Raw genomic sequence first — 72,089 nt, forward strand, 5'->3', positions numbered from 1 at the left:
TTGAAAATTATATTTACAACCATATTCCCAACAATGACAGACATTACCTGAAAAAACGATATTCTTGTATTACAATACTTTATTTTTGATATGTCTATCCCCGATATTTTCAACTCAATAATTTATTAAAATATCATACATAAACAATTAATTTTAAAAAAGTATGAGCGATAATCCAATAAGTGCTCAAAAAAGACACTGACTGCAGCATTATCTTTCAATGATGCTTTGTATGATGTATTCAATTCTACTATCACTATTGATAAGATGAGCAGCTTAATCCAACTGGCAGATTTCCCAGATATGAACAATATAAAATAAAAGAAAGGTGGATAAAGGCTGGCTCTAGTGGAAACAAGCTACCTCTCCACTATGATTTGTGAATTGATATTCCATTGCAAGCCTCTCACTATATCTAGGATACAACAGGCCTTTAGATTTTAATTTCATTCTATGTCCCTTTTTCTATTTATAATCTCATTTACTATGTTTGAGAGGCAACAAAAGTGATCACAGGGATAGCCCTTAACATTGGCTAGAAAGGAACACTCTTAGAGATGGTGGTATCAATGCATGGTTTGACCTCATTCAAGAGATTAAAATGATCTGTGAAACAGGACATTTAATTCATACATCAGAGCAGAGCAATATTTGCCAAAAGCCTTGGATGATGATGAAACTGAAATTGCATCATTGTATAAGACACTAGAACATCTATTGGAATTTATTTTAACAACTCAGCTCAGAATTTATGGTACATTGGGAACATTACTAAGAGCAAAATTGGCTCTTTCAACAAGAGGCAGTCTTGGTTTAGACTAGCATAAACTGAACAAACTTTAATTTTTGATATAGAACATATACAGTGATGATAGCCACACAATCTGGCATTAGCAAGTGAGCATAAAGAAATGAAAAACGTATAAAGCAGAAATTATGGCAGCCCAGCAAACACTTTATGCTCAGGATTGGGTATATAGACAGGTATGAGCACATTCTCATGCTATAAAATCTATTCTGGAACCTAATAAACCAACTGGAAGGGAAACAAAACAAATATATTATGAATACAGTGGCATCATATGCATGAGTGCTTTAGATGTTAACATTATATTGTGCATAAGGAGCAGTTGATTGTGGGCAATGGAGGCATCAATTTCCACATTTATAGCACAAAATATTGGATAACATAAAAGCAATACACTCCTCAAGTTCCCCTGGTCCAAATGCCATTCTCATTGCACATTTTTAAGTGGATTTGTCATTTTGAAAATGTCTGTTAACTATATTATTTTCAGCAAACCTGTAACTTAGGTCAATTCCTCATGGGTGGGTCTATTCTCCACCCTATTTTTAAGACTGATTATTCTGGTAATCCCAACGATTACAGACTCATAGTTTATTCAGATAGTGAAGCCAATGTTTATGCTACAATCTTGGTGAAACAATTTGAGTAATGGGAGGCAGAAGAACCTCCGCAACCATTTAATCAGCCATTAGTTTTGAAAAAGGGTCCAAAACATTGGTCAACATACTACCACTAAACATGATGGATAATCAAGAAACAGTCTGAGGTGGAAGCTAGCTGGCTGTGTGTCTCCACGAGTATATTGTTTCATTTGACTAAGTAAAAAGGACCTACTTATTGAGCAAATGTGAAGAAGGAGCGAATATCAGCCACACTACTTAGAGTACTGCAATGGAATCCCCATATTATGTTGGAAAATGGGGGAAACAGCTCTAGGGCGCCAACACCCACTTCCACTAATGTTGGACTGAAGCAGTGCTGTGTACTTGCTCCTCTTCTTCTTAATCTGATTTATATACTGTGGATATGGAAGAGTTTATGCAAAGTATAAACCCCCCCCCAAACAAAATAAGAGACATGCACATAGCTCTGCTCCAGTATTCAGATGACAACATATTTTTTGTTTGATCACCCATAGCTCTACAAAGGTCCCTGAAGATTTGTTTTCAATATAATATGAACAATGACCTTGCACAAATATCAGAAACCTAAAAACATGATTTGTGGCAGGCATAAAAAAAAACATCTAGATGGAGAGTAGAAATAGTTGACAACACTTATTGGGAGTCTTGCGGGATATGTAAGCAGGTCTAAAATCACAGAAAAATGCAATAAAAATAAAGGCATTGTGCCTTCAATACCATGTAAGGAAACTATAACTGAAATTAACCACTTCAGCAGAGGATTCTATTCTGATGATCATAAAACCAAAGGTTGTTCAAGTAGTTAGTTACGGTGCTCTGACATATAGGAAAATGTTGAGCTCATTACACAAAATATTGAGAAAAATCCTTAAATTGCATCTTTTTCTTGTGATGTCTTGTTCATTTACACAGCTAAGATTGGACTTGAGTTTGATTAAAATGTGGCTGATTTTAGATTCATAATTGCTATATACTGTGGCAGGCACCACACGATTGCTCGAAGTCCATTTTGTGCCAGGAACTAAACAAGCTAAATATACATACCACACAGTGGGCGGAATATTACAGCAGATTTTTAGAGAAGATGCATATAAAGTGTGTCTGGGAGGATGGTGTGTCAAAAGAACAGTTAAAATGACTAGTAGAGAGGAAATGAGAGAACATTATTTTTTGGGAATATCTGAATAACTTCAAGAAACTAAAGGGTGCTCATATGAAAAAAAGCAACATGTAGGACCTGGCCCTCTCTGTGGGGTCACCTCAAACCCCTTGCCTTCACCCCTCTGGTTTTCTGAATTTGTTTCTTGTTGGCACTGGGACTCTGTGCACTTTACCACTGCTAACCAGTGCTAAAGTACTTGCGCTGTCCCTTAAAACATGGTAAAACTGGCCTACACCTGATAAGCACATTTAGTGTACATATAAGTCCCAAGTGCATAGTACCCATGACCTGTAAATTAAATACCACTAGTAGGCCTGTAGTACACATTGGGCCATCCACTAAACTAGCCCTTTAAAACATGTAATGATGTTTTTTAAAATTTTCATTTCGACCTGGCAAAACATACATTTTGACAGGCCTAAACCTTTTTTTTTGTATTACTTATGATCCCCCTAATGTAGGCTCTAGAGGCAAATAGGGCAAGGTGTATTTTACTTAAAAAGTAAAACATCGGGGTTATATGTGCTAATAGTGAAATACAACTAAATTTGTTTGTGAGTACCCCCAATCTGCCTCCACCAGGAGGGCAGATAGTAAACTAGACACAAAGAAAAAACATAGGTGTTGGGGCTAACCACCATAGGCCTGTCGATTCCCTGAACCCCCAAAAAGAGCTCAGGTCTTTCTGTCCCCCTTAGAAGTTGGATGTGGGCAATTACACCCAATTGGCTTCCCCCAGGGTCAAAAAGCTCACTAGGTGCAAGGAACTGAATTTCTGCATTTGTGCAGTAATGCTTTTGGAGAGGAGGGGTCCCCTTGAGCATGGGCCTGTGCTCACCCAACCCCTCTCCTCACCCAAGGGCCCAATAGACTCCCCCCTTGGTGGTGGGTAGGGGTATTCATCCCTAATCTGCCCTTCCCCAGTGGAGGTTGAAAGAACAGTTAACACCAGGTATTTGAAAATGGCACCAAAACAAACAAAAAGAGGTGGTGGCTTACCCAGGCATTGAGCCATACCCTCGCCTCAGAAGGCATGATAGCATCTATTTGGCCCTCGGGGCAGCTAGGAAGTTTGTCCCAAAAGGGGAGGTTGGGGGTGGAAAGCCCACTAGACACCATGGGCCTCATTTACGTGGCCATAGCCGCACACTGTGCCACCGGAGAATCATTTTCTTTTATGCTTCGGTGGTGCAGTGTGCCAGCCCTCATTACCCAGTGTGGCTTTCATGGCCTTATGAATATGGACCCCTTTCATGCCTAACACTGTGTGAAAGGGACATTTTATAGGTTTTGATTGGGGTATTCCCACACAATACCCATGGAACCCAAAGGAATCTGACGCATTTCCAGATTTACAAGTCTGGGAATGTGTCAGATTCCTACACCAGGGATGATATAAGTGATGGCATTTTTTATGATGCTAATGTGGCCCAACAAGGCCAAATTTGGCATCCAATATTTACGAAGTGGTGCAATGCATGCATTGCGCCACTTTGTAACCTCTTGTGCCACATTAATCCTACGCCGGTAAGGCCCGTTAGGGACACTGCAGAAATGGCTAAAGTTCTAAGAGATTCCACTGTGCTATTTTTTGCGGATTTTTTTAACGCCTGCACAGAGCAGATATTAAAAAGGGACATACCATTGTTTTCAATGGGCCCCTATGTACTCAGCAGAAATTAGTGCCAAACTTTGGCACTAATCCTGCACAGCACATCAATAGCATCTAAAATGTTGGTGCTATTGCCCCTTCCCTGCGCCATAGTGTGGTGTATATTAAATATGCAGCAGTAGAGGGGCGCTAAGTGGTGCAAGAAAAGTGGCGGTGCACTGGATGCAGTGCCATTTTTCTTAAATTCGGGCCTCGTTTTCTTTTGGAAAACCTGTAGGGACCCCTTTCTGACCTCAGAGTTTGTCACTTTTCAGAAATATATAGCTTTGTTGGATCACCCATGGGTTTTGCACTGGTTTCCACCACAAACTGGAAATATGTTCAGAGCACACATAATATAAAAAATGGGTTGCCACTTTTAAAATGCCAAAACTGTGGTAAAAAAAAATAGGTTTTTTTACTCAGTTCTGAATATTCCTAAAAGCTGTGAACATGGTGACCTGAGCTCAGCAAACTGATAGTTGATGTCATTTTTAGAAAAAAACAAACAGGCACTTTTATCCAGAGCACTTTTACAATTTTTTCCAAAATACTCAAAATGTAGCTATATTCCGCCTATTTTCTTAGTCTTCTCCAATGGTAATCCACAAACCCTGGATACCTTAAGAATCCCCAGGATGATGGAAAAAGGACAAAAATTTGGCATGGGCACCTTATATGGAAACATTTATGCAGCCCTAAGCACAAACTACCCACATTCTAATTAGCAATTCAGAAAGTGCAGCCTAAAGAAATCTAAGTCCTAAGGCTGGTTTTGCCCTAGTTAGGGCTCATCAGTCAGGTATAGCTTGGTTTCAGTGACACAGTATGGGCATACCCATCCCACCTAGGCTGACACATAAAGTATAGTGTAATTGCCAGTGGCTGACATTAATTCAAGCATTCTGTTTATCACTTTTTGTACATCACTTTTTTGTGTTTTCTTGTCCTATCAATTTGCTACCAGTTTCCATTGTCCTGGGTAACATGACTGTGAATGGATCTGCTATCGAGCTTTGTCTGTTCTTTCCAGACAATGAGACAAAGAGGACTGGCTGTGGGCAGGATGGCTGGGGTAGAGCTGTTTCCTGGCTCACTCACACCTGAAAGGGCTTGCCTGCAGCACACACAAAGGAAACTGACACCAGCTTTTAGTCACCTCAAACTTCTTGGAGCCTTGTCAAAGGAAGGAAAGATCTCTTCAAAAGCAGATGTGGGGCAGCCCAGAATGCCCCCCCCACTTCAAAGGCTGCCACTAAGTATACATTTTGGACCCTCAGCACACTACTTCAGTACAGTCCTTGACTTAGGGTCATCATAGAAAACGGTCTGCCTTCTTCCCCAGAAGACTGCCCTGCTGCTTGAGGCCTGCCCTGCGCTCTGAGAAGGTAGATTGGACCTGCTTCCTTCATCCCAGCCTAACCTGTACGACTCCAAGAGTCAGTCAGTTAGTCAGTCAAAGATATTTATTCGGAATTTGCCATAAAAGTACAAATTAAAATCACATATCCAAGTAGACAAAACAAACAAAAAGGATTAAAACACAACTCATCAATTCATATCTTACATATATACGAAAGAGAGGGCAAAGTAATCTAATCAAAGTTCCTCTTTAGCAAATATTCCAGTATTCTTATCAGAACATTAACTAATGTCATACAATATAAAACCAGAAGCTTTGTAGACACACTAAAATATGGTAAAAGCCTTTTTCGCAGTGGGAGGATTTATCCTATACCAGATTTAAAATTAAAATAAAAATAAAACAGAAATAAGTTTTAAGAATCAGCATAAATAAATTAATAAATGACAACAGTTATTAGTATCGATTCCTAATGGCAATAGATGATCTAATAAAATTTAGCATCTGTAAACAAATTTGACATTTGATAGTTTCTAAAGGTATATCAAAGCTTCCTTATAATGGATCGGTCTTAATGTACGTAAAATAGGTAAGATAAAAGCATTCCTCGGGGTGGCATAAAGAGAACAAAAAAGAAAAAAGTGGGAAGTACTTTGCTTTGAGCTAGCATCACAGGGACAAGGTGATAAGTCTTTTTGCCAAATACACTAATTCGGAAAGGCCAGCTTAAAATGAATCAAGTTCAGTCTAAAAAAGGTTAACAGAGAGTATATTTTTGGACATGAAAACCAGGTCAAATAGGGTTCTATATGTAAGGCCGTGACAATCTGGGTATAGGAATCTAAAGATTTCAATTTCAAACAGCTATGAAGTCTTATGTCTGAGGTATGCTCAGAATAACTTGATTTCAGCAGGGACCTAGCGGTTGAGGTTAGCAATTGTGGTTCATCAAACATATACATAAGCCCCAACTTATCAAAAGATGACCGCAGATATGAGAGCCAGAGGATCCTGTTCGAGTTATCCAGCTGAATGCATTCGGTAATACATTCCTGAACAAGACTTGCCGCTGGATTCGTCCAACATTTAATCCACAACAAAAGAGGAGCGATAGAGACTGTGTCCTCTAAAAAACATTGACCCACCTCCTCGTGGATAATAATGTTTGCTATACACTTGGGTACCATCAACAGTCTGCACATAAATTTATTCTCAGTACATTGGAGAGTAGGTACTATAATGTGGCCCCAGATGCCAGCCCCGTATAGGGCTGCTGAGGCACACTTAGAGTTATATAGCGTGATAATCTGAGAAGACGGTCTATGACCCAGTTTACGGGCAAAACGAAAGATCGCTTCCATGTTCCTTGCCATTTGTTGGGTCTTAAATTTAAGGTGGGTATTCCAAAGCATGGAGGAACTTAAATGCACACCTAGGTAGCAGAAATCTCTCACCTTATTAATATTGTTGCCCCCCATAGTAAATTGTTTAGATTTTGTATTTCGGGGGCCACATATAATAACAAATGTCTTAGAATAGTTGACTTTCAAATCGAGGTCCAACATAAAATTCAGAAAGAGGTCCAACTGGCCTTGTAAACCGTTTGCAGTACGTGCAATAAGTGCAGCATCATCTGCATAAAACAAAACTGGAAGCAGTCTCTGACCCATCTTTGGCACGTCCTTCCCATTTTTTATCAAAAAGTCATAGAGCCCGTTTATATATATTAAAAAAAGAAAGAGAGCCAAAATACATCCCTGTCTTACTCCCCTAGAAGAGGGAATGGGGGCAGTTCTCTGTCCCGAAGGGCCAAACTGAACTGAAACCTTTAAATCCATATGAAGGCGCTTTATAAGTTCCAATAGAGTTGCGTCACACCCCAAAGTTTCCATGATTTGCCACAACTTCTCCCTGTTTACCAGGTCAAATGCACTGGATGAGTCAATAAAAGCCATATGAATTGAGTCCCTTTTGGCAGTTACGTATTTACTGAGAATAAGATTCAAATTTAATACTTGCTCAACTGTGCCCAAACCAGGTCTAAAACCAAATTGTATTGGAGATAAAATCTGTGTCTGTAACACCCAGCCCTCCAGGCGAGATAAAATCACACTGCCCAGAATCTTGGCCATAGAATCAATCAAAGATATTGGTCTATAACAGGAAGGATCTTGCCTGTTGCCCTTTTTAAAAATGGGAATGATAATTGCCAGTTTCCAGGAAGAGGGTATGTTTCCTTTAACAACACTTCTTAGGACATTTGTAACTAAGGGGCCCCAAAGATTAGGCATAGATTTAAAAATATCGATGGGAACACCATCAGGGCCAGGATCCTTCCCTTCTTTTGAACGATTAATGGCCCCAAGGATCTCATGTAGATCAAAAGAAATATCAAGGACATTTATGTTGGGGTCTGTGCTGATCCAATTAATATTTTCCTCCCTAGTCAGAAAGTCGTTATCTGGATCAAAAACGTTCCTAAAGTGGTTCAGTCAAACTTCTTCTGCAATAAGACAATTGTCAACCTGAGTGTTACTGTCCGAGAAATAAGAATGATTAACCACCTTCCAAAATTTTGAGGTGTCCTTCAAATCGGACGCAACCTGCAGCTCTTCCCACGCCTTAGACCTTATCTCGGATTTCCTTTTTTCCAAGGTGGGCTTATACTCAGCCCTAGCTGATTTAATTAAATAACTGGAAGTAGGAACTGATTTAAGGGCATCTTTTAATTTTTTGTGAGCACTTGAACACGCAGAATCAAACCATCTGTGTGCAGGCAGACCCATTATTGACCTGTCCACCACAAGGGCATGCGAAATAGCATTACTTAATAGTTCAAACTCATGAACTATGTGATCATGGTTGGACTGCTGAGATAAGCAAATGTTGATGGAGTTAGACCTAGATCTTATAATTTCTTGATTGAAAGTCGTTGGATTTATTTGGCCCACTTCAAACGTAGACCGGAGTTTATATGAAAGGTGGTATTTCTTCTCAATCCCTTATCCCTAGATGCCTGATCTATAATTAAGTCTAGGTTAATGCACAAGGGATTGTGGTCACTGGCACAGTGGGGAATTATCTTAAAATCACAGATTAAATGATAATCTAGGGAGCCAATAAGAATTAAATCAATTGTACTCCCCTTCTCATTCCCTGTGAAAGTTGGAACATTTAAGGAGTCTGATGCCTCTTTCTCCCTAACATGGACCAAATCAAAATTACATAGAAAGGAGTTCAGAGCCTCTCCTTCAGGTGAGTGAGTAAAGTGGATTAATGACTCTCTGCCTTCATTGGGAATAGCACACAATTCTAAATTTTCCTGACAGCATAGGGGAGTATTGAAATCACCGACCCACAAGATTACTAAATCTTCATCCTGTAATTTGGTGGAAGAATCAATAAAATCCACAGTGTCTAACATTCCTTTAAGGAGACCACATGGGGCATTATTATAGAAGTTTAAAATCAAAATACCTTTTCACCCCCTAATGGATAGAAGAACAATCATAAAATAAGGTGAAGACCAAATTAAGGAAGACTTCAATGATGGTAGTTTTAAGGATACAAGCACTAAAAGCCCTCCTTGTGTAGCCATCCAAAAGGAACATATCTTTTGACCAAGTTTCCTGTAGGCAGATTATGTCAAAGGATGATATAAAACTCGTCCAATCTGGGTCATATATTTTAGATCGGAGCCCCGCAATATTCCAACTGATCAAAGATAGGGGCTTTGACCTTGAGGATAATGCCAATTTATCAGTATAGTTTAAATGGAAGGTATCAAAAATGATCTCTCTTTCTTCCTGTATAAGTTCATCTTGGTCGTCATCAAACATTAAGCTCAACAATTTTTTGGGACCCGGACTGGTGATAGCCGTGACTCAGTCATTCTCGTCAAGAGAATTAAAGGCCAAGGGACAACTACTAGAAGGAACATTCACCTGCACAGACGGCCTAGCTGGAAATGAGGAGTGATTGCTAGGAACAACACTAAAATGTTGTGGAAAAAGGGAGTAGTCATAAAAATAGCACAGGGGATGTATTTGGATCCCATTAACTGAAAAGTTAGAATAGTCTAACTTTGCCAAAAGGTGATCGACTGAAAATGGGGTGGCAAAATTGATTACAACACAGTGTCCATCATCCATATTTCTTCGGTGGCCAACTTGCTTCACTCTGCATGCCATAAGGATCTTATTATTTGGATGATATTTAACCTTGAATTTAGATTTCAACCAGTGTGCAGACTTCCTTATCAAAGCTTGGGTGTCTTCTTTTTTGTTTCTATCCAGAGGAGGCACGTTTGTTAACACAAGAACATAGGGAATACAATCAGGAGGTAAGTGCAATACATCTGCTTGATAAATAGATTTATTTGATAATGGAGAATTTGGGCTGAGGGAAGCAACTTCTTTAGGGATTACTAGCGGCTGCTTGATCACCTCATTACCTTGGCCAGTTATAGTCAAAGGATTGGCCATCAGTGTACCGGAGCCTTGAGATAAGTGATCATTTGATGCCACATCCCGGGTAGGTACCTTACCCTCACTTAATACTCCCAAATTAGCTAACTGGGCAAGAGTACTAAGCACTTTATTACAGAAACAGTCAAGTTTTTTAGTAATCAGGGAAATAAGTTTCTCCTCTAGGGTAGCACAAAAGGATTTGAGTATAGAATCTATTTCACCAGAGGGATCACTATAAGCATCGTTGCTTTCAAGATGTTCATTTGGTGTAACCAAAACAGGTGATTCATTGGGGCCATTTATCGGTGAAATATGAATTCGCTTTTTAGGGTCCAACGTCTTTTTTAGGTTCTTAGACCTTTTACCCGCTCTCCTCTTCTTCAATGGGGGGGAAAGCACCGGAGAACGTTCCAAGGATGATTTGGTACTTTGAACAGGGGGTTTAGGTGGAATTTGTGAGGATGTATCACAATGAGTAGTATTAATAAACGGGCCAGTGGAGGTGACCCCTCCTTTGAATTAGTAATTATATGAACAATAGGTTCCAATGGGGGCTTCTGAACAGTTTTTTGAACAGCCCCAATCCTTTCTTCAACTTGCTCCAATTCGAATTCAATAGCCCCCATTGCAGAGGATAGATAACTGGTAATAGAAGACTGGACTAAAAGACTAGTCCCACCTTCCCCTTTTTGGAGACTGATCTTTCTTTTATCCCTTTTTAAATAATAATCACATGTGCCTCCTTTAGTGACTCACAAAATTATTTACCTCCAGATAAAAATAAAAATTATAGAGGGGGGGCCCAGCCCAGCCTCTTCCTGTCAATGACGGGCGAAGGACGGTCCCGGGCTTTGCCAGGGTGCCCCCCGCGCGTGTCCCGCGAGATGGGAGCGCGAAAAAAGATTTAAAGGGGTTAGAGCCCGCCCCTTCCTCCAGGCACCAGGGGTCAGCAGCAAACAGCGGTCCCAACGCGTCCCGTGAGGCGAGCTCAGTGGATTAGTAAAACCAGCCTTCACCAGTGCTTTAAAACAAATTAAATCTATGAGGGAGGGGGGCTCTGGAGAGATGAGGGGCACTTTTGCTGGGTGGATGTGAGGGAGTCCAAAGAGAAGGTCATGGGGTGGGGGGTGCCAAAAAGGATTGTCCTACAGGGTGCCACCAGCTCTAAAGCCGACCTTGATGATAAATGATCCTCACTCAAAACAAAAGCAGCCAGTTTATGCATACCCCTGACCATATCCAATAGAAATCTGTTTCACTTTGGAGCATAGTCACTTTAAGGCTAATTATAATTTGTACAAAGTATTCTCATGGTTAGTAGAACAACATTCAAAAACAGCAATATGATGTCAAAAACATACAAAAATACCAAATCTGCACTAAGAACAAGTAAAAGACCCACACAGGCACCATCATTCCTGTTGCAAGGTGAGAATTTTTGGAGGTGAAATTGTTTTTAAAGATGTATTGGGCATTCCAGCAGAGGACATACCATTACTTGTGACAATACAGAATAAACGTTAGCCAATGTGTCATTTTTAGAAAACAATCAAATATACTGTCTAAATCCAGTTACAAAAAAACACATTGGAATGAAATATTTACATGGCTATAGCCTAACAATGTTGTATTGTTGCTCATAAGGAAGCAGGATGACTGACACACCACGAGCAAACAAGTGCAAAATGTTTCTTTCATTATTTACTTTCCAGCGCAAAACTTGTTTTGTTCTGTAAATTAACTAAAAGTAACGCAAAGCAACGCAAAGTGCTGCTTTGCATTATTTAACGTAAGGGAGCATTACCTAGGTGTTCCCATGCAACTAGCCACCCTTTTTGACACAAAACCCTATCTACCCAAAATGTGAGACTGGGTTTTGTATAAAAAAATAAAACGCCATCTAAAACCAGGCGTTGAAAGGAGAAATATAATTTCTCCTTACTTTTCCTACTTTGCGTGCATGCTACACTGTTCAGCACACATACAGAGTAGAAAAAGTTTTAAATATCTAGGCATAGTATTTTGTACTGGAAGGGAACCTTTCTAGTACAAAACCTATGCAAGACTCTTGCACAGACCCTTGCATTATGAGGCAAACGTGTGTGCATGGTGCACGGCAGCAAAAATCTGCACTGGCACTAAGAAGAGGGGAGGAGAGGGCCATATCTCTGTAGCTATGGTACTCTCCTTCTCTGAAAAGAGAGAGAAAGAGAACCCCCCCCCCAAGCCCAAGGGAAGAGAGCACCTTACTACAGTAGAGTAAAAAAAAAAAAATCCTCTTTGGAAAGAAACTCACACTCTCAAAATCCCCTCACTTCAGCAATCAATCAACCCTACATTCATCCATCCAACATGATCAGTGATAATAAAGGAATACCCAAAATATCTAATTTAATAAATAGATATCCCAATCAAAGTAATGACCACAATTATATGAAAAAAATTGAATAGTAAAATAATAAAATACTCCACTGAGTCAACAAGTGGCCCACACATGGACACCACACAAATAAATAACACAGGGGTTGCAGAAATCATAGGGAGACAAAACAAAAGACACCTTTTCTAGTCTATCATCCGTCACTGTCGCATGAAGGGTATCAACATGCCAGATGACTGATACAATGAATTCCCAGGCTATTATTGGCAAGTCCCATTGGATCCAATCTTCCTATTCCATTGACGCTTTTCGATGTTATTCCCAATTTTCCCACCACCTTCCTCAGGACAATCAAATAGTCTCCCAATACCATTAAAACATCTCTGTGGAAAAACAAACTACAACCCAATGTAATACACAAGTCCATCCAATGATAAAAAATCCCACAATATAAATCATAAAACACAACCTCAGAGAAACCAACCTAACCCCAATGTTGACCCCAACCTGATAAACCCCCTTCACCACAAACTCTCCTCTCATTGTGGGCCGTATTTCTCATTTAGATCCGCACAACATAAGCCACAAATCCAACGGCAGTACACTTTCGTGTGTCAACAATGGGGTCAGTCGTACCCCAAATCTCTTCCGCAATTTTGGAATCTGCGAATAAATAGTCTGATAAATCAATAAAAAGGTGTGGATCAGGAGGATCAGTAACCAGTTTCATACATCCATAAATATAATAGAGAGTAATAAATCCTTCACAGGGCCTTCTATTTACCTTCCGGGATCAAAACCAAACATTTCAGAATACCTTAAACCTGAATTAGCTAGTTATACAATCATTCCTAATTCGGTGTGATCCCCCAACCACCCATGCAGTTGGATCACTTATTAACAATAAAAAAACACTCAAATCAATCAGCAGAATGAAGTGCCCGGGAAAATGCAACTCATCCCTCTGAAATGTTTATCAATCTCCAAAGCTGTCTACTCTACTTCACATAATGATAAACATAATATAGTATTGAAAGTGATACACAGAACAATGCAGCAGTTTTGACTGCTGCAATGTGTTGCCTGACAGACAAATCTGCCCCATAGTCCTTTATTTGATCCTGCCCTTTAATGGCAAACAAAAGAATAGAAGAGCTCGTCCTACAGATTCAGTAGGCCCACTTTTATAGCTGTAGATTAGGAGTGCTCATATATCTGCATTTTGGCTATGTTTGCACTATAGCGATACCACTTACATATATATAAACATGCATGTCACATATCTGTATTGGCCCTGCTGGAGTCACTGCCCACTTTACTAATTACACCATTACAGTTTGATTTACCAATTCTGTGTTCTTTCTTGCTACCACTTACTGTTTGTTTGGACTCTCAATGTGGATCTCTGTCTTGGTCAATCAATCAATCAATCAATATGTGGAAAGCGTTAGTAATCACTTGTGAGGGTCTCAAGGTGCTGGGGGGGATTGGAGAGGCCTCATCCAAAGAGCCACATCTTGAGGTTCTTCCTGAAGATGGTGAACGATGGGCTTTGTCTGAGGTGCAGGGGAGGTTGTTCCAGCTCTTTACTGCAGTGTAGGTGAAAGATCATCCTCCAGGGGTGGTTTTATGGATGTGAGGGACGGTGGCCAGGCCTTCTGGGTGGAGCGGAGGGATCTGGCAGGGGTGTGGAAGGAGATGCGTGGTTCAGTTAGATTGGCCCTGCGCTGTGGATGGCCTTGTACGTGTGGGTGAGAAGTTTTAAGGTGATTCGCTTCTCGACCAGTAGCCAGTGGAGGGTCCTCAGGTGTTAGGAGATATGTTCTCGGTGATAAGTTGAAGTTTTTTTATGTTCTTAGTTGAGGTGCCGGCATAGAGGGTGTTGCTGTAGTCTAGCTTGCTAGTGACTAAGGTGTGGGTGGCTGTCCTATGATAGTTTGCAGGGATCCATCTGAAGATCTTCCGAGGTTTGTGGAGTGTGTGCCAGCAGGAGGAGGTGATGGAGCTTACCTGGTGGCTCATGAATAGGGAGGAGTTAAGGATGATTTCTAAGTCGCAGGCCTCCTCAGTCAGTGCAGGGGGGGTGCTGAGGAATGTGGGCCACTTGGAGTCATCCCAAGCTGAGGTGGCTTTTCCAAAGATGATGAGCTCAGTCTTGTTGGATTTGAGCTTGAGGCAGCTTTCTCTCATCCAAGTGGCAAGGACTTTCATTCCATTCATTAAGGGAAATGATGAGTTGTGTGTCATCGGCGTATGACACAATGTTCATACCGTGGCTTCTGACGAAGGCAGCAAGAGGGGCCATGTATACATTGAACAGTGTGGGACACAGTTAGGATCCTTAGGGGACTCAGTTGACTCCTGTGGGTCTGGAAGTGGAGGGCGGGAGTCTGATCCTCTGCGTCCTCCTGGAGAGGAAGGAGTGGATCAATTCCAGGGCTCTTCCACTGATTCCTATGTTGTGGAGTCTGGTGTGCAGAGTGCTGTGGGAGACCGTGTTGAATGCTGCTGAGAGGTCGAGGAGTATGAGTGCTGCGGTGTGTACGCAGTCTAGGAGTAATCAAATGTCATTGGTGGCTGCCAGGAGGGCTGTCTCCTTGCTGTGGTTACTGCGGAAGCCGGACTGGGAGCTGTCCAGGGAGTTGTCGGCATCGATGAAATTCCATAGTTGTGCGTTGATTGCTTTCTCCAGTACTTTGGCAGGGTAGGGGAGCAGCAAGATGGGCTGGAAATTCTTTTGTTCTGATGGGTCGGCTGATGGTTTCTTCAGGAGAGGATTTATTTTGGTGTGTTTCCAGTCCTCGGGGAAGGTGCCCATGTTGATGGAGCAGTTGATTGTGTTACAGAGCTCAGGTGATGGATGCGCTGGCTCTGATGTAGATGTGTTGTGGGCAGGGGTTTGAGGGGGCTCCGGAGTGGGTGCTGTTCATGATGTTGACTGTTTCATCTGTAGTGAGCGTGGACCAGCTGTGAATGGTCTGGGTGGGCTCTTGGGGGGGTCGGTCAGTCACAGGGTCTGGTGCCAGATTTTTCCAGGAGGAAGCTGTTGTAGATGTCCTGGATCTTGTGGTGGAAAAAGGAGTCGAGATTGTCACAGAGGTCCTGTGACAGGGGGATGCTGGTGGCTTTGGAGGGGGGATCTGTGAACTCGTTGATTACTGAGAAGAGTTACTTAGAGTTGTGTGCGGAGGAGTTGATGCGCTCCCGGAGTGCGTCCTTCCTTGTGTTCTTGATTTTTCGACAGTGGGCGGCGGTTGCAGCTCTGAATGAGGAGAGATCTTAGCTGGTTTGGCTAGTCCTCCATTTTTTCTCCAAACGTCTGTGGGTAAGCTTTGATTCTTGGAGTTCAGTGGTGAACCAGCTGGCTTTCTTAGGTACGCATTTGGTCGATGCCAGCCGGAGAGGGGCTAGAGTGTCAGCTCATTTGGTGATCAATGCGTTGAGATTGCACACTGCTGTGTTGGTGTCGTCGGAGGGAGGATGGAGGGATTTGGTGAGTGATGAGATGAGTTGCTCATTGGTGATTTTGTTCCATTTCTTGTTGGGGTGCCTGGAGGTGCAGCTGCTGCTGCTGGGTGCAGTGATTGTGAAGTGTATGCAGAGGTGGTCGGTCCAGTCTGGGGTCGAGATGGTCTTGATGGTAATCTGGTTGCTTGAGGTGAAGATGGGGTCCAGTGTGTGTCCTGCGATGTATGTGGGTGCGGAGACCAGCTGTCTGAGGCCAAGGGTGGCAAGGTTGTCGAGTAGAGCAGAGGTGTTTGGGTTGGTGCGGTCCTTGAGGTGGAAATTCAGGTTGCTGAGGAGGAGGTAGTCGACTGACGCCAGGGCTTGGGGGGTAGCAATGTCTAGGATGTCGTCTGTGAAAGCTGGGCAGGGCTGGGTGCCCTGTACACCAGGTTGCCGTGGATGGAGGAGTTGTGGTTGGAGTGGACCAGGAAGTGAAGGTGTTCCATGGTGGTGCAGTGTTCTCCTGGGATGGCCTTGACACGCAGTGAGGACTTGTGTGCAATGGCGAGTCCTGCACGTGGGTGGGAAGGCTGGTCCCTCCTTAGGATGCTGTAACTGTCTGGAATAACGATGGCAATCAAGTCCCAGATTTCGGTGGGTTGTTTGTGGAGGGAGTGGATGTTCAGGAGCAGGCAGTTGATGGGGTTATGGAGGTTGTTGGTATCTTTGTGTGTGGGTTGTGCCTTTGGCTTGTTGAGGCTTGCACTGAAGTTGCAGTTCTTGCAGGTGAAAGGTTTGTTGGTGTCCTTGGGAGAGATGGTGCAGCAGTTTCTGAGATGTCCTGTGTTGAGGGGGAGGAGGGTCTCAAAGTTGTAATGGAGACAGTCCAGGGGGTGGTTTAACAGAGATCTAGGGTTCCTGGCTGTGGGCACGGTCCAGACACAGACAGGCGCAGTCGGGTGCAAACAGGTGCAGACGGGCTTGCCTTTGGAGCCCCTTTGGTGTGCCAGTGGCTTGCCCGCTGCAGCCACCATTAAAAAGGGGAGAGTGTGGGGGGGCGGTCAGCTGGGAGGTGGGAGGGTGGGAAAGGTGCTTCGCTGAAGGAAAGGGGCCAGAGGAAAGAGGGGAGAAAGAAAGAAGGAATAGAGGAAAAATGAGAGAATATAGAGAAAAAGGCAGAAGAAGCTAGAGTGAAAGAGCAACAGAGGTAAATAAATATTTACTTGTGATGGACATTAGACCACCAGGGATGAGGCGCAGGGATGAGCCTGCGGGTGGAGGAAGGCCTTGAACTGAGAGTCAGGAGACTCTCAGTTTATCATAGCAAAAGCAGAGGCAGCAGCAGCCAGAGGGGCTGGGGAGGGCAGCAGACTCTGACCAGGAGGTCAGTGCAGTTGCCCACTCACATCGCTGCGGCCGCCATTAAGAAGGGAAGGGGGATGGAGGGAGTGGTCAGCTAGGAGGCAGGACAGCTGGAAAGGTGCTTCATGGGGAGCCGAGGAAAGAGGGGAGAAAAGAAAAGGGAATACAGGAGAAATGGGAGAATATAGAGAAAAAGGCAGAAAAAGCAAGATTGAAAGAGCGACAGAGAGAAAGAAATACTTACTTTTGATGGCCACTTGACCACCAGGGATGAGGGGCAGAGACGAGCCTGTGGGTGGAGGAGGGCCTGAATGTCTGTAAGAAATTTAATAGGCTACACGCAATAATTTCAAAATATAAACTTGTTAAGGAAGTTTGTTTTCAGGAGTCAATAAAGAGAGTTTTAAGAGTTTTGAATTATTTATATAAAGGAATTGATATAATTGTATTAATCATGCATAAAATTACAGAAACACACATGAAGGGTGTTGTGTATCTGTCCCTACTCTGTTTGTCTCTGTCTTACAGAATGTGCTAAGTTAGAATAAGAATATCTCATAGCCTGGGAAAGTTAGAAAAGAAGATTCAATCTGTTACATTAACTACAGTTCTCACATATATCCATCTCATGCTTACAGCTATCACTCTCTGAAATAATTTATCGACTCTCTCTCAGACACAATACAATATCTGAAGCTGAATAAATAACTCTGTTGTATCTAATATCTCTGAAGCCGGGTAGCTGTCATTACGTTTTTTACACTCAAACATGTTCTCTTTAGCTAATGTAGTCAGCTTAGTGCTGTTACTGTAAAATATCATATTTGTCTTTCTATAACTAATGTTCTTTAATCACGAGTGGCTCTCAGCTCAGACAGCAGCAGTGGCAGCAGAAGTAGTGGCACAAAGCAAAGGTCACTATTGTCAACATTTGCTCTGTCTTCTCGCCCTCTCCTCCCTTCTCTCTAACGTCTCCTGCTCTTTCTTTAGTACCTTTCATAATTATATTGATTGATACATTGATCAATAAAGTTATACCTTTTTTGAGATGTTGCAGAATTAAACAATGCTTCTCTTTACAAGGTAATGGATACTTGTACTTTCTTTCTCCTGCATTCCTTAACTTCTGCAAGAACAATTTTACATTCATTAATGTAACGCCTGCTTTGTTCCCATTATTCATATAATGTTAATGTTTCAATCTCACAAACAGTTATTATTATTTTCTTAATACATGTCAGCACATACTAAAGCAGTGTAGTAGGTCAGTAAGGGTGTAAGTAATACTGGTTCTATTGTTTTAAGTCAAGTTTGTATCATCTTTGAAGTCAAGAAGAAGTTATAGAAGCATTTATTAGAAATATGTGCCAATTTAACGAGATCGGCATATCATGAAGCACAGATTATATAAAGTTCAGGGCAAGCTTTTAAACATTAAAGCAAGGACTGTTTTCTGGGCCTAGCAATCCATTCCCAATTTAGTAATTAGATTTGAATTTTCTGTTGGGACCTTATAAGCGCAGATGTAAGATGAGATGCTCAGGTCAAGAAAATATATTTATAGGTTACAAAAACAAAGCAGGCAAAATATTTTTGACTGGTGCTATTTCATTTATATGTAACAACAGTGGTTCTTGGGTAGAAAAGGTAAAACAAAATGCTAAACAACATATGCAAATCAGAATTTCAGCGTGCTGTGAACAAAGTGAAGTGAATATATTGTTGAAGGAGTTTTGGTCTGGTCTGGACTAGACACAGCTATCCTTGGAAGAGTGTGCCCTGCCTTTTGCGAGAGACAAAGCTGTGGTGTAATTGTCGTAATACTCAGCAGTTCCACGTCACAGCAGGAGGCCTTGCTTATCTCCGGAATGGCCCTCTTGCTTTTAATGCTTGCCATGGACCAGAGATTTTCCAGTAGGGATAACAAATCCTCAGCACCCCCAGCACCTCATTAAGATCTTGATGATCCCTTGCCTCCCCTGAAACCATTTAGGGGGTAATTCCGACCCCGGCGGGCGGCGGTCGCCGCCCGCCTGGCGGGAACCGCCATTTGGCCACCCCGCGTTCAAAAGACCGCTGGGGCCATTCCAACTTTCCTGCTGGGCCGGCGGGCGCTACCTAAGGTAGCGCCCACCGGCCCAGCGGGAAAGGGGCCTGCAACACTGAAGCCGGCTCCGAATGGAGCCGGCGGTGTTGCAGGTGTGCGACAGGTGCAGTTGCACCCGTCACGCTTTTCACTGTCTGCTAGCCAGACAGTGAAAAGCAGGCTGGGGCCCTGTTAGGGGGCCCCTGCACTGCTCATGCCAGTGGCATGGGCAGTGCAGGGGCCCCCAGGGGCCCCAGGACACCCGTTCCCGCCATCCTGTTCCTGGCGGTAAAAACCACCAGAAACAGGCTGGCGGGAAGGGGGTCAGAATCCCCATTGCGGCGCTGCTTGCAGCGCCGCCATGGCGGATTCGCCCAGCCGGGGGAAATCCGGCGGGAAACCGCCATACCCGGTTTTCTGACCGCGGCTTTACCGCCGCGGTCAGAATGGGCAGTGAAGCACCGCCAGCCTGTTGGCGGTGCTTCCGTCACCCGCGGCCCTGGCGGTCTATGACCGCCAGGGTCGGAATGAGGGCCTTAGTGTCACAATTACTCAGGCCTACATTGTGCTTGTCCTGATAATGATCCAATTATTCGGATAAGTATCTAAACTCAGTCGACAATATATACAGAACCAGATTGCCTTGATTTATTGTATATCTTGTGGGCCGCAGCTCTGCAAATAAATTTGTGACACAATGAGTGTATTTTCTTGCCGCAGGTATTACACTTTGCCTGAGCACCTCCTTCACTCTAATATCATGACTTTGTTCACAGCACACTGCAGCACTTGGTTTTGGAATTGCATTTATGGATGGATTATTATATACTAAAACATTGTTTAGGATTTGCATATTTTGTTTAGTATTTTGTGTGCCTTTTCTACCGAGGGACCATTGTTTCATAATTATAATTATCCCAGATCCCTTGGACACCAAGGGTCTCCCTTGTTCATTGAAATAGAATATGGTGCTATTTTATGTCCTTTGCGCTATGTAAAACAGTGTTGGGTGCAAACACATTTTACACCCGCAGTATGGAAGCAGATTTGTGGTGGTGATAATCTAAGGCACACATGTTTGTTCATGGTTGTTTTGTGACATTATTGCATGAATGCACATTTTTGAACTGACTGGTTTCTTTAGTAGCTGAGAGCTGGAACCCTGCAGTGATGCTGCTTTTGGCTGAAAATGTATCAGCATTTGTTGAACTTCAAGTAAGCAACAGAACATAACACAACAACGTACACAAAGCAACAAAACAACACAATTTGACCAGTACCGGGTATAACACAACAAAACAGTCAAAACAGCGCAACATAAAAACCACAACAACGTAATTTTGCAATACTGCAGAAAAATACAGAGACGCACAAAAACACCAACAAAAAACATCAATGGGACAGCAAAATCCTGTGCAACAAATGTGCACAAATATTCTGGTCACAAAATACCACCTCCAAAAACTCGCTATTATAGTATGTTGATAGAAGGCATTTGCATAAAACACCGCCTTAACTTACCACCAAGGACATGAAATAGCTCCAGACCATAATGTGTTGTTGTTTAGTCCTGTGTCTTAAATTAGGACTTCCTGTGCTCAGTTTATGTGAGACGGTCCTGGAAGTCTGTGGAATAGCACCGGTCCACTTCCTTTTACAGTTTATAATTACCATTTGCCATAAGCAGCGCCAGAAAACGGATTTCTTTCATAGTAGTGTGTAGTAAGTACCGTTTTACTAATGAGTTTAAATGCAGTTCTCCTTTTAAGTATTTTGTGACTGCCTTCAGTATTGTTGAAGTGATAATTATGAGTGTTTTATTTGCAGCCTGCCACTACATTTGTGATGTTGCATTGGGGATGAGAAGAGGTGGTGCTTCTGTTCTGTTATTTTTAGAGAATCTGTACATGTGGTGTCCATGAGAGCATTTTACTGTTCTTTCACAAAATGTGAGTTATTTAAATGCTTCAAGTAAATCTTTCAAATAGGCAGCTGTTATCAGTGTAACATGAATCATTTCTTCTCTGAAACGTGTATTGTTTGGTGAGAAAAATGGACACACACTCTACTGTCTGAAGTAAATCAGCAGAAAGGGATTTCATTGCCTCATTGGGAACCGTGTGGTAGTTTCGAGTGCAGATGGATGGAATTTGTTTATAGTTTTACCCACACACACTTGTGCGCAGCATGTCAATACTCTAACAACCAGGGGGCAGATTTACTAACATTTAACGCAGCTCAATGCAGCAGGACAACCTGCTGTGCTGCGTCAACTGCAGAGGGTAGACATGTGCCTTATCTATCAAGATATGGCACATTCCTGCTCTCTCTGTGCAGGTGCACTAGTGGCTGCCAGGCACAAACGCAGGCACCCAAGAACCAGGCTTTTTCCTCTTTTTTAAGTGTGGTGAAGATTGCAGCACACACAGAAAGTGGAGAAAATTAGGAGAAACAAATCATCTTAAGCCTTTTCTGGAAAGGTGTTGCATTTTGACGCATTCCCAGGTTTACTATTGTTAGTAAATCTGGGAATACGCCAAAAACCATGAATGAAGGCATGGGGACGCCCATGCTCCACCCATGGAATGCCTTCTTAGGACAGTGTAATGCAAGGCAGCAACTTGCTTTGCCCTGTATTACTCCAGATTTACTATTCTACGCAGAGCTGTGTGGCTCTGCATGGCATACTAAATCTCACTTAAACGCTTGCATTGCCCTTCCATCTGCTCGCATGGCATAAGACCAATGCAAACCATTAGTAAATCTGGGTCCAGGTGTTTACTGTGATTCTTCTGCACGTACTGACTTCTACCTCTGTGGCTTCCTAAGATTTTTGTTTTGTGACGCTTTCTGTATGTCCCTGGTTTTGTGTTAACATGCTTGTGGTTGTTTTTTTTCTTGCCGTGGGAAAGAAGCTCAATAATTCTGTGTTAAAACCTCCATTTGGGAAGAGCTGCACTGATCCGCACAAGGCTCTTTCCCTCCTGTAAGACTGACATGATGAAAAGTACAGAGTACTAACAGTTCTATTTCCAACAGTTTGGAAGCCTTACCTAAGGCATTTCATTCACATTTTGTGTTGAATGTCAAACTTCTGTAGAATGAGGATTGATATTTTAGATCGGTTATTTACTTGCTAAGTCTACAGACTTGAGCAGCATCTCACTGATTAAACCCAGAGAGGCACACATTTTCTGGTATTGTTTGTTGCCTCCTACCAGGGAATGATTGTGCAACCACCATGACTAGACTTATCGCCATACAGATCGTTTGTGGGATCGCATCTCGTTGATTGCCTTTCCTTTTGTATTGTCACAAGCACACTATAGTATGATTACATCATTGCCTCACAGTGGCATGAAGAACCATATTCTAGCTATTACATAAGACATTTGTAGACCATGCTTAAGGATGCTTATGGTCATGTTGTGAATCCATTGCAGGCTGTCCAATAGACTGAGGCTTTGCCTCTATAATGTGCACCAGTGATGTTGAAATGCATCAGGGCTTGCTTACTTGAATCACAGGTATGTTCCAGCGATTTGGTCCAAATTGCTCCTTTAGTGCTGGGGTCTCAAAAGCAGGACAAAGTAGTTTCCTCTTCTTGAGAGATGGACAGCTCCTTCAGTGGCCACCTTGCAATAACAACTTGAAAAGGTGGAAAGTTTTTTCAAAAGAAAGTACCAAACTTAGGAGGAAACCACAGACATATAAATTCCCCTGAATATAAAAGGTTGAGGGAGGTAGCAGAAAAAAGTCCAAATGCCCAATTTGAGTTAACTGCCAAAGAAAAGAGGAAATAATCAAAAGAAGAATGGTATGTGATTTAGAAAATTACAGCCAGGACAAAACAGGACATATATTATAGGGACAAAAGTACTGACATGTGGGTGATAATCCTGCCATCACAAAGAAGATGAAGTGTTGCAACACACCACTCTACATATCAAACTGCTCTTAATACTGAACAAAAACTGGACTAGGATAGTGTTTAGGCAGCAAAGTGAGAAAACAGCCAACACAGGTTGCCGTAGATAAACCCTGCATACCTCCATGGTATCCTCCCTTGCTTCACATGGTGTCCCTCAGTAGGTAGGAAAGAGGAGTACCTGCTAATCCCATCACATGTTGGCCAACTTTTTCTGGGAGCAGAATGATCATGTGTTCACACACAAGTAAGCAGAGGGAACCACCATTTGCATGCTGCTCAACGACATTTACCATGGGAAATGCAAACATAGACTGCCTCTTCTGTACTGAAGTGAAGCAGACATAGAGTAGGAGCTGCAAGACAAGTCCCAGAAAGTAAGTGGTCATTTACAGCTACCACTTAAGCACCTGACAGTAGATGGCAATGATTTCCTTAAGGTTGATTCCTTTCTGTACTTGAAATGATGAGTTGAAGAACAATAAAAGTACTGTCCAAGGTGTTCCCAGAGAGTTAGAATTGTTGACACCATGGACGGATGACCTCATCACAGTTAATAAACAACTAGGACTTTCAATTTTGGGGGAAGCACACATGCAATTCACAATGCCCAATTGTAATTTCTGCTGTTCTAGTGCTATGTGTATTTGACCACTGACTCCATTTTGTGCCTAGCTTCAGGTGCCGTTACAGCGTCGGTGCAGGGGTTTTTCCACACAGAGCTTATTTTTCACACTGAATGTGTTTTCGCTCTTCTCACCAAAACAGGGTCATACCATGATAGAACATATTCCTCTACGATAAGAGTGTATCCGGATGAAAATGTTTTCATCAGGGAAAGATACAGCTGTGTCTCATGAATATGCAATGGGGCCTGAAGAGTTCTTTTGCGTGTTTTCGACAAAGAACAAGTATACAAGTACCGCCAGCATGTGAATCGCATAACGGAAGGGAGAGGTTTACTAGAATCTTCCTCTTGAGTTGTTTAAGGTATATAAAATGGGGAAACTTGGCATTGAGACAGAAGAGCTCGTCTGAAAGTGGACACACTGTTCAGTGTGTCCTATTATAGGCACGTTCTCCAGCCTCAACTATTCAGGGTTCCTCGGCTTGTTGCTGACAAAGATGATGGATTCAACCTCTATGGTGATGCATTTTATTTCTTAATTATTTAGCTTGACTAGATATATTTTCACTGCATATATTCACTATTAATGTATTGCACATTTTCTGCCTATCATTGTTTAACTGCTGTGAGTATTTTGGCATATACACGTGTTTCACTGCATTAAAGGTAAATACTTATGTTCATGGTTTGGTGTGCTTTTATTTTATATCTGGGAAGTGCCTTAATAAATTCATTACTCAGACTGAGAGTGCTGCATTTTTTGGCATTGTTTCCTCTTACTTTAAAGCAGAGAATACAACTGTGTTGCAGAAATGTCTGCATTATTTAACAAGGCCACAAAGTGGACTTCTGCTGCACCAACCCAAACCCATAACGTATTTGTGCAAGATAATTTGGATTCTGTGTGTATTGACACTATTTTCCTTTAGCTAAATCAACAAGTCCTTCAACCTAGCTGAATGCAAAGGTTTGGAAGCACCAACTGCAATGAACTACAAAAAACATATGAAAGGAAAATGTACTATTGTCCCTTCTTTGGTTGGGACTCAGTTCATTCATCTTATGTGTATAAATTATCACAATGGTGTAGTTAACATCCATCTGGTTTTATGTGTGCCACAATAAATAAAGGAAATCTAAATAGTGATGACAAATTTTAGATTATTGTACCTCTTTTTTCCTGTGGAGAGGAAACTGGTTGTTCATATTGTGCTTTTAAGTCTCTTAAGTGGTTACCATCCGCCACCTAATGGCATCTGTGGTTTCTTGCTTTTAGCAGAAGAAGATACGGGGTGGAATCCTTTTTTGACAAGTTGTCCTCTTTCATTTACCGAAGGAAGTCAAGTGCTGTCTATCTGTTCATTCTTTGTAGATGGCAATGCATCACCTTACTGACCACTGCTTTATCTTAACTAATATGATACTCTCTGTATCTATAATTGTAAGTCTTGAATAGTTTGAACTGTTTGCATTGCTCCCACAGGACACGATGACAGTCTATCAGCGTGAGCTAACACTCTGACACCAACTAAATTCAGAACTATAAAGAGGGCATCCAAACTAGAAGAACTCTACAGTACCATGTGAACTCTATAAATGAGATCTTTGAATTTAGATCACATAATGTAGGATAATGTAGGATAGGTTATTTCAATACATTATTGGTCAATGCTAGCCCACAAGTGTGAATATTGGAAGGGTAACTATAGTATAAGTGGGAGGAAGGGAGAATGGAAGAAACAAGAATAAGCTTATAGAATGACAAAGAGAGCAAGCATTTGCAATGCAATAGGTCTCACATTTTCTTGAGTTAGAGCTATTGGCATTGTAAATTCAGAACTGGACTCTTCTAGCCACATAAATTGGTCAACCCTGTCTATTAATTTCATCTTTTCCTGCATGTTTTGGTGGTCACTGGTGGCTACTGACATCAGAAAGCCCTTGAGGAGAGAAGAGATGACTGCATACTCTGGGAAAGTATTTTTATTTTTTATTTTAACAGAATGGAAAGTATTGCAATCATTATTACCTCACATTTCAAGGAGCAGAGCAACCTGAGAAGATGTATGGCTTCAATAAAGGAGATAAGCAACACCCTGTGAGTGATATCGTGAGTGCTGGCCGGAAGGGGTCCTTGTGAGAGAGACTTGCGTTGTGATGCGAGGCGAAACAAGCTTCACATCTTTGCATCTAGATTTAGCTACATTCTACCAGAAAGGGCACATTGTGGCTCTCGTGAGCAGTGAGCTAAATTACTGAGGAGGTCATTCTGAGTATGGCAGTAACTGAACCGCCACCCTGGCGGCCGTCTTTTGACCACTGCCCGGGTGGCGGTGCAGACCACCATATAACGAGTGTGGCGGTTTGACCTGTGCCAAACCACCATTTACCCATTCCTACAGCCAGGGCGGTTGGACCTGCTGGCCCGGAGACGAGCATCTCCGACCCAGCGGGCCACCCAATACCGTTGCCGGTATTCCAAGTCCCCTTTCCGCAGGGGATTCCGTGGCAGTAACACCAACATGAAATCCCTTGTGGAAAGGCTACCGGCAACAGGAATTTGCATTCCTGTTGCTGGTAGATAACTCCCCCACCCACCCACTCCCAGTAGTGACCCTGTGACCCCCTTACTCGCCCCCCACCCCCTCTGATCCTAGTAGTGACCCCCCCAATCCCGATCTCCGTACTTAACCCCGCCCCCGCATACACACATGCACCCACAGACATGCACACCCTGACACACACTCACTCACACTCACAACACCCTTACACTCACGCGCACACACACATGCTTCACCATCCCCACATTTACACACAGACACACACTCGCACATAACCATTCACACACCCCACACCCTCCCCTTGCAAAGGACACTTATCTTGTGCGACAAGGTGCTCCTCCTTGAGGGACCGGGACCCGGCTCTCCCACCGCCCTGCAGCGCCCCACCATCAGGACACCGCCAGGCCATATTGCAGGTCATAATATGGCTGGCAGAGTCCTTTTGGCAGGGTGGATCTGGCGGTGAACCTGCTTCTGCACCGCTGACCGCCAGCACAACTATTGGAGGATTTCCACCCAGATTGTGGAGGAAAATCTTTCAGTACTCGGAATACGGCAGTCAGAGGACCGCCAGCACTGGAGGTCCTCTGGCACTTGCGACTTTGACGGTTTAAGGAAAAGACCGTCAAAGTTGGAATGAGCCCCTGAGTGTTTCTTTTGTAAAATCAGCTTATTTTTGGAGCCAGAGGTAAACGAGGACAGCACTGGAATAAAGCCAAAACAAATGTCAGTGACATGGGAGGAGATGGGAGGAATGGAATGCTGTAATAAAACACAGGCAGCTACCAGCCTAAAACACCCACAGTGAATGGGGAGCACAAAAGAAATAACAAAAATAGTCAGTCACAGCAACAGATTAAGAAACCAAAGTGGAATAATAGAGTACTTGGTCACTGCTCTGAAACAGAAAAAGGAGGGAGAAAAAGGCACAAGTGACCATTTGCTAGCAAGAATTTTTAAAGGACACTGCAAACAACAAATGAAATAGTTTTAAGCCGTGAGAAGAATACTAAAAGTATACACAAGGTTGAACGCTTACACTCGACCTAAAAAGGGAGTAGAATGTGTTAGACTCTTGAGGGAGATATGGTCCAATCCTAGTCCCAAGAGCGATGAGAGATATCATGCCACTTTCTGAGAGTGACTCTCTGACTTACTGTGAGATATCTCACAAAGTAACTGGTAAGCACACCCATAAATATATTTCTCTTTGATCCCTTTTTAACAAAATAACATTATATCTTCTAGAGAACACATTCTCTACATGTTCTAGACTGATTATTTGTCCACATGCTCACTAACCGGTTCACCTAACTGATCTTTCCCTTGGAGCAAATTCCTGTGCCAGTTGATAACTCACTCTGTCGCAGTTGAAAAGTAATGGGACAGTATTCACAGCTGGGAAAAAGGGATGATTGGTGAATATCTTAATGCAACTTGCTTACATTTTGGTTTCTTTTTGGCACTTATGATTTTTATTTTAATAATTTTAAGACGTTTGGCCTCCTGCTATGGGGAGGTATCTAGTCAGGTACTGGTCAGCCTTGGTTGTTGCTGCTTTCTCTGAAAATGAACTCTTTGAAAAATGATAAAAACTTATTCTATTTTCACTAGGGATGATATAAAGCAGTCTTCACTCTGGTGAGGTAGGAATGGGTGATGTTGCTGACCACAAGGGGAAGTACCAGTGCTTCCTTTGGATATTCGGAAAGATATTTTTGATGTCATAAAATAGGTTGGCAAGGGTATCCTATATACAGAATTTCCTTAGATCCATTGTGGTACAGCAGTTACTGTTTATTAGGTGTAGTAGTGGAAAACATGGTCTTTGATCAGCTTCTCCTCCCTGGATAAAGGGTTTCAGGCCTCAGTTTTGAAGGAGAATTTGAATGTTGCGGAAATGTTTTTCATTTTCCCTATCACCAAAGGTTTCAGGTCTAAAGCAGGAGCCTGAAAGAGAGGCAAAAATGACACAGATACCCTAACACAACAAGCAAAAGCATCATATCAAAAATAATCTGAGCCTCTATACTGTGATTAAACTGACTACTTTACTTAGCGTCCTGATTACATCAAATAAAATACATCCCCTTGTCATTTAAGTGCATTCAACTGTATTCTGATCGTTTGAGTATATTTTAAAATATTGTGATTATTTCAAGTGCATTATGTTGTGATTACTTTGGTTTACATGGCATCGTAGGGCAATGTCGATCAGAATCGTTTCTACTATTGCACATTGTTGCACCCTGAAGTCCTACAAGCAAACTAGGTCCACTGGGTATAAGGACCACCTAAAGTTTTTCTTCCATCTAATTTCTTTAGGATTTGTTACCTTAGCATCAGCAAGACTATGATTGAAATACATGTTATCATACGTCTTTGACATCTAACACAGGGACATAATCCAAAAGTCGAATTTCTTACTGGGAATAAAAAAGTGTTTTGAGTGTTGAATTTATATAGTGTTTTAATTTTACATCACATTGTTCATATGTAGTCAACTCTCAGACTCTCTAGTGCAACCTATATTCTGGTCTTAGCTGTTCTTAGAAGATAAATATATGTTTGTTTAGTTCCAAAGCCAACATTATGAGTGGGGCTATTCTGCCTGGAGCGTTAACTCCAAGGATAGAGCCCGGGGTCATTCCTTGTAGTACGGGTGAGGTAATCCATTAACTCCAGGTCTAGAGATACCAAATCCATTTCCCTTAAACTGTCCTAGGACAGAAGGGCTGTGGAAAGAAGAACAAGGCACTCGCTACATAATCCCTGGACACCACCGGGGAGCATACAAAGCACCTCCGGTCTAACTTCACCCTTTCCTTTCATGCTCTGAAAACACCTCCCACCCCGACTGTCTCGCTATTTTCCTCTTGCTCTGAGCAAGCAGAAAATGGAAACTGATATGTTCCCATAAATGGGGACAAACCACCAGAAAAGGACAAGGTTTTCCTGTCTTTGTGTGGTTATTCTCCAACCATGGACAAATGTTATGATTGTTGGCATTTGGTGCAGGAATACCGGACGGAATTGGAAATGCTGCCCCACTTTCCTTTATACCTGCACCAAAATCCAGTTAACCCGTTATCTGGTTCAACGTCTGTGTATGTTATGTTTGGTGGAGAGTTTGACAGATACGGTATTTCTGTGTGCTGACTTATTACATTAATCTTTCCTTTGAAATTATCATATCAATTTTGCGGTTCTGGGAATGTCTCTTGAACCCCCCCATAATAATTAAGAACTTGTTTTAGATCACAAGTACCCTCATGAGGCGGGCGTGGCTGAGCAGCCGAAGATGGCGACCCATAAATCCCTAGCTCCGGAGGGGCCCACAAATTATCAGAAAATATAAGCCCCACCTCGAGGCTGCCCGTGTGGTCGCTGCGGGCGTGATGCTGTGAGCCTGGCTGGGAGCGGGGAAGCCTGCTTTGAATGCCCAAGATTGATTACTGGCAGAGGCGTAGGAGCGAGGCACCGGCGGCCTGGTGCTCCTCTCGGAGACCAGGGACTGAGGTAGCTGAGTGCACCCGCGCGTGACTCGTCTGGACTGCCGGGTGCACCAGGTAAGACGGAAGCGGCTCCGGACCCACCAGGACCTGCAGTGGGGGACCTGGTGCGCTGCCTGAGTAGCGGTGTGGGCAGCGGGCCGCAAAAACAGCCCGACGCGGGGAGAGGGAGCTCGGAAGATTGTCTGTGCGCAGCGCTATCGAGGGCCTGAAGTGGAAGGCTGAGCCCTAGGAAACCAGGAGAAGCAGAGCCTGGAGGCGCTGATCCACGCTGAGTCGGAAGCGAAGGGGGAGCATCGGCTGTGCCCAGAAGGTTGAGGTGGTGCCTCACTGGGCCGGGTGGAGCGCCCCTGGATATTGATCAGCGGAGAAAAAAAAATAAAAAAATGCTGACCACACAAAGAACTGTGGAGGGTGCATGCCCCTCACTGCCCGTGCCATACTAGGATTGGCATTGCAGCCCTTGGTGGAATGCAGAACGGAGAAACCTGACGGCCACCAGGAACTGAGATGGATGAAGGGAAGTGAGCAGCCCCAGAGCACCAGAGGGAGATCCCACTGGGCGCAGCCTCTCACCCTGTAGAAGTGGGGGAGCAGGGGCGCGGGCCCCCTGGCTGGCCCAGGAGGACGGAGGAGACCAAGCCCTGGTGATTCTCTTGGCCCTGTTGGGCACGTAGTCTGCTGTAGACTGGAACCTGAGAGTACGGTATAGTTGCGTCCTGGGAGAACAGCGCCTAAACGTTGTAGGGAAGGTGGGACTGAGTTGACACCAAAGGCATCGGAAGAAGGAGTAACCGAAGCAGCAGACAGTCTCTCGCTCTAATCTTACTGGTGCGAAGTCCAATATCTTCGATGTCTTCCAAGAACTGGCACAAGGGTAAAACCATGGATCGTGCACTGTCCATGGAGTGCGGGGGTGGGGAACCCCAGGACCTCCCGCAATCTAAAGTGCAGGACACCCTGGACAAAATCCTGGGCGCAATCGAAGACACAAAAACAGCGCTACGGCAAAATATTAATCAAGTCGCAGTTGAAGTAGGACTCTTGAGGGCAGACCACCAAAAATTGTCCGACAGAGTTAAAGAGACAGAGTCCACCCTTGCGGTCATAGCACCGGAACAAAAAGACCTAACAGCTACGGTAATGAACCTAACGGACAGAGTGACACGCCTAGAACAGAGAGCAGAGGACACGGAGGGAAGAAACCGTAGGAACAATGTGCGGGTGGTTGGCCTCCCGGAAGGGGCGGAGGGCACGAATATGGTGGAATTCCTTGTGGCACCGGGCAGACTGACCCCCTTTTCTGCATTGGAACGAGCGCACCGAGTGCCCTTGAGGCCCCTAGCACCGGGTAGGCCACCCCGCGTAGTGGTTGCTAGGCTGCTGCACTACAAAGATAGGGATACCCTGCTACAGAGGGCTAGAGAGACGGGCCCCTTTAAGGTGGCGAATGGGGAAGTGACGCGTTTCCCGGATTTTACACTCGAAGTCCAGACCAAGCGTGCCTCATTTCTGGCAGTTAAGAGGGCCCTTAGAGGAGAGGGAATCCATTACTCACTCCTCTTTCCGGCTAGGCTGAGGCGTGGGAATGGCTGGAGGCACGCAGAGGTCGGTCTGGGAAGCATATGAGAGAGGCCCCAGTTGAGAGAGGACCCTGCAGAGGCCTGAGGAGACGACGGAACAGAAACCGCCCCTGTGCGGTGCCAACCCAGACACAGAGGGAGATGGGAAAGAAAGCGGCCCTGGAGGCAGCGGCCTCCATGAGCAGAGAGGCGTCCCCACCGGAGGGTTCCAGAGGAGAATCAGATGACACGGCTGTGTCCTTCGTGGGGGGCTTGGGCTGCTCCGGGCAGGGCCCAAGAGTATCCCCGCAGACAGCAGATGAACTCGGATAACTGAACGAAAAAGATGGCCCTGAGGTGAGGAGAGTTGCATGAGCTTGGGGCCCCTCCGAGCACGCCACCCCCAACCGGATTCTCGTCCATTCCGTCAGATTGGCGAGAACTATTGTTAAACTGTTGAATATGTTGCACTGTTGCACAGTTTTTTGGGCAACCTACTGTTCGAGAGGCACCCCGGGAAGGGGAGTTGGGTTTTACGCCTGCAAGTTTTGATGGTGCTTGGGGAGATGTGGTTTGATTGTGTAAGGCTCACGATAAAATCCAGGGTGAGTCCGGTCACCGGGTGGGATGGGAAGACTGTACTGCTTATGACATAGCAACCTGGCAGAGTATAACCTCCTAACGTGGAACATACGGGGGGTGGGGTCACCAGCCAAAAGGCATAGAATATTGTCCTATTTAAAGAGAAGGGGTATTCAGGTGGCGATGCTACAAGAGACCCACTTAGCAGCAGGAGAAGCAGAGAAGCTGAGACGCAGGTGGAGAGGGCAGGTGTTTGCCACGGAATACTCCGCGTATGCAAGGGGTGTGCTGAATTGGGTCCGTGCTGGGGTCCCCTTTGAGGTAGTGTCAACCGACATAGATCGTGAGGGCAGATTTGTGATAGTGGGCGGGAAGCTTCATGGCACCGCGATTGTCCTGGGTAGTATTTACGCTCCCAATCAGGATCAGGTCCCCTTCATGACGCGTCTATCGAGTCACCTCACCCGACAGCAGACGGGAGAATTGTTAATTGGTGGAGACCTTAACAGCATACTAGACGTGGACAGGGACCGCTCCTCCCCACCGTTATCAGGGGCGGTAACACATAAGGTATCTAAGAAATTGATAGAGTGGTTAGGTTCCTGGGGCCTGGTGGACGCGTGGCGAGAGCAGCACCCTTCTGATAAAGACTACTCATATTACTCAGGTCTCCATCGAGTGCACACCAGGATAGACAGAGTGGTGTGCAGAGCAAACCTGGTGCAGGGAATGATCCACTCTGAATATCTGGGACGTACCTTATCTGATCATAATCCTTTACTGATTACATGGAGGGTGATGGAAGATAGGCCCCCATCCCGACGTGGAGACTGACTCCGGCCTCGCTAGAAGATCAAGCATACAGGGATGCCCTCCGCTTATATCTGGCCGATCATATTAAAATTAATAAGGGATCTATCTCCTCTAGATCCACGGAGTCGGAAACACTTAAAGTGGTGACAAGGGGTTACTGTCTAGGACAAACAGCAGGGGTGAGATGTACATTGGAGCAGGAGCTGATCAGTCTCGAGAAGATACTACACGAGGGGGAACGAAGAAGGGGAGGGGAGGCGCCATAGCTAGAGGAGTATGACTGAGCAAGGAGATCCCACTCTCAGGTTGAAGAACAACTGCGCTGCCACAACATGCAATCCGAGGAGGGCAGATCAGGCAGAATGCTGGCGTGGTTGGTGCGGCCAGGAGGGGATAGTGAACCCATCACTAGTGTGCGAGACAGGGAGGGGGAACGAAGATGTAGGCCAGGCCCTATAAATGACGCTTTTAAAGAATATTACACTCACATGTATAGGAGCCCAGGCGATCTTAGGACAGAGGAACTTGATGGCTTCTTACATCAGCTCCCTCTAGCTACCCTGACACACAAGGAGCGTGACAGACTGGGAGGGCTGGTGACAGTGGAGGAAGTGCAGGAGGCCATCTCACAGCTAGTCCCAGGGAAGACACTGGGGACAGACGGCCTCCCAATGGACTTTTATAAAAAGTATGTGACGCTGTTGACTCAACAGTTGGTAGAGATGTACATGGAGGCATTGCACCACGGCATGTTACCAGACTCGCTTAGGGAGGCACTGGTGGTCCCTCTACCCAAACTGAAATCAAGGGAAGCCTCAGTGACTGATTTCCGCACCTTATCAATGCTGAACAGCGATTTTAAAATCCTTAGTAAGATTCTGGCCAACCGCTTGCTCCACTGCATACCCACTTTAGTGCACACAGACCAGAACAGATTTGTCCCGAACCGCAGTACCTCCTTGAATCTCAGTCATCTATTCGCCATCTTACATATGCCCATAGAGAAGAGACCCCCGTTGGGAGTGTTACTTGCAGTGGACTATGAGAAAGCCTTTGACTCGGTTAGGTGGGACTACCTGAGGGAGGTAATGCTACGGATGGGCCTAGGGGAGGGATGGGTGGACCTATTTTATGCGGCACCGCTGGCAAGGGTCAGGATGGGTAGGATGGTATCTGAGACTTATCCCATACATAGGGGAACAAGGCAAGGTTGCCCTTTGTCTCCACTGTTATTCGCCCTGGCCATCGAACCGCTGGCTGCCAGGATGCGGATTGACAGAGCTGATAGAGGAGTGGAATGGGGATAATCAGAGCATGTTATCTCGTTATACGCCGACGATATTCTCATTTATATCAGGGACGGAGAGTCTGGATTCCCCTGGGCCCTGTGGACCTTAGAACATTTTGCAAACCCTGTCGGGACTGCACCTCATTAGGGGCAAAACATTTGTCTTCCCTATGCTGCCAAGCTGCGAGCGCCCCTCCTCGTGCCCGGAGGACATGGTTTGGGAACCACGCACCTTTAAGTACCTGGACATACAGGTGTTTCATGAAGTGGGGGACCTTCGGGATGGTGAACATCGGCAGGGCTGCGTATTACTAATATAGTGGCTAATTTATGTTTATAGAGTGCCTAGGTCCTTTTTTCTAAAACATCGGCAGGGCACTTCGCTCCTTGAGGGCATCTGTCGGATTCTGGCATTCCTTGAAGTTGTCTATAATGGCCAGAATATCATTAGCCAAAATGATCATGTTACCACGCCTCCTTTATTATTTTGCTAATTTACCGCTGTTGATCCCATCGGCGTGGTCTCGCGAGTTGAACACCCTGCTTAGGGAGCTCATATGGGACGAAGGCTGCAGGCGCACATCGCTTTCCATCCTTTGTAGGCCTGCTCACTCGCGGGGCCTAGGAGCTCCAGATGTTTAATCCTATTATCTGGGGTCCCAACTGCAGTGGATTTCCAAGTGGTTTGCCGGAAAGGGTCATCTGGACAGATGTATTGCCAACAGCGTGAAGGGCATGGATCTGATTATTGCACGCATGATAAATTGGCAGGTGGCTCACCAAGCAGACAGCCTCATGCGAGGGTCGCCGCGTCGTGCTGGAAGAGAAGCATGAGACAGGTGGGGGTGGGACCGCCCTATTCCCCTGCTCTGCCACTGTCGGCACCGATGTTGGAGGAGGGGGAGAGAAACCTGGTGGGCACTGGATTAGGAGCTTGGAAAAAAGCGAGAGTGGAGACAGTGGGGGACTTATTCCGGGATGGGGTGCTGAGATCCTTTTCTGACCTAGTGGAGGGTAATGGGCTAGTTCCTTCTATACCAGAAGTTGATACACACTCTGAAGGAACGTTGGGAGACGGTTAATGCGGAGCCACCCCACCCACCGGGCATTACACCTCCTATTAGTATCAGGGGACGAGGCCCACCTAATCACTAAACTGTACTGGGCCCAAAATGAGGACGCTTTAGATCCACTCCAATCCCAGAGGGAGAAATGGGAAAGGGCAGTGAGTGGGGACTTAACTGATGCGGTATGGAATAGGGTCCTGGCATACCCACGGGTGGTCTCTCGAAACACACGACTAAGATGCATCCAGTACAATTACATTCACAGAACGTACCTTACCCCACATCGCTTATCCTTAATATATGGCGGTGCCCCAAAGTCATGCCCTAGATGCGAGGACACAGATGCAGACTTTGATCACATGGTGTGGAGTTGCCCGGAACTCCAGCAGGGTTGGGGTGCGGTATTGACTGCCCTGAATAGATTATTTGATGCGGAACTGACTTTGGCCCCAACTGTGTGCTTGTTGGGTCTTGGAACAGGATTCCCACGAGGCAAGGTGAAGGGTCGCTTTCTGGACCTAGCCCTGGTCCTTTATAGGAGGTTGATCACATTGGGCTGGGAGTCGCCCAAGAGCCCCCCACTGAATGTATGGAGACAGGATGTGACGAAATGGGCGAGGGCAGAGCTACAGGTCCTGATTAGCGAGGAGACGCGAGGCCTCCGTCAGACCCCTATCGCACCAGCTTGGGAGGAAGTACTGATGAAATGGAACCGTGTGGTGAGGGGAGAAGAACCATCTGCAGAGGAGAAAGCAGGAATGGCAGGCACGGGAATGGGATAAGAGGGATGGGGACGACTGTATGTCTGATGTGGTATAACATACAGAAAAGGCCTGAGGCCATGCCCGGGGAAGAAAATGGAGGCGGCCATAGACCTGGGCTGAGATCATTAAAAAGGTAGAACAGAGATAGGTGGGATAGGCAGGCACTGACTCGGATGATCGCTTACCCACCAACGAGCCGGCTGGGATGGTATAAGAGACCCAGACCGCGACCCGGTGGAGTAGTAAAACGGTTTACCCCTGTAGATGAACTCATCTGCTCACAATAGCACCATCAAGTAAAGTTGTTGTTTAGTGTTAGTTAAAGACTGTTATGTGGACATAAAAGTAAAAATGACAATATGGTGCACACATGAAATGAATGTATATACATGAGGCTCCAACAGGCCGAGTACGTAGAAGTTACAAGCTCGAAGTACAGACAGAGGATGTGATACGAAGTAATTAATAGTACATATAACAATGCGATGTGCTGTGAACACAGATGATGATTAGCCGGATGGTGGCCGGTGTCGGCCATAACTTGAATTACACATGTATGACAGCAAAATGTTAATATATTATAAGAAAAAAGAAAAAAAGCACCCTCATGAGGCTGATAAGAAAGACAATATTTACACTAAGCTGTAGGAAAGGAATACATTGATATGTGGTGAAACCACATTGCCCCGCTACCCAATGAGGGACAGATGGGGATTGTCTAGAGCTAGAGTTGTGCCACATCCAATATCAACACCTAGTGAAAGTCCTCAGTAAAATCACAGACAGACAAAATGCAAAGCTTTTAATTGGCTTCTGCTGTTTCGACTCTAGTGCTAGGTTTACTTCAAATGTTACTTATAACTTATTTACATTAAAATGTCACCTTTCTGTCACTTGAGAGCATCAGGGAATTTGCAGCATCCTAAAATGAAAATGGTGTTCTTTATTATTGATGCAATCTGCTGCAAGAAGGAGACACCATGGTCCAGCCAAACATCCAGATTGTAAAGCAGATATAGACCCAAGTTCTTTAGGACACAAGAAAGTGACCAATGTTTAGGGCTGGCTACTTGTCACCATGAATTTGGCCTTTGCACAATTTTGATTTAAGTCGTCTGTATAAATCTTGATGCATATATAAGTGACAAAATATTTTCCGATGTTCTGGATTATTTCACAGTTTCATGTGAACCTATGTAAAAATATCTACATCTAGACTTCTGTTTGGTGGTGTGAGATTACTTGCAACATGGGTTGCATGCACATTTTGAAGAGCCCATGCAACATGAAGGGCTTGCTGTGGGGTGCACAATTTGTGTTTGATCTGCAAAGCGTTATTGCCATATTGTTAAGTTCCGGTCTCACAATAAGGAACAGAATCTTTGCTGTGCTCACCCTGTGAACCTAGCACATATTTGGGACGGTCTTGCAGAGTTTCATGGTCCATAGTGTTAAAAACTGCAGTTAGGTCGGCAAGGATGATGACTTCAGCCGGAGTTTAGTGATGAGAGGCCCCTCATGAACTCAAAGTAGACAATTTGGCCATAAGTGGTATGACTCTCAATAAACTATTGTGGAAAATGTTGTCTTTTTACACTTAGTTTTGGTCCTTAGGATCTATCCTGCAAAAGCAAGTTAGAAATGGGCCGATAATTTAACACGTTATTGGAGTCAGCTGTTGTCCTTTCAATAGAGGTGGTGTCATCTTGCTTGAGGTTCTGTAAGACTGATCCCATTCGCAAACGTGCTATTCTTTAACTAGTAAGAGAGTCAATGTGGTTCTTGAGAGTTGCAACTAAGCAGTGTGTTGCTGGGCAGCTGGTCGCTTGGACCTTTCCTTAGATGTGTAGAAAAGAGAAACCTGAGTCTATATTGTTACTTTTTTATATTAACCTGCAATCCGAAGTATTTCCGATTTTGCAAATGGCCACCACTTTATTTTATAAGCAAATCAAATGAAAAGGAGACCCTAGAGCTTCATTCCCATCTTGTGTGGATACCGTCTCTAATGGTACTGTCCCAGAGACTTTAGTATTACCTTTAATGGCAAGCTTATATTAACCACCTTGAGCAGGAAAATTGTCAGTCAGGAATAACTCCATCTTCAGAATGAGTTTATTTTTTCCCGATGAAAGACAGCTTAATAACAGAAGTGGCCACACCAGGGAGGCTGTAGGTATGTGAGGTCATTTCTGTCTTTTATTAGCTGTACATTAAGGTAGCTTCAGATCGTGGAATGGCAAAAATGAAAGCTAGACCTTCAGATATTCATGAGAGGTTTATTTAAGAAAAACATATCTCAATATCGAATAATTATTTGTTCTGCGTTCATATTGACAAGAAATAAAGCACATTCCACACCAAAAATTCAACTATGTAGTAATAACATGTTACATAATATGGCATCAAGAATAGAACAGGCAATTTAGGTTTTCTGAAAAATATCCGCAATCAGTGCAATATGCAACAGCCAATAAAATGTAACCCAAACCTGCAATTTGACAGCTTCTGATTTTCCTACCCAGATGTGTCGCACGTTAGGAGTAAACACTTGGGGCCTGATTCACAAATGTTTTTTTCCGCTCTGAAGTATTCCTAAAGTGCACATAAAATGAAATGTGTGCTTTGAAGTGGTATTTTATGATTTAATTTGGGAACTTTTCGAAGCACAGTGTGCATTTAGGATTGTGAAAAAGCTGCCAGCAAGTCATACTGCCAGCTGAGCTAAATACAGGAAGAGGGCTAGTAAATGGTGAGCTACTTACCGTATGGCCCTGCCAAATGCAGTGAACAATCACTAACCTATATATTGTGGCTATTCACAAATAATTTGCAGGTAGAGGGCCGCACTAGATCAGGCGTTTATGCCTGAAGAAGTTAGGAAGGCTGTAACGGACCTCAATATCGGGACAACACCTGACCCAGATTGCTATCCGATGGAATACTACCGGAAGTCAAGACCAGATATACCCCCTCCCTTCCTGGTCCTTTTTAATGAAACTAGAACCGGAGGTCATTTCCAGCGCGAAATTGATTTAGCCACCCTGGTGGTGATGCTTAAACCTGAACGACCAGAGTCCCCCTGTGCCTCCTGAAGGCCCGGATCCCTTATTAACACGGAGGTTAAATTGAATGCAAGACAGCTGGCAATGCTTCTTACAGGTGCTACCCCAGTTATCCCCCGCCACAGTATGAGACAATGTAATCGAAGGGTTAATTTGGTGTTAAATTGGATCAGTCCGTTGGGGGTGCCAAAGCCCTTTTGCTAATATATTTCTAAAAGGCAGTTCATAACTTAAGTTGACTGGTCCCGGTTACATACTGCCCGTAGGTGCAAATGCATGTCAACGGGGTCCTGTCGCTCAGATTCCCCTTCCAAAAGGGCATTAGGCAGGTCTGTCCCCTTTCCCTCCTCCTTTTACCTTTGCAATTGAGCCCTTGGCAGTCTGAGTCTGGTGTGATGAACAGGGTTGGAGGTTTGATAGGGGCTTTACGATGGAGGACCGCATAGCACTGTATGCAGATGATGTGCTGCTATTCCTCGCTGTGAGAAAGTAGCCTCTTTCTAGCCTTGTTACCCCCACTTTTGGCCTGTTTGTGAGTGTATGTCAGGGTGTTTTCACTGTCTCACTGGGATCCTGCTAGCCAGGGCCCTGTGCTCATAGTGAAAACCCTATGTTTTCAGTGTGTTTGTTATGTGTCACTGGGACCCTGCTAGTCAGGACCCCAGTGCTCATAAGTTTGTGGCCTATATGTATGTGTTCCCTGTGTGGTGCCTAACTGTCTCACTGAGGCTCTGCTAACCAGAACCTCAGTGGTTATGCTCTCTCATTTCTTTCAAATTGTCACTAACAGGCTAGTGACCAATTTTACCAATTTACATTGGCTTACTGGAACACCCTTATAATTCCCTAGTATATGGTACTGAGGTACCCAAGGTATTGGGGTTCCAGGAGATCCCTATGGGCTGCAGCATTTCTTTTGCCACACATAGGGAGCTCTGACAATTCTTACACAGGCCTGCCACTGCAGCCTGAGTGAAATAACGTCCACGTTATTTCACAGCCATTTTTCACTGCACTTAAGAAACTTATAAGTCACCTATATGTCTAACTTTTACCTGGTAAAGGTTAGGTGCAAAGTTACTTAGTGTGAGGGCACCCTGGCACTAGCCAAGGTGCCCCCACATTGTTCAGGGCCAATTCTGCGGACTTTGTGAGTGCGGGGACACCATTACACGCGTGCACTACACATAGGTCAATACCTATGTGTAGCTTCAATATGGTAACTCCGAATATGGCCATGTAACATGTCTAAGATCATGGAATTGCCCCCTCTATGCCATCCTGGCATTGTTGGCACAATCCCATGATCCCAGTGGTCTGTAGCTCAGACCCTGGTACTGCCAAACTGCCTTTCCTGGGGTTTCACTGCAGTTGCTGCTGCTGCCAACCCCTCAGACAGGTTTCTGCCCCCCTGGGGTCAAGCCAGGCTTGTCCCAGGATGGCAGAACAAAGCACTTCCTCTGAGAGAGGGTGTTACACCCTCTCCCTTTGGAAAATGGTGTGAAGGCAGGGGAGGAGTAGCCTCCCCCAGCCTCTGGAAATGCTTTCATGGGCACATTTAGTGCCCATTTCTGCATAAGCCAGTCTACACCGGTTCAGGGACCCCTTAGCCCTGCTCTGGTACGAAACTGGACAAAAGAAAGGGGAGTGACCACTCCCCTGACCTGCACCTCCCCTGGGAGGTGTCCAGAGCTCCTCCAGTGTGCTCCAGACCTCTGCCATCTTGGAAACAGAGGTGCTGCTGGCACACAGGACTGCTCTGAGTGGCCAGTGCCACCAGGTGACGTCAGAGACTCCTTCTGATAGGCTCCTTCAGGTGTTAGTAGCCTATCCTCTCTCCTAAGTAGCCAAACCCTCTTTTCTGGCTATTTAGGCTCTCTGTCTCTGGGGAAACTTTAGATAACGAATGCAAGAGCTCATCAGAGTTCCTCTGCATCTCTCTCTTCACCTTCTGCCAAGGAATCGACTGCTGACCGCGCTGGAAGCCTGCAACACTGCAACAAAGTAGCAAAGACGACTACTGCAACTCTGTAACGCTGATCCTGCCGCCTTCTCAACTGTTTTCCTGGTGGTGCATGCTGTGGGGGTAGTCTGCCTCCTCTCTACACTAGAAGCTCCGAAGAAATCTCCCATGGGTCGACGGAATCTTCCCCCTGCAACCGCAGGCACCAAAAAGCTGCATTACCGGTCCCTTGGGTCTCCTCTCTGCACAACGAGCGAGGTCCCTCGAATCCAGCAACTGTGTCCAAGTGGCCCCCACAGTCCAGTGACTCTTCAGTCCAAGTTTGGTGGAGGTAAGTCCTTGCCTCACCTCGCTAGACTGCATTGCTGGGAACAGCGACTTTTGCAGCTACTCCGGCCCCTGTGCACTTCCGGCGGAAATCCTTTGTGCACAGCCAAGCCTGGGTCCACGGCACTCTAACCTGCATTGCACGACTTTCTAAGTTGGTCTCCGGCGACGTGGGACTCCTTTGTGTAACTTCGGGTGAGCACCGTTTCACGCATCCTTGTAGTGCCTGTTTCTGGCACTTTATTGGGTGCTACCTGCTGCTAAGAGGGCTCCTTGTCTTGCTCGACGTCCCCTCTACCTCCTGGTCCAATTTGCGACCTCCTGGCCCCTCCTGGGCCACAGCAGCATCCAAAAACGCTAATCGCACGATTTGCAGCTAGCAAGGCTTGTTGGCATTCTTTCGGCGGGAAAACACTTCTTCACAACTCTCCACGGCGAGAGGGATCCGTCCACCAAAGGGGAAGTCTCTAGCCCTTTTTGTTCCTGCAGAAACCTCAGCTTCTTCTGTCCAGTAGAAGCTTATTTGCACCCACAGCTGGCATTTCCTGGGCATATGCCCATCTCCGACTTGCTTGTGACTTTTGGACTTGGTCCCCTTGTTTCACAGGTACCCTAAATTGGAAACCCACCGTTGTTGCATTGTTGGTTTGTGTCTTTCCTGCAGTATTCCTCTATCACGACTTCTTTGTCTTTGGGGGAACTTTAGTGCACTTTGCACTCACTTTTCAGGGTCTTGGGGAGGGCTAATTTTCTAACTCTCACTATTTTCTAATAGTCCCAGTGACCCTCTACAAGGTCACATAGGTTTGGGGTCCATTCGTGGTTCGCATTCCACTTTTGGAGTATATGGTTTGTGTTGCCCCTATCCCTATGTGTCCCCATTGCATCCTATTGTAACTATACATTGTTTGCACTGTTTTCTAAGACTATACTGCATATTTTTGGTATTGTTTACATATAACTTGTGTATATTTGCTATCCTCATTCTGAAGGTACACTCTGAGATACTTTGGCATATTGTCATAAAAATAAAGTACCTTTATTTTTAGTATAACTGTGTATTGTGTTTTCTTATGATATTGTGCAAGTGACACTTGTGGTACTGTAGGAGCTTCACTCGTCTCCTAGTTCAGCCTAAGCTGCTCTGCTATGCTACCATTATCTATCAGCCTATGCTGCTAGACACCCTATACACTAATAAGGGATAACTGGGCCTGGTGCAAGGTGCAAGTACCCCTTGGTACTCACTACAAGCCAGTCCAGCCTCCTACATTGGTTGTGCAGCGGTGGGATAAGTGTTTTGAGACTACTTACCACTCTTGTCATTGTACTTTTCATAAGAGAAAAATATACAAAACAAGTTCAGTGTGTGTACACATAGCTACAAAGTTTTGCATTTCCTCTTTTCACTCTTTTCTAAAGTGCTGAAAAGTACTTCTAAACTTTCAAAAAGTTCTTAAAAGTTTAAAAAGTGTTTTTTTCTGTCTTTCTAAAAAAGTTCTGAAAACTTTTTTCTCTTTTTCTATCACTTTAACTCTCTCTAAAAATGTCTGGCACAGGCCAAAATGTTGATCTGTCCAAAATTGCATATGATCACCTTAGCTGGAAAGGAGCAAGGAGTCTCTGCATAGAGAGAGGTTTGAGTGTAGGGAAGAATCCTTCCTTGGAATTGTTACTTAACATGCTTAGAGAACAAGATAAGGCTAAAAGTGCCCCATCTGTTGAAAAAGTAGCTAATGGTTCCCAATCTGATCCAGGGACTCCCCCAGGAAAAGATTCAGGAAAGAAACTTCTCAGCCTGCCCATTACTAGACAGTCTAGCATAGTTGGTACTGAGGTGGAGTCACATCATCCAGATGATGTGCTCTCACATTACACTGTCAGCCAAGCTGTTAGGGTGGCCTCTGTAAGGGACAGGTCTCCTTCTGTTCATTCCCATCATACCTCTGTATCTAGGAATGTCCCTCCCACCAACCCTGATGACAGATTGTTAGAGAGGGAACTCAATAAGTTGAGGGTGGAACAAACCAGACTGAAGCTTAAAAAGCAACAGCTGGATTTGGATAGACAGTCTTTAGAAATAGAGAAGGAAAGACAGAAGTTGGGTTTAGAAACCCATGGTGGCAGCAGCAGTATTCCCAATAGTCATCCTGTAAAAGAGCATGATTCCAGGAATCTGCACAAGATAGTTCCCCCTTATAAGGAGGGGGATGACATTAACAAGTGGTTTGCTGCACTTGAGAGGGCCTGTGTTGTACAGGATGTCCCTCAAAGGCAGTGGGCTGCTATCCTATGGCTATCATTTAGTGGAAAAGGTAGGGATAGGCTCCTTACTGTGAAAGAAAGTGATGCCAATAATTTTACAGTTCTTAAGAATGCACTCCTGGATGGTTATGGCTTAACCACTGAACAATACAGGATAAAGTTCAGAGAAACCAAAAAGGAGTCTCCACAAGACTGGGTTGATTTCATTGACCATTCAGTGAAGGCCTTGGAGGGGTGGTTACATGGCAGTAAAGTTACTGATTATGACAGCCTGTATAACTTGATCCTGAGAGAGCATATTCTTAATAATTGTGTGTCTGATTTGTTGCACCAGTACTTGGTGGACTCTGATCTGACCTCTCCCCAAGAATTGGGAAAGAAGGCAGACAAATGGGTCAGAACAAGGGTGAACAGAAAAGTTCATACAGGGGGTGACAAAGAGAACAATAAGAAGAAAGATGGTGAAAAATCTCAAGATAAGCATGGGGATAAGGGTAAAACCAAAGATCCCACTTCAAATCTTAAACACTCTTCAGGGGGTGGGGATAAAACAAATTCTTCCTCTTCTTCTCAACCTACACAATTTAAAAAGCCTTGGTGCTTTGTGTGTAAAAATAGAGGCCATAGACCAGGGGATAAGTCCTGTCCAGGTAAACCCCCTGAGCCTACCACCACTAATACATCAAGCTCTAGTGCCCCTAGCAGTAGTGGTACTAGTGGTGGGACTGCTGGCAACAGTCAAGTTAAGGGTGTAGTTGGGTTCACTTATGGGTCCATAGTAGAAACTGGGGTAGTCAGTCCCAAGACAGTTTCTGTCACACCTAGTGGCATTGGCCTTGCCACACTGGCTGCTTGTCCCCTTACAATGGATAAGTACAGGCAGACAGTTTCAATAAATGGTGTTGAGGCCTTGGCCTACAGGGACACAGGTGCCAGTATCACTTTGGTGACTGAAAACCTAGTGCACCCTGATCAACACATCATTGGACAACAGTATAAGATTATTGATGTCCATAACTCCACTAAGTTTCTTCCCTTAGCTATAATTCAGTTTAGTTGGGGTGGAGTTACTGGCCCTAAGCAGGTGGTGGTATCACCTAGCTTACCTGTAGACTGTCTCTTAGGTAATGACCTAGAGGCCTCAGGTTGGGCTGATGTAGAGTTTTATGCCCATGCAGCAATGCTGGGCATCCCAGAGGAATTGTTCCCTCTCATTTCTACTGAAATGAAAAAGCAAAGGAGAGAAGGCCTGAAAACTCAGGATCCCTCTCCAACAACAGGTAAAAGGGGTATCACAGTATCCCCTAACCACCCTACCATTCAGGATACCATTCCTGTGGTGGGAGAAACCTCTCCTTGGGTGGCACCTGTTCCAAGGGAATCATCAGTTGGCAAAACTGTACTCCCTGAGGTAGAAGTACCTCTCTGTGGGATAACTAACATTGGTGACAAAAAGAGCACCATTTTAGTTAACATGGAGCATCCCTCCCAGAGAAACTTTAGTGCAGAAACTCTGCACTGCCTCACAACACTTAGGACAGCATCCCTGCCCTAGTGTGGAGCTCATAGGACAGCATCCCTGTCCTGCTCCAACTCAAGAGAAACAGCATCCCTATTCTCTCTTCCAGCCATATGGACAAAGTTTTTGCCCAGCTATGGCTTTTCTGAGACAGCATCCCTGTCTGGCATTTCCATCACTACAAATAGGTTCAGTGGACAATTCCCACTGCTCCAAACTAAAACTTACTGATAGAAACTCTGAAAATACATCTTCACATTGTTGCTTAGCTAAAAAACTTCAAACAGGGTGGTTTACATCCCCACAGGGAAGTAACCATATAGTGGATGATAAAGGGAGTAACCAGTCTATTGCAGAGCTACTCTCTACTTATCACCACTTAGACAATAAAGTCTCAACTGGCCAAGGTTAGCCTTATTGTCCTTCGTTTGGGGGGGGGGGGTTGTGTGAGAAAGTAGCCTCTTTCTAGCCTTGTTACCCCCACTTTTGGCCTGTTTGTGAGTGTATGTCAGGGTGTTTTCACTGTCTCACTGGGATCCTGCTAGCCAGGGCCCTGTGCTCATAGTGAAAACCCTATGTTTTCAGTGTGTTTGTTATGTGTCACTGGGACCCTGCTAGTCAGGACCCCAGTGCTCATACGTTTGTGGCCTATATGTATGTGTTCCCTGTGTGGTGCCTAACTGTCTCACTGAGGCTCTGCTAACCAGAACCTCAGTGGTTATGCTCTCTCATTTCTTTCAAATTGTCACTAACAGGCTAGTGACCAATTTTACCAATTTACATTGGCTTACTGGAACACCCTTATAATTCCCTAGTATATGGTACTGAGGTACCCAAGGTATTGGGGTTCCAGGAGATCCCTATGGGCTGCAGCATTTCTTTTGCCACCCATAGGGAGCTCTGACAATTCTTACACAGGCCTGCCACTGCAGCCTGAGTGAAATAACGTCCACGTTATTTCACAGCCATTTTTCACTGCACTTAAGTAACTTATAAGTCACCTGTATGTCTAACCTTTACCTGGTAAAGGTTAGGTGCAAAGTTACTTAGTGTGAGGGCACCCTGGCACTAGCCAAGGTGCCCCCACATTGTTCAAGGCCAATTCCCCGGACTTTGTGAGTGCGGGGACACCATTACACGCGTGCACTACACATAGGTCAATACCTATGTGTAGCTTCACAATGGTAACTCCGAATATGGCCATGTAACATGTCTAAGATCATGGAATTGCCCCCTCTATGCCATCCTGGCATTGTTGGCACAATCCCATGATCCCAGTGGTCTGTAGCACAGACCCTGGTACTGCCAAACTGCCTTTCCTGGGGTTTCACTGCAGCTGCTGCTGCTGCCAACCCCTCAGACAGGTTTCTGCCCCCCTGGGGTCAAGCCAGGCTTGTCCCAGGATGGCAGAACAAAGGACTTCCTCTGAGAGAGGGTGTTACACCCTCTCCCTTTGGAAAATGGTGTGAAGGCAGGGGAAGAGTAGCCTCCCCCAGCCTCTGGAAATGCTTTCATGGGCACATTTGGTGCCCATTTCTGCATAAGCCAGTCTACACCGGTTCAGGGACCCCTTAGCCCTGCTCTGGCGCGAAACTGGACAAAAGAAAGGGGAGTGACCACTCCCCTGACCTGCACCTCCCCTGTGAGGTGTCCAGAGATCCTCCAGTGTGCTCCAGGCCTCTGCCATCTTGGAAACAGAGGTGCTGCTGGCACACTGGACTGCTTTGAGTGGCCAGTGCCACCAGGTGACGTCAGAGACTCCTTCTGATAGGCTCCTTCAGGTGTTAGTAGCCTATCCTCTCTCCTAAGTAGCCAAACCCTCTTTTCTGGCTATTTAGGCTCTCTGTCTCTGGGGAAACTTTAGATAACGAATGCAAGAGCTCATCAGAGTTCCTCTGCATCTCTCTCTTCACCTTCTGCCAAGGAATCGACTTCTGACCTCGCTGGAAGCCTGCAACACTGCAACAAAGTAGCAAAGACGACTACTGCAACTCTGTAACGCTGATCCTGCCGCCTTCTCGACTGTTTTCCTGGTGGTGCATGCTGTGGGGGTAGTCTGCCTCCTCTCTGCACTAGAAGCTCCAAAGAAATCTCCCGTGGGTCGACGGAATCTTCCCCCTGCAACCGCAGGCACCAAAAAGCTTCATTACCGGTCCCTTGGGTCTCCTCTCAGCACGACGAGCGAGGTCCCTCGAATCCAGCAACTGTGTCCAAGTGGCCCCCACAGTCCAGTGACTCTTCAGTCCAAGTTTGGTGGAGGTAAGTCCTTGCCTCACCTCGCTAGACTGCATTGCTGGGAACAGCGACTTTTGCAGCTACTCCGGCCCCTGTGCACTTCCGGCAGAAATCCTTTGTGTACAGCCAAGCCTGGGTCCACGGCACTCTAACCTGCATTGCACGACTTTCTAAGTTGGTCTCCGGCGACGTGGGACTCCTTTGTTTAACTTCCGTTGAGCACCGTTTCACGCATCCTTGTAGTGCCTGTTTCTGGCACTTCTCCAGGTGCTACCTGCTGCTAAGAGGGCTCCTTGTCTTGCTCGACGTCCCCTCTACCTCCTGGTCCAATTTGCGACCTCCTGGCCCCTCCTGGGCCACAGCAGCATCCAAAAACGCTAACTGCATGATTTGCAGATAGCAAGGCTTGTTGGCATTCTTTTGGCGAGAAAACACTTCTGCACAACTCTCCACGGCAAGTGGGATCAGTCCACCAAAGGGGAAGTCTCTAGCCCTTTTCGTTCTTGCAGAAACCTCAGCTTCTTCTGTCCAGTAGAAGCTTCTTTGCACCCACAGCTGGCATTTCCTGGGCATATGCCCATCTCCGACTTGCTTGTGACTTTTGGACTTGGTCCCCTTGTTCCACAGGTACCCTAGATTGGAAACCCACCATTGTTGCATTGTTGGTTTGTGTCTTTCCTGCATTATTCCTCTATCACGACTTCTTTGTCTTTGGGGGAACTTTAGTGCACTTTGCACTCACTTTTCAGGGTCTTGGGGAGGGCTAATTTTCTAACTCTCACTATTTTCTAATAGTCCCAGCGACCCTCTACAAGGTCACATAGGTTTGGGGTCCATTCGTGGTTCGCATTCCACTTTTGGAGTATATGGTTTGTGTTGCCCCTATCCCTATGTGTCCCCATTGCATCCTATTGTAACTATACATTGTTTGCACTGTTTTCTAAGACTATACTGCATATTTTTGGTATTGTGTACATATAACTTGTGTATATTTGCTATCCTCATTCTGAGGGTACACTCTGAGATACTTTGGCATATTGTCATAAAAATAAAGTACCTTTATTTTTAGTATAACTGTGTATTGTGTTTTCTTATGATATTGTGCAAGTGACACTTGTGGTACTGTAGGAGCTTCACTCATCTCCTAGTTCAGCCTAAGCTGCTCTGCTAAGCTACCATTATCTATCAGCCTATGCTGCTAGACACCCTATACACTAATAAGGGATAACTGGGCCTGGTGCAAGGTGCAAGTATCCCTTGGTACTCACTACAAGCCAGTCCAGCCTCCTACACTCGCTTGCTCTGGTGAAACAGGGCTTCTCCTAATCCAGATCTGACAAATATTTTGAGCGACCTCTGGGTGGAGGGTTAACTGTGACAAGTCCCTCCTGGTGCCCATACGGGCAATCGCCAGGAAGAGCTATGGTATCCCAGGATCCCTATATGTTGACTAAGCTATCTCTACCTTTGTATTCACATTTTGTAGGAACCAAGACTTACCTGGAGTCTCAATCTTAGCCCTGTGGTGAAAAAGGCGTGAGAAGTCACAGCACACTTGGCCAAACTCCCACTAAATTTTATGGGCAGAATAGCACTTTTCAAAATGATGGTCTTCCCAAGGTTGCCCTATGTCCTCCAGAACTCCCTCCTGATTCTGCAAAAATGGTTTATATCCCTGACGCCCATGGTGCGTAGATTCATTTGGGAACACAAACCTCTAAGGATGGCTTTTAGCAAGTGTATCCACTCTATGTATGATGGTAGGTTCGCCATGGCCAATGCACACCTCTATTACTGGGTGACCCAACTTCTGGTTATAAATGAATGGTTGCACAAGTGGTAGGGGATTTGACATTCAAGGGAGAATTTGTTCTCCTTGATCTAAACCAGGTGGTGGGAATCCTTTATGGGGCACCCATCCCAACTTCATTTTCAGATATAACTCAAGTGGTCTTCCGGGTGTGCAGGGTTGTTCTGAAGTGGATAGGATGGGACCGTAAGCTCACACTTGAGACCCCCTTGTCATTGGCTGGCACAGGTAGTGTCTCTGCAGGGTTTTCAGGGGTGGGGCCATATTATGAATCTGTCGCCTCTGAGATGTTTGGGAGCGGGATCACCTTAGGTCTTTCCAGTATTGCCGTGCAGACTTTCAAATGCCAGCTTAATGTTTTTGTTGTGCTATATACAATTCTGACATTCATGGAATACAGAGGAGAACTAGAAAACATGCCTGAATACAGTCCACTCGGGGCTGCAATCTTATGGGCCATGTTGAGAAAGTGTTATCTCCCTGATTTACGAAACCCTGGTGTTGCATTACCCCGACTTGATGGCCCCACTGCGGGAGAGGTGGTAGGGGTGGATGGGGTCTTGCATGATGCCAACTGGGCAGATGCATGCATGTTCTCCCCCCACACTGGCGATCTCTGTGGGACTCGGGCTCGTACAATTTAAAGCTCTTCAGCAGACTAACTTAATCCCCCTCCAGCTGTAGAAAGTTAGAACGTGTGCCTTCCTGGGCTGTGGTAGGAGTCAAAATCCCAGAGGTGACTTCTTCCACAGTATATGGTCATGTCTAGTTATCCAGTCTTACTGGAACAACGTTATATCCATTTTAGCTCAGGCTTTGGGGTTGCATATTTAAGTACACCCTAGAACGGCATTGTTGGGCATAAATGAAGATCTGGTGGGCCGTGGAGGAGAACAGGATACTGGTGGGGCTAAGTATGGTGGTGGCTAAATGGGACAAAGCTAAGCAGTGGCATTCTCCTCTGGCCCCATCAATAACAACATGGACAAGTGGCATGGACTGGTGTGCCAAATTGAAGAAGATATATACGGTTTGGAGAAAATGGTGGTCTTACCATGGACTAGATGGATAAAACAGTAGGGGTACGCCCAGGGCCTAGATACTCATGGAAAAGCAGGGCGAGAAATTTCACGTGCAGATTGTGTATTCAGAAAGCATGACTGGTTAGAAAGGAAAGTAAAAATGTTTCTATAATTTCAGGTAGTTTCACATCCTTGTGAAGAAATAAACGTCATGCAATAAAAGTGGATTTACTCTACGGAATTTTAAGGACTAATTATGGATATGAGTGGGATGTGTGCCTGAACTTATAGATTGTAGTAATCAGCAATTTATTGAGGTATCACAAGCAAATAATTTGGGGCAGGTAGCGCCAACATACTCCTGGAAAACATCCCATTAATAATTTAGTACAGAACACCTATAGTGCTAACAAGTTGCAAACATACAAGGCACATCGTGGAGCCAAGGACCTGTGTGTTTTTGCGTTTGTCTGAAGCTCATAGTTAGGACTCAGAATTTCAGGGAGTTAATGGCTTGAATTCACAAAGAACATAACTGAAACAAAGAGGGGCAATCTATACTTATTATTTTCGACTAGTTCTGTCTGTGTTTCATGCATTAACTTAGAGATTTTTTATATGTAGGAAATTTAGACACTTACATGCACTACAGGAGGCACTCAACACTGTTCTTAACCATGGCAGCTCTTCATGATACATCACCAGGATCTGTCAACAATCTAGACCTTTACCTCCTCCATGGAATATCAAACAGATCTTTTGTTAACTCAGCGAATCCTCGTGCAAATTGAGGACGTTTACGTGTTTCTGTTCAGCAGGCCACTTCCATCCTGTTCAGGTGTACTAGACTGCATGAACTGTATAATGTTTTCTTGAAATGCATTCCTGGTGTTCTGAGCGGGAACATTCCTTTCCAGTGAAATCATGATCTTTAGCCAGACAAGGAACTATTGGCACTTGCTCGGGGCCGTCTCCTATCAAATATCCTTTACTAACCAGAGTGTGCTTACAGGGCTTATGTAGATTACTCATCAAAATGTACGTTACATCTTGAAACGTTTGCATTCATCTAAGACGCACTTAACAAAAATAGATTTCGTTGCTGTAATATATACATTGAAGCTTGTCATGCCTGTGGTTAAACATGATTTATCTATTCCACACTGACATGCGACTTAATTATCATTACAGCACACCTGGGCTGGGGTGTGCACGTTCTGTGCAATTAGCACTCGAATTGCTAGAACAGGGTAGGTGAGGCAATTAGGTGGTGTTTACTGATTTTGTGAATGCATGTAAAATACAGTGGCCCACTTCACAAAATCACTTGTGAATTATGTCATGTGTGTGTTGTGCCCAGGGACACTGTAATTAAACGCCTGAGGAAGGCCTCATTTTGCAGCAGTGTTGACTACATTGGGCAGTAAGAAAAAATAAAACTCTGCGGCACATTTTATAGCAGTATTTACTTGCTTTTTACAGGTTAGCACTGTCTGGGAAAAGGTTTCACCTCATTATTATATTAGTATTAGCTTAATACCTAAAAAGAGGAGTCGGAAACTGAAAGGTGGAGGGGTAATGTCTGCAAAGGACTGGCTTCAGCGCGACAAATGGCAGCAACTTTAGTAACTTTTGATCCGTTTGCGGTAGAGGGAACGTGGGCTTGTTAAAATCTGCAAAGTAAATCTGATTTCCTATTCAGAAGGGTGGGCAGTGGGTGTTGCCTTCAGAATGTATTCATAAGGATGGGAAATAATTCGATTTTCACTTTATTTTCTAGATTTATATTTTTGTATTGTTTTTGCCCACACTTTCTGAAGCACCTGTTAGTGTAATAAAGATATGTAGATTCATGTGAAAAATCAATTGCACAATGCACAATGTTTGTGAATGCAAATAGTGTTAGGAGTGCACGCGATTTCACATTTTGTGTTTTGTATTTTCATCACCGTTCGTCTGACACTGAGTTTTACTAAATTTAAAGTTGAAAACTACATTTGCATTGTATACACATGCAGACACACATACCACACTCATGGGTCACACTTAGACACATGTAGATATGCATGTTTCATCCTCAATGGACTGTGCACAGCAAACGCAACAAATACCAACTAGACTCTAAAGACTCAGCAACTAAAGGTCTTTGCTGCAGGAGGATCAAATCACTGTGTGTAAATAATAATATGGTTTGCTGAGGATAGGACAGGAATTTATTTCAAATGCAAATTTGTCTCCTTCCCGAAGCTTTATGAATTGGATCCAGTGTACTAAATGCGCACAGCAGGAAAAAGGGTCTAACCAATTGCACAACTTATTTGTGCAAAGGAACACTTTATACCTATTTATTAGCGAATCATACGCTCCCTGATTCCCCAGAGTTATTTGTAAATATGGCCATATGCAGATGTGCACATAAAGAGGATTAGCCAGATAATATTCAACAGCATGTCCTCTTTCACATATTGGTGTGTCCCAGGAAATGAGGAGTACTTGTCTAAGTTAGCTTTTAAATGGAAGGAGATTAATCATGTCCTGTGTTTGTAATGTGTGCTTGAGTAATGTGTCACTCTTACATCTAATTAATCTGGACTTCTGACAATAGTTTCCCACGCCATGGGCACTCTGAGTACCAAGGAGTACACCGTGGAGGAGTTTAAATGTGATGAATCATTACATAGGCCATGTGGTGTATCATATTAGTTTGGACGATGAAAGTGGCTGTATTGTTTCTCTTTTTTAAAGGCTGGTGATTAGTATTTTATGTGCCATGCTGTTGTAGTTAGGTGTGATCCAGTCTTTGTGTTGGCGATTTTAACCAGGTGGATAACAGTTTCAAAGTCTCTGGATATTTTGTTGACTTCTCTAATTCTCTTAACCTTCAGTGTATTTTCTGTTGTGCGATATACTGAGAATGGATGAGACAATGCCAACTCATCAGCTCAAGTGAGATGTCTCAAATGTTGTGTACAGTTTAGTCTGGACCTTTGGCTGAGAAAAACGCTGCTTGGCACTTGCGCAAGAAATGCTGGCATTAAGGATTGTTTATAGTTGCTGAATAACTGCATGTTCCAGTACATTTGGAAGGGATGGAATGCTTAAGATAACACGAGATGTTGTTTTGTGGTATTTGGTAGGAGACTCAGTATTCCTCCCCTGTTTTCCTGAGGTGGAAAGGTGCTTGCATAATCGATGTTAGGACATTTTACAGTTTGAGAATATTATTTGCTTGGTCCTGAATTCTTTCTTTGTTCAATTGATCGGTAAAACAAGCAAAGGTCACTGTTTGGTGCTTTTACGAAGAACAGTTAAATATTAAGAGAATATGCGCACAGTGCAGTACTCAATAAATGTCCTAGATTAAGAATACATTAGAAGTCATTTTCCTGTAATCTTCTATTGGAAATTATTACACAGAGAAGCTCCTTGCACCGAGGAGGATTTTCTTTCGGTCCATCTCTTTTTAAGAAGAGTTTTTTTGTGTGCTTTTATTAGCCGGTCGAAGACGTGTACCCTGATAATCCGTTCAATAAAGTGCTTCTTGCACAAAATAAACTACGTTTATTGTAAATGATGTTTCACAGGAAACCAAGGAAAAGTAGGTACCATTAAATCGTATACTACCTACACGAGGTGTTTAAAGTGCTTAAAAAAAATATGCAATGCTAACCATAACATAAAACAAGTTATGACCATTATTTGTGCTATGGATAGGGGAGATGTGTTCTGTACGACTTGATATGAGGCTCTGTGAATGTCATTTGTTTTCTATTTTCTGCAATTTAGTGATGGATTTGGCAAGGAGGCCCAATTATATGCTTTTATAATAATACAGGCAGGGATTAATTGTAGCTAGACCTCTCACAATGAGGCTTAGGGGTACCAGTTGTAGGAAAGTACCATCTTGCCTGGCATGTTCCCCCATTTTCACTGTAGGTATGTTTGTTTTTGCCCAAGTGTTACTGGGATCCTGCCAGGCAGGACCCCAGTGCTAATAATGTATCCCCTATGTGTGTTCCCTGTGTGGTGACTAACTGTATCACTGAGGCTCTGCTAACCAGAACCTCAGTGTTTATGCTCTCTCTGCTTTTCACAATTGTCACTGCAGGCTAGTGACTATCTTCACCAATTCTCATTGGCACACTGGAACACCCTTCTAATTCCCTTGTATATGGTACCTAGGTACCCAGGGTATTGGAGTTCCAGGAGATCCCTATGGGCTGCAGCATTTCTTTTGCCACCCATAGGGAACTCAGACAATTCTTACACAGGACTGCCACTGTAGCCTGAATGAAATAACGTCCATGTTATTTCACAGCCATTTTTCACTGCACATAAGTAACTTATAAGTCACCTATATGTCTAACCCTCACTTGGTGATGGTTAGGTGCCAAGTTACTTAGTGTGTGGGCACCCTGGCACTAGCCAAGGTGCCCCCACATTGTTCAGGGAAAATTCCCCGGACTTTGTGAGTGCAGGGACACCATTACACGCTTGCACTGCATATAGGTCACTACCTATATGTAGCGTCACAATGGTAACTCCGAACATGGCCATGTAGCATGTCTAGGATCATGGAATTGTCACCCCAATACCATTCTGGTATTGGGGGGACAATTCCATGCATCCCTGGGTCTCTAGCACAGAACCGGGTACTGCCAAACTGCCTTTACGGAGTCTCCACTGCAGCTGCTGCTGCCGCCAACCCCTCAGACAGGATTCTGCCCCCCTGGGGCCTGGGCAGCCCAGTCCCAGGAAGGCAGAACAAAGGATTTCCTCTGAGAGAGGGTGTTAAACCCTCTCCCTTTGGAAATAGGTGTGAAGGGCTGGGGAGGAGTAGCCTCCCCCAGCCTCTGGAAATGCTTTGATGGGCACAGATGGTGCCCATCTCTCCATAAGCCAGTCTACACCGGTTCAGGGATCCCCCAGCCCTGCTCTGGTGCGCAACTGGACAAAGGAAAGGGGAGTGACCACTCCCCTGACCTGCACCTCCCAGGGGAGGTGCCCAGAGCTCCTCCAGTGTGTCCCAGACCTCTGCCATCTTGGATTCAGAGGTGTTGGGGCACAATGGACTGCTCTGAGTGGCCAGTGCCAGCAGGTGACATCAGAGACCCCTCCTGATAGGTTCTTACCTCTTTCAGTAGCCAAGCCTCCTTTCTCAGTAGCCAAACCTCCTTTTCTGGCTATTTAGGGTCTCTCCTCTGGGCTATTCCTCAGATAATGAATGCAAGAGCTCACCAGAGTTCCTCTACACTTCCCTCTTTGACTTTCGCCAAGGATCGACCGCTGACTGCTCCAGGACGCCTGCAAAACCACAACAAAGTAGCAAGATGACTACCAGCAACATTGTAGCGCCTCATCCTGCCGGCTTTCTCGATTGTTTCCTGGTGGTGCATGCTCTGAGGGCTGCCTGCCTTCACCCTGCACTGGAAGCCAAGAAGAAATCTTCTGTGGGTCGACGGAATCTTCCCCCTGCCAACGCAGGCACCAAACCTCTGCATCACCTTTCCTCTGGGTCCCCTCTCATCCTGACGAGCCTGGTACCTGGAACACAGGAGCTGGGTCCAAGTGTCTCCCACAGTCCAGTGGTCCTTCTGTCCAAATTTGATGGAGGTAAGTCCTTTCCTCTCCACGCCAGACAGAAAACATGTGTACTGCGTGATATGCAGCTGCTCTGGCTTTTGTGCACACCTCCAGGAATTCCTTTGTGCACAGCCTAGCCTGGGTCCCCAGCAGTCCGTCCTGCATTGCCCAACTTGCTGAGTTGGACTCTGACGTCGTGGGACCCTCCTTTGTGACTCTGAGTTGACCATTGTCCTCAGATCTTCTAAGTGCCTGTTCTGGTACTTCTGTGGGTGCTGCCTGCCTCTGTGGGACCTCTCTGAGTTGCGGAGCACCCCCTCTGTCTCCTCTTCCAAGGGGCGACATCCTGGTCCTTCCTGGTCCCCAGCAGCACCCACAATTCTCAACTGCAACTCTTGCAGCTAGCAAGGCTTGTTTGTGGTATTTCTGCCTTGAAACACTTCTGCAACCTCCAGCACACCGTGGGACATCTTCCGTCCAAAGGACAAGTTCCTAGCCCTTTTTGTTGTTGCAGAGTCTTTGGCTTCTTCCATCTAGAGGCAGCCCTTTTGCACCTTCATCCGGGGTTTATTGGGCTCCCGCCCCCCCATGGACACTTTTGTGACTCTTGGACTTGGTTCCCTTCCTTTACAGGTCCTCAAGTCCAGGAATCCATCTTCAGTGTTTTGCTGGTGCATGTGGTTCTTGCAGAATCCCACATCACAACTATTCTGTCTTTCTGGGGCAGTAGGGTAACTTTACTCCTACTTTTCAAGGTCTTGGGGTGGGGTATTTTGGACACCCTTACTGTTTTCTTACAGTCCCAGCGACCCGCTACAGCTTCCCACAGGCCTGGGGTCCATTTGTGATTAGCATTCCACTTTTGGAGTATATGGTTTGTGTTGCCCCTAGGCCTAAGTCTACCTATTGCATCCTATTGTGAGTCTACATTGTTTGCACTACTTTTCTTACTGTTACTTACCTGTTTTGGGTTTGTGTACATATAATTTGTGTATATTACTTAACGCCTAAGTGAGGGTATCCTCTGAGATACTTTTGGCATATTGTCACTAAAATAAAGTACCTTTATTTTTTAGTAACTCTGAGTATTGTGTTTTCTTATGATATTGTGCTATATGATGTAAGTGGTATAGTAGGAGCTTTGCATGTCTCCTAGTTCAGCCTAAGCTGCTTTGCCATAGCTACCTCTATCATCCTAAGCTGCTAGAAACTCCTCTATTCTACTAATAAGGGATAACTGTACCTGGCACAGGGTGTAAGTACCACAAGGTACCCACTATAAGCCAGGCCAGCCTCCTACACCAGTAACATAAAGTTTTCTGTGTTAGACTTGCCAGGCTTAGTGTGGTCTTCCCCACAAAGAAATCTATTTTTACCCACCTATTTTTCTTAATTTGTTTTTGCTGGCATTTAAACTCTGCACTTTACCACCGCTAAGCAGTGCTGAAGTGTTCGTGCTCACTCCCGAAAACATGGTAAAGTTGTCTTATGCCTGATCAGCATATTTAATGTACTTGTAAGTTCCTAGTAGAGAGGTATACCATAGACCCAGGGCCTGTACAATAATTACCACTAGTAGACATACAGTATTTATTGTGTGACCCACTAAAGTAGCCTCTTAAAGTATGTCTCAGGGCTGCTATTGCTCCCTGAATGCAGTTACAAACTGCCAAATCAACTTGTCATCATATCCTTCTTACCAAGCCTTAAACACCCTGTTTATTACTTGTAAGCCACCCTAAAGTTAGGCTCTAGGTAGCCCAAATGGCAGAGTGCATTGTAATTACGAGTTGGACATATGCTTTGATTTTTACTTGTGAGGCATATCTCTCCCATAGCATAACAATAGGTTGCCTTATTACATTCAATAAGTGCTAACCTTTGATTGGGAACAAGTCAAGATTTCATGTTTGGTATACGCAAATTTGTAATTTAAAATCCTCTTCAATGGTAAAGTCGGATTTGAAGTTACAATTTTGAAAATGCCACTTTTAGAAAGTTGGCATTTTCCTGCCCTAACTATTTGGTGCCTTAAACTTGTTTCTGTATCACATGACAGGGTGTAGTTGGTAGTTGGACTTGGTTTGTTCCTCCCAAAAAGCCACATAATAGGGGGATTAGGTTTGCCTGGATTGACCATTACTGGCAGAAGGGGGAGGCTGAGCTGGTCACAGCCCACTTGCAAATCAATGAGCTGTGCCCTGCTTTCAAGGACTTGACATCACTTCATTGTTCATGCAGCCAGCCTGGACCCATGGTAGAAGAGGTAGGGAACTCCATGCATGTCAAAGGGAATTCTCTAGAAACTTCTCCTACTTTAAAGAAGGCACTGGGTATTAAAATGAGACCCTCAGATTCACACTGGACCTTTGGAAGGACTTTCAGAGGACTGTCTGCTGCTGTGGCTTGCTGTGTACTCCAGAAGACTGCTAAAACTGCTTAGCTGCACTTGGAAAGACTGCTCTGCTGCCTCAAATCTACCTTGAACCCTCAGAGGCTTGCCCTGCTGTTTGAGTCCTATTCCACAAAGAATTACCAGAGTGACTCCAAGGGCTAGTTGGCTGTCCTCCTTATCAGAGCCTCAGGGACAGAAAAGGCTTCAACCATCTTTAACACGCACCTGGACCCAACCTGAGTGAGTCTCAACTCTCCAAGTGGTGCCTCCTGAGCCCTGGACCATTGCAAGTGGTGCTAAAGGTGCCCAGATAGCTAAAATCTAAAACTTGGAAACATTTTGGCTAAAAACTGCTCTAAGACCGGAGAGTAGATGAGGACCATCCTGCTTGTTTACCCACTCAAGTAGCACACTGGTCGACTTGACGTTGCGGTAGCTCCTGCTACATCTTCTCTGCAGCAGCAAATTCTGTACAGCGGTCCTTCACAGAAGGGGTATCTGGCCTCGTTGAGCCCTCATCAGCTATAGCCTCGTCCCCCTGAAGATTTTCAACTTCCCAAAAAGTTTAAATGTGGAATCTTCACCGTGACTTCATCCGGTGGCTCCCCAATGAAGAATTCTCCTCCTTGGACACCGATTGCAGCCTTGCCCTCTGAATCTTTACCTTCTCAGAGCATATTTCTTGAATTTGTTTCTAAGTTAGAAGGCAAGCGCTGAACAGGCTGAATCCAGTTGTTGTATCCGACTCACGTCCCATCGTGGTTGGCCATAATTTGTTACTTTTATGCAGACTTGCACAACTAAATACCTGCGTTTGGAGCTTTGATCTCTTAGGCAGTAATTATTACCTTAAACTTTAAAAAATCATATCTCGGGTTGAATTTTTGTTGTTTTGATGTCAAATAATTTATCAAAAATCACTCTATTTTTCTAAATTGGTGTAGGCTTTTTCTTGTAATGTGTTTTCACTTTGTTGTTGTTTGTATGCTATATAAATATTTTACACACCCTGACAGAGATTATGGCTGTTGCTTGAGCAGGGTTAACACCCAACTCAACCAACTACCTAGTTTCTCACACTCCATGTTTCTATATGACAATATATTTTTTTTTTAATATGGCACTATGCATCAAGAATTGCATTTTATTTTACAATGCATGTCTATATTGTTCATCTTCTCCACAGGAGATGAAGAAACACATAGATCCTTAACCAGCAAAAAGTTTGGGGTCTGTATTTACCTCTAGCTCCTGATGGCCAGGAGAATGATAGGCACATATCAGCCTGGTCACCAAGACCTATATCTACTCTCTATCATTTTAACCCCTCTAGTGCCATGCCTTTTTTTGGCTATTTGGGGCAGTTCACGCTTAGGCCCTCATAGTGTTTTGTACACATAAGCTACCCACACCAAATTTGCGGCCTTTTTTTCAACATCCTAGGAATTCTAAAGGTACCCAGAGTTTTTGGGTTTCCATGGAGGAGACCAAAAATTTGCCAAAATACTGCAATTTTTTTTGTTTTTTTCAAAATAATGTGAAAAGGGCTGCAGAAGAAGGCTTCTGGTTTTTCCCCTGAAAATGGCATCAACTGTGCTAAAATCATCATCTTCCCAGCTTTTAAGACAAGGCAGACTTGAATCAGGAAACCAAATTTTTCAAAATAATTGTGGCATTTTACTTGGACATACCTAATTTTTACTATTGTTGTGCTTTTAGCCTCCTTTCCAGTTAGTGACAGAAATGAGTGTGAAACCAGTGCTGGATCCCCGACAGCTAAACATTTCTGAAAAGTATGCAAAATTCTGAATTCAGGAAGGGGTCATTTGTGTAGATCCTACAAGGTTTTCCTACAGAAAATAACAGCTGAAATACAAAATATTAGAATTGAGGTGAACAAAACAACCACTTCTCTCTACATTTTACTTTTTTTGCGATCTCAGATTTTCAAAAGCAATATACCGTTACGTCTGCAGAACTCTTGTGGTTGCAGGGATATGTAGGGTTTGAGGGTTCATCAAGAACCCCTGTTACCGGAGCCAATAAAGAAGCTGCACCTTGCAATGGGTTTTCACTGTATACCGGGTAAATATAAAGAATGAAAAAATAGGTATCAAGGAAACCTTTGTATTTCCAAAATGGACACAAGATAAGGTGACGAGAAGCAGTGGTTATTTGCATCTCTCTGAATTTTGGGGCCCCCATACTAGCATGTGAATTACAGGGCATTTCTCAAATAGACTGTTTTTTTTACACACTGTCTTACATTTGGAAGGCAAAAATGTAGAGAAAGATGAGGGGAAATAACAATTGTTCTTCTATTCTGTGTTCCCCCAATCCCAATAAAAATTGTACCTCACTTGTGTGGGTAGGCCTAATGCCTGCAACAAGAAATGCAACATGGAAACATCACATTTTTACATTGAAATCAAACGTGTTTTGTTAAAGTGCCTAGCTGTGGATTTTGGCCTCTAGCTCAGCCAGCACCTAGGGAAACCTACCAAACCTGTGCATTTTTGGAAGCTAGACACCTAGGGAAATCCAGGATGGGGTGACTTGTGGGACTCTCACCAGGTCCTGTTACCCAGAATCCTTTGCAAACCTCAAAATTTGACAAAGAAACACCTTTTCCTCTCATTTCGGTGACAGAAAGTTCTGGAATCTGAGAGGAGCCACAAATTTACTTCCACCCAGCATTTCTCCAAGTCTCCTGATAAAAATGGTACCTCCCTTGTGTGGGTAGACCTGTTGCCTGCGTCAGGAAATGCCCCAAAACACAACATGGACAAATAACATTTTCCCAAAGAAAACAGAACTGTTTTTTGCAAAGTGCCTAGCTGTGGATTTTGGCCTCCAGCTCATCCGGCACCTAGGAAAACCTAGCAAACCTAGAAATTTCTGAAAACTAGACACCTAGCGGATCCCAGGATGGGGTAACCTTTGGCGCTCGCACTAGGTTCTATTACCCAGAAACCTTTGCAAACCTCAAAATTTGGCAAAAAAACACTTTTTTCTTACATTTGGGGGGGGGGGGGGAGGCGAAAATGGCCTCAAATAAATTTTACCCCAGGGGAGCGACCCTTGGATAAGTGGTCACTCCCCTTTACTGAAACTGTTGCAAAAGAAAACCCTGGTGTCTAGTGGTTCTTCTCCACTTGGGGGCAGATTGGCCTAATAAAAATTGGCCGATCTGCGGGCAACAGTAATGTGCCCGCATGGGGAGCGACCCTTGCCCAAGGGGCTCCCCCCCCAAACAAATCACACACCAATCCCTGGTGCCTAAGTCGTTTCTGTGCCCCGGGGAGCAGATGGGCATCATAGAAATACGCCAATCTGCCTCCAAGTGGGGCAGAATTGGCTTAAAATAAATTTCCCCCGCAGGGAAGCGACCCTTGCCTAAGAGGTCGTTCCCCATCAGTAACATTTTTTTAAAAATCCCTGGTGTCTAGCGGTTTCGGCCCCCTTTGGTTGCAGATGAGCCTAATAAAAATAGGTGGAAATGGCCTAAAACTAATTTGCCCCCAAGGGAGCGACCCTTGGACAATTGGACTCTCCCCTTTAGTGAAATTGTTGCAAAAGAAAACCCTGGTGTCGAGTGGTTTCTTTCCCCCTTGGGGGCAGATTGGCCAAATAGAAATAGGCCGATCTGCCCCCAAGGGGGACGGAAATGGACTAAACTAAATTTGGCCCCCAGGGGAGCATCTTCTGCCTATGGGGTCGCTCCCCTCCTGTAAAAAACATAAAAAAATTATCCCTGGTCTCTAGTGTTTTCTGCCCCCCCTTGGGGGCAGATGGGGCTAATTAAGATAGGCTGATCTGCCACCAAGGGGAGCAGAAATGCCCAACAATATTTGGCCCCCCAGGGGATCGACCCTTGCCTAAGGGGCCGCTCCCCTTATATGTCAATAACAAAAAAAACTCCCTGGTGTCTAGTGAGCATTCCTGCAGCCCGATCGCTAAACGATCAGGCTTCAGGAATGCTCAGAGAGACATGAAAAGGAAAGGATAAACCTTTCCTTTCCGTTTCATGCCTCCCTGACCTCCCCTTCCCCCGTACTGTACCTTGGAGGTGACCTCTGATGAGGTCAGCGCACGATCGCACCCTGATGTCATCAGATGTCACTGAGGGAATCAGGGGGTGGGGTGGAAGGGGAAGTGATTCTCCTTCCATCCATGCCCATGGGAGGTGGGGTGGGAGGCCTACGGGGGGAGTGCTAGCGCTTCACCCGAGGACCGGGTGCAGGACGTAATGGTTATGTCCTCTGCACCCAAGCGGTGCTGCTGAGGACGTAACCATTATGTCCTGGGCACCCAAGGGGTTAAGGCATAGACACATTTTCTTAGCAGAATTGTAAGAATCTGTAGGGATCTAGGCATTGTCACCATTCATATGATAACTAGAAAGGACACAGTATCTGTACATGCTAACGAAGATACGCTGAACCTGCTACAACCCTGTAAAAGAACATTCACAGAGCTGAGAAAAACCTTGTGGTCTGTTTTTGAGAAAGAGAGCATAAATCAATACTATTACAACTGCAGGACTGAGTAAATCTCTAAAGTGATAAGGTGATATGCAGGATGTCAAAACACACATTTAGATGCCTCCTTTAAGTTTAACATCTCATGTTCATCTCTGATTACACACAGTGGGGCTAAGTCTCTCATGAATGGCTGACATTTGAGGTTTGAGCACTGCAGAAGTACTCACAGGGAAAATAGTAGATGGTTGCGAGATAGACCTGGCTGTTCTGAATTTCACCACCTTTGTATTAATAATTTCTGTGTCTTTACCAGCAATGACTCGTCCTTAAGGAAGCAGGGTCCACTCCCCTTTTACCCCCATTATTTTCATCACATAGAGAGTGTCTGGCAGGCTGAGGGCAGGTCAGCCTGGCAGGCACCCTTTATGTTCAGAACAAGCAGCCACGTGCTTTACAACCGCTAAGTGCTCAGGCACCTATCTGCCTGAACTGAACTTTGCCTGTGCTGAAGATGTCACAATTCCTGTGGGCGTGACCTCTTCATCCTGGCACAGCGCTTCCAGGACCTTCCTATCATGGTGAGGGTGAGCATCATTGATAGCCTGGGACCTGAGCACTTTAGTTTTAAACCCTGAGTTGCCCAGGTACGAGTGTCTATCAATGACACCTCAACACAGAGTGGGGTGGGGGTCAGCAAATCTCCCAACCACCGTTGGTCTGCACCATTCCTTTTTTATTTTTAGGCTTGACTTAATGGCGCTTGCAGCATTCCTGACAAAATATTGCATACATCGTACAGCATCTGTGGAAATGGTGGCACATTGATGGTGGTAAACAAGAATTGCATTTGCACAAGGAGCACTGGGAGGCACCACGTATTGTGATAGATGTATAAACTTTGTCAATTTGTTGCTGAGTAATGCTTATCAAAGCAGTGTTCTCCATCTCCTGCATTATAGCAGTTAGTTGTCTTGAAGCAATTGTCAGCAAGTAAAATAAACACTAGAAAATAGTTGGCTATGGAAAATGAAAACACAGCTGTTGCAAATGGCAATACTTTTTAAATGCATAAAAGGAGAAACAGTGAAAAAGTCATAAATGGCAAAAACGTGTTTAAAACAATCAAATAATTTATGTGTGTGGATGTTTTTGTATAGTAGATACTAGGCAGATTTTCTGCTAGCTTGTTCCATGCATAATGGGCACCATATTTCATTTAATCAATCAGTGCATCCTAAGAGTTTCATTCTTTCTTTGCTTCAATTAGCTGATGTACTTAATAACTTTGAATTAAAAATGGAAAGTGCAGGTTTTGCCATTTTGTCTTTTCTGCTGCCTGGTGGAAGGCAATTGTTTTCAAAGATGCCCCTTTTAAGCAGTCATGGAAATAACTTGACTCACATACATGGATTTGATGAAGTCATTTTTTTTTTGTCTTGTTTGCATTACAATTTATTCATGACTATTATACAGTGTATGAATAGAGAGTGTAATGCAGTGTATTGTGTTCAGTGACAAGATACTCATGTTTTTAGTGCTGTATTAATGGTGTTATTATATGTATCAGTTTCACCGTAAGTATTCACAGCCTTTAACCAGTATGGTCACACCTTCACTTAGCATTTCAGTGAATACCTAAATTGCTTGCTTTGTCATCATTTTCATTATTATCTCTCCATGGGTTCATAACAGCCTGATGACAGGATGCTATCATTTAGCTTTTGAAAGCCCACTGCAGAGGGTTTTACCCGTTGCTGAAAGCCTTGAACCAGAGTTTTAAGGAGAGAGCATTTTAAAACCTATACTGTTCTAAATTAAAGAAGGAGAAACAAAAATACAAACATTGAAATGTTGGAGCAAAAGGCTTATGCTAGCCATTATAAGGCACTCCATTGTTTTCAATGGAGCTTTCAACATTCCAGGGTTCTACTGTTTGGTAAACACCTATTGCCCCTAGTCTTCTTACTGTATCAATGCACCACCTTTAGTAATACATCAAAGCTGCAGCCATAATGAGCCTACAATGCTACTTTAAGTGCTCTATTTTTAGGTTTTACCACCCAAATATAAATCCCCAAACGGCTTCTATGGAGCATTGCCGCTGATATATCTGTGAAAGCGTTAGCAGGGAATAGATAAATAGATGCTTACTGTGGCCAAGACTTTCAACAGATTTACTATGTCACCAAAATCATATTTTTGGGTTCTGGGTTTTGGGTTCCAGCAGGGGATGTGACACCAAAATAATAAGGGCCTCCACAGCAAAGCAGTTTGGCCAACTTACATGGGTCCTATGCTATTATTAAAGAAAGTAATATTCTGATTTGCAGTGCTACATATGTGACATAATAGCAAAGTGGCAAAGGGTGGAATGGCAATGTGTATGACAAGATTCTATGGCCCTCATTATGACCCTGGCGGTGAGTGATAAAGTGGCAGTAATACCGCCAACAGGCTGGCGGTTACTATCGCCAAATTATGCCCATGGCGACTTTAACTCCCATAGACAGCCAATGTATCATACTAACCGCCAGGGCGTACACAACACTCACCATGGCGGTAGCCGCCAACAGCCAGGTGGAAGACAAAGTACCGCCCACCATACTATGACACAGAAAACTACAACATTTTTCGGGGCAGTACCAACACCATCAAAATTCTGGCAGAAACACATCACTGAAAAGAAAAGACTCATCTTCGGAGACACAGGGAAGAAAAACGCCTCCATGAAACCCGAACTGCAAGTTTTCCTGATGATCTTCTACGTTACGCTCCACCTGGAACACCAACGCAGATGACAACGGTGAGTACAGCCACCTAGCACACAAGGGAGGGACGGAGGAAAATGAGAGTAGCACAAACACACGCACACACACCATACACACGTCCAGTTGCACACGAAAAACGATTTGCACCCAATACACGCCATAGTAGTGCAAGGAACAGGAATGCCCGAAAGTGAATGTAGTAATATCAACAGCTAATAAATTATCGAATTGTCAGTGAAACAGATATGTACACATGTACACAAAGGGACACTGCCCAGTCCAATGTTCAAAGGGCCCACATGGCCACAGGGCACAGTCCAAGGCCCAACTCGAATCCTGAGTTCATCCAGATAGAACTCTGCAGGGGCATCAGTTTGAAAGTGGGCAGGCACCTCAGGGGGATGGGAGGGCACCTCAACTGGAGTCGGGAACAAGCCCACTGGTTCTGGAGTGGGCTCCATGCCCATTTCTCTGTTCTGGGGAGTGAAAGGCCACAGTCTCTGGAGTGGGTGACTTTCCCACTGGTTCTGGAGGGGGCTCCATGCCCATTACTCTGTGCTGGGAAGTGCAAGGCCACAGTCTCTGTAGTGGGTGACTTTCCCACTGGTTTTGGAGGGGGCTCCATGCTATGTCCATTTCTCTGTCCTGGGAGTGCAAGGCCACAGTCTCTGGAGTGGGTGACTTTCCCACTGGTTCTGGAGGGGGCTCCATGCCCATTACTCTGTGCTGGGGAGTGCAAGGCCACAGTCACTCAGGTGGGTGACTTTCCCACTGGTTCTGGAGGGGGCCCCTCGGACAGCAGCCTCTGGAGGCTGGCCTACATGGATTCTGCTGCTGGTGATGTTTGCAGTGTGGTGGCAGATGGAGGTGCCTCCTGGGCAGCCTCTGAAGGTAGTGATGTTTGCAGTGTTGTGGCAGATGGAGGTGCCTCCTGGGCAGCCTCTGCGGGTGGTGATGGCTGCACTTCCTCAGCTGGCGATGGTGGCCCGTGACCGCTGGTGGTGGTGGAGGTGTCACCCTGTCAGCCTCCACTGGAGTAGAGGGCTTCGTCCTTTCCATGACATGGGGTGTGGATTCTTTACCCTTTCTCGTTGGAGTTGAGGGCTTCTTCCCTTTCTTGCCTGGAGGTGCAGGCTCTTTCCCCTTCTTGCCTGGAGGTGCAGGCTCCTTCCCCTTCTTGCCTGGAGGTGTGGTATCCTTCCCACCACAACTAGGTGGTGGCACCACTGTCGCCGTGGACTGTTTGGCTGAGATGCTAGGCTGGGTCATTGGGACCCTGCTCTTACAGGCAGGACAGGGGAAGGGGAGGGAAGAGGTCAAGTTGGGAAAGGAAAAGCTTCTTAGGGACCGTGGGGTGGGATGAGGGAAGAGGGATGGGAGTGGAGGTTGAGGGAGTGGTTGTTGTAGGTGTATGTCTACTGGACTTGGGTGCAGGTGCATGGGTAGAGTGCTGATGTGAGGTGGATGGCTGTTGGGTGTGTGAGTGCTTGCGTTTGTGTCCTTTAGGGTGGGGGGCAGACAGGGTGGGAGAGGGCACAGGGGACGCATGCATGGATGTTGTGGAGGTGTCTGTTATTGAGGTATGTGTGCTGCTTGGTGTGGTGATGCTGGTGGTGGATGTTGATGTAGTGCATGCAGGTGTGAGTGTGGACATGACTGGAATGAGGTAGAGGAAGAGGAGGAGGGGGAGAGAGTGGATGTTGTTGTGTCTGCAACTGCCTGGTGTTTGCGTGAGTGCTTCTGGGATGAAGTGTGGTGCTTGTGTTTGCCTGTGCCACTCTTGGGTGTTGTCTTTTGTGCATGCTCATCTGTATGTGTGCCTAGGATGGGTTAGGGTTGAGAAGAATGGGACTGGGAAGTGGTAGTTGGAAGGGAGACTGTAGAAACAGGGACAATGGCTGTCATCAGAGAGGAGGCCAGAGCCTGAATTGATCTCTGTTGGGCTACCAATCCACTGTGAATGCCTTCCAGGAATGCATTGCATTGCTGCATCTGGGATGCCAGCCCCTGGATGGCATTCACAATGGTTGATTGCCCTACAGAGATGGATCTCAGGAGGTCAATAGCCTCCTCACTCAGGGCAACAGGGCTAAATGGAGCAGGGCCTGAGGTGCCTGGGGCGAAGGAGATGCCCACCGTCCTGGGTGAGCAGGCACAGGCAACTCGCTGAGGGATACTGTGCTGGTACGGGGTGGCGGCTGTATCTGCAGCTGGGGTGGTCACAGAGGTGTCTGCCACCACTAGGGAGCTTCCATCGGAGGAGGTATCTGAGTCTATGTTGTCACCTCTTGTCTCCGTCGTGGTGCACCCCTCACCCTCCGTCCCACTGGTTCCCTCGGCATTTGTGGACTCTGCCTCCTGGGTCCTGTGGGATGCAGCGCCATCTTTCGCCGGTGCCCCTGCTCCTCTGCCAGAAGATGCTAATGCACACAAGGACAGGATGACAGAACAACAAAAGGGGGGAAGAGAGACAAAGGAAACACTGGGTCAATGACTGCACCACCACCACAGTTGGCATGCACAGCACCGACACACACAGGGAACAGGCTGAAGTACTATGCATTGCACTGCCAATGATAAAGCTAGATGCTAAGGCTACATGAGGGCCACACACCGCCAACTGCAGCCCTCCTGGGACCTACAATACCCTGCCAGAAATGGACTGCTAACAAGCTAGGTTACCTGTATTTGATATACACCCATTACCCTAGAGATGACCCACGCTGCAATGTCTGGCCTGGCCTTAGGGGCACCCAGTAACTCACATCCACCACCCAGATCCCACACCACATGCCAAAATTTGTAATGATGCCCACTGTACCCACCCCCTTGTGGCTGCTGTGATTCCCTCAAGCGCCCGTCCAGCTCAGTGTAGGTCACCACCAGTATGCGGGCCATCAGGGGGGTCAGGTTCCGACGGTCACCCCTTCCTTGTTGGGAGGCCATCCCCAGCTGGGCCTCCACGGTCTTCCGTACCCAGCATCTCAGGCCCTCCCACCATTTCTGACAGTGGGTGCTCTGCCTGCCATAGACCCCCAGGGTCTGCACGTCCTTGGTGATGGCACACCATAATACCTTCTTTTGATGGCCGCTGACCTGCAGAGGCAATACAGACAGGAGAACACCATTAAACAAACAGTCCAGCCTGTCACACAAATGGCCCACTATACCCGTTTCCATCACCATTCACACACACATTATCTGGCACACACCATGTAGACCATCAGAAGACATTCCCCCATTCCCCCATGACACAATGCTAGCACACACATCTCCATGCATCCTTCCCACATGCATCGTGCCCAATGTGTACTCACCTGTTGGTCTGGAGACCCATACAGCAGTCTGTACTGGGGTAGGACCCCCGTCCACCGTTCACTCCAACTCCTCTCAAGTGAAGGCAGGGGCCATGGTAGGTTCCAGACACTGGTCACAGCAGCACACGCAGTGTAGGTGATCTCCTGTTGAAAGTCAGGAAACAAGTGAGGAATCAGTTAGGAAATGGCGGTCATATCCGTGGCCGTGTACACCGTCACTGCTGGCGCAGATCCCCATTGGCCACTGAACTCCATAGAGCCCCATATTATCTAATGAGGAATCACTCCATGGTGCAACACCCCCTTCCGTCATGATGCCCAACGTTGGCGGAACAACCTCACTTCCACCTGTCCCTACATACAGGTCAGGCGGTCACCATTTCAGGGGGGGGGAACAGTCATATCGACATAAACTGTGTCACAGATTAGATTGGCACATACCTCGCCATTAACACTGTCTTATTACATTGCACCAAGTAGACTGAAGTTGTGGTTCCATTGTTCCAATTGTGACAACCTACTCACTCTTGTTTCCCTTAGATGCCTACTGCTGTGGATGAATGAACAGATCTTCAGGAATTGTAAGAGTTTCCACTCACTGAATGTGCAGATGGTGTGCCTGGCGGACCAGTGCATCTCCCACATCAATGCTAAGTATTCTGGGTCAGTGCATGATGCCTTTGTTATGAGGAATAGCAGCATCCCAAATGTGATGGCCCAACTACAGAGGCACAGGTTGTGGCTAATAGGTGAGCCTTGGTCATAACCCACTGTAGGATTGCGTGAGGCTAAATGTGCTCCATCAATACTTGCAGGTGACTCTGGCTACTCAAACCTATCATGGCTGCTAACCCCTGTGAGGAATGCCAGGACAGGGGCTGAGGAACGGTATAATGAGGAACATAGGTGAACCAGATGGGTCATCAAGAGGACCTTCGACCTCCTGAAGGCCAAGATCAGGTGCCTCCATCTGACAGGTGGATTCCTGTGCTACTCACCCAAGAAGGTCTAGAGAAGGTCTACCAGATAGTAGTGGCATGCTGCATATTGCACAACCTGGCCCTCAGGCGCCATGTACCTTTTCAGCAGGAGGAGGAGACTGGAGATGCCCCTGTGGCAGCAGTAGACCCTGATGACAGTGAGGATGAAGAGGCTGAGGATGAGGACAACAGAACATCAGTTATCCATCAGTACTTCCAATGACCCACAGGTGAGACAGTGCAACTGACCATTCCTATGACTATTGGTGTATTCTGTGTGGCTGTAGCATGATGGCATTAACTTCCTTTCCATCTCAACTTACTGTCACCTATGGTTTGTCATTTTACAGATGTTGGTGATATAACAACTGTGTACTGATTTGCTGACTACAGCCAGCTACAGGTCATTATTTCTATGCTCTCACAGTGTACAGTTCATTTGCACTAGATATGACTGTTTCCATAAATACACATTTTCAATCTATAAAACACTAGCAGTCAAGTAGTGTTCAACGGTGTTTATTGTAGTGCTAAGAAATTGAGGGGAACGTGCAATGGAATGGGGTGATGATGGAGGAAAGTCCAGGGTATGGTTCCAGTCTGTTTGTAGCACAGGTGCAGTGTCCTAGGGGCCATAGGAAGGAGAGCAATGGCAGTTTAAAGTGGACAAGGTGACTGAGTGGGACACAAGTGGGACAATCAGGAGAGTCTCATTTCCTGGTGGGGGTCTTGGCAAGTGTCTCTGGCTTCTGTTTGGGTTGCAGGGAACGTTTGAGGGGTGGTTCACCTTCTGCAGGGGGAGGGGGGCTGGTGGTCTGTGGGTCCTATGGCAGGCCTCCTGCCTACTATCTGCAGCGGAAGTGGAGGGCTGGTCAATGGACTGGCTAGTGGTAGGGCCCCACTGGTGTGCTGTTGCTTCTCTCATGATGTTGGCCATGTCTGCCAGCACCCCTGCTATGGATATCAGGGTGGGGTTAATGACCTGCAAGTCCTCCCTGATCCCCTGATACTGTCCCTCCTGCAGCCATCTGTTCTCTTGCACATTGCCAAGGATCTGGCTCATAGTGTCCTGGGAATGTTGGTAGGCTTCAAGGATCTCAGAGAGTGCCTCCTGGAGAGTCGGTTCCCTGGTCATGTCCTCCCTCTGGTGCACAGCAAGCCTTCCAGTGTCCCTGTTGGCCTGTGCCTCTGTCCCTTGAATCGTGTGCCCACAGCCTCTGACCCCAGGTCCCTGATTGTCATGGGTATGAAGTGTGGCCTGCAGTCTCTGTACAGGTGGGCACACTGCTCATTGATGTGTCCTGGGGACATAGGTGTGGATACGCTGGGTGGGTGCTGTGGTGTTGGATACTGAAGGGGGAGGCTTTGTGGTGGACTGGGAGTGGCTTGGGTGACCGGCTGTCCAGTGGTCCCTAATGGGCCAGGTAGATCATCCAGATCCAGAAGTCCAGAGTTACTGTCATCACTGGGGGCATCTTCTGATGGGGGACTGGATAGTCATGGCACCTCCTCTCCGCTGACATTGGCTGGGGCACCTGCGAGATGTAAGTGATGTATTATGCTTCATGTGTGTAACATATTGTACATTCCTGGCTTCCCCTCTATCGTTGGTGTTGCCCTGCCACCTTTTGCTTGTGTATGGTGATGTACTATGGGATTGTTAGTTTCCCTATGCTCTGCATGCTTTGGTGATGTGTGTCCATGCAGGGCTGAGAGGCCTGTCCATGCATTGGTATAGCATGCAGGGCTTGGCATTGTGGTTAGTCATATGTGTAGGTGCAGTATGCGGGATGGAGTGGAGTGATGGGAGTGAGGGCGAGGATGTGAGATGGCATGCAGGTATGGGAGGTGATAACTGGTAATTGTTCATTTACCAGTGTCCAGTACTCCGGCTACTCCAGTGAATCCCTAAGGATGCAGTATTGGCAAGACTTGCTCCTCCCATGCTGTGGGGGAGGAGGTGGGGTCCACTGCCAGTCTTCTGTCTCCCACTTGTGTCCCACCTTGCTGCCATGGAACGTACCTTCCCCTGTAGGTCGTTCCACCTCTTCCTGATGTCGTCCCTTTTTCTTGGATGCTGTCCCATGGCGTTCACCCTGTCCACGATTCTCCGCCATAGCTCCATCTTCCTTGCAATGGATATCTGCTGTCCTTGTGCTCCAAACAACTGTGGCTCTACCCTGACAATTACCTCCTCCATGACCCTTAACTTCTCATCAGTGAAACTGGGGTGCCTTTGTGGGGACATGGGTGTTGTGTCGTGTGTGTTGGTGAGAGTG

This window comes from Pleurodeles waltl, chromosome 4_2 (assembly GCF_031143425.1).
Source record: "Pleurodeles waltl isolate 20211129_DDA chromosome 4_2, aPleWal1.hap1.20221129, whole genome shotgun sequence".
NCBI classification, from domain to species: Eukaryota; Metazoa; Chordata; class Amphibia; order Caudata; family Salamandridae; genus Pleurodeles; species Pleurodeles waltl.